Below are 72,089 nucleotides of genomic sequence, written 5' to 3'. Positions count from 1 at the left end.
CTCCTTCAAATCTTTCAATACTTCCTCTAATTCTGCCCAACAGGGTCCTCTTCTCAGTTTGGTGGTTTGCTGCTAGCATTGACCTCTGTATTAGACATGCTCTGGATTGTCTCTCAGGAGAGATCTATATCCGGTCCCTTTTTAGCTTCATCAATCTTATCTAGTTTTGGTGGTTGTATATACATGGGCCATATGTGTGTCAGGCTCTGAACAGCCATTTCTTGAGTCGCTGCTCTAAACTTCGCTTCCATATCCCATCACATGAATATTTTCCCCAATTTTAAGAAAATGTAGGAGCATCTGCATTTTGGTCATCCTTCTTCTTGAGCTTCCTGTGGTCTGTAGATTGTGTCTTGGGAAATTGGGTTTTTGACTAATATCCACTTATCAATGAGTGCATACCAAGTGTGTTTTTTGTCATTGAGTAACCTCACTCAGCATGATATTTTCTAGTTCATTCCATTTGCCTATGAATTTCATGAAGTCATTGTTTTTGATAGCTGAGTAATACTTCATTGTGTAGATTTATCACATTTTTTTGAATCCTTTCTTCTGTTGAAGGGCATCTGGGTTCTTTCCGGCTCCTGGCTATTATAAATAAGACTGCTATGAACATAGTGGAGCATGTGTCTTTGTTGTATGTTTGAGCATCTTTTGGGTATGTGCCCAAGGGTGGTAGAGCTGGGTGCTGAGGTAGTGTAATGTCCAATTTTCTGAGGCTGGAGAGCCTGATTTCCAGAGAGGTTGTAGAAGTTTGCAATCCCCCCAACAATGGAGGAGTGTTCCTCTTTCTCCACATCCTCACCAGCGTCTGCTGTCACCTGAGTTTTTTTTTTTTTTTTTTTATCTCAGGGCTGTTTGATTTGCATTCACGTGATGACTAAGGATGTTGAACATTTCTTTAGATGCTTTTTGGCCATTTGATAATCCTCAGCTGAGAATGTTTTCTTTAGCTCTGTACCCTATTTTTGATAGAGTGATTTGGCTCTCTGGAGTCTACCTCCCGAGTTCTTTGTATATTTTGGATTGATAATAGCTCTCTATCACATGTAGAATTGGTAAAGATCTTTTCCCAATCTGCTGGTTGCTGTTTTGTCCTAATGACATTGTCTTTTGCTTTACAAAAGCTTTGTAGTTTTATGAGGTCCCATTTGTTGATTCTTGATCTTAGAGCATAAGCCATTTTTGTTTTGTTCAGGAAATTTTCCCCAGTGCCCATGTGTTTGAGACTCTTCTCCAATTTTTCTTCTATCAATTCGAGTGTATCTGGTTTGATGTGGAGGTTCTTGATCCACTTGGATTTAAGCTTTGTACAGGGTGATAAGAATGGATCCATTTCCATTCTTCTATATGCTGACCTCCAGTTGAACCAGCACCATCTGTTGAAAATGCTATCTTTCTTCCATTGGACAGTTTTAGCTCCTTTGTCAAAGATCAAGAGGCTACAGGTGTGTGGTTCATTGCTGGATCGTCAATTCTGTTGCACTGATCTACCTGCCTGTCTCTGTACCAATACCATAAAGTTTTGAAGATTATTGCTCTGTAATACTGCTTGAAGTCAGGGATGGTGATTCCCCCAGAATTTCTTTTATTGTTGAGTACAGTTTTCGCCATCCTGGGGTTTTGTTATTCCAAATGAATTTGCAAATTGCTCTCTCTATCTCTATAAAGAATTGAGCAGGAAATTTGATGGGGATTGCATTGACCTGTAGATTGATTTTGGCAAAATGGCCAACTTTAGCATATTAATCCTGCTAATCCTTGAGCATGGAAGATCTTGTCATCTTCTGAGATCTTCTTCAATTTCTTCAGAGATTTGAAATTCTTGTCATACAGATCTCTCACTTGCTTGGTTAACATCACACCAAGGCATTTTATGTTATTTGGGACTATTGTTAAGGGAGCCATTCCCTAATTTCTCTCTCAGCCTGTTTATCCTTTGGGTAGAGTAAGGCTACTGATTTGTTTGAGTTAATTTTACACCCCGGCACTTTGCTGAAGTTGTTTATCAGGTTAAGGAGTTCTCTGGTGGATCTTTTGTGTTCGCTTAAGTACACTATCATATCATCTGCAAATAGTGATATTTTGATTTCTTCCCTTCCAATTTGTATCCCTTTGACCTGCTTTTGCTGTCTGATTGCTCTGACTAGGATTTCCGGTACTATATAGAATAAGTAGTGAGAGCATGGGCAGCCTTGTGTAGTCCCTGATTTTAGTGGGATGGCTTCAAGTTTCTCTCCATTTAGTTTGATGTTAGCTACTGGTTTGCTGTATGTTGCTTTTACTATGTTTAGATATGGGCCTTGAATTCCTGATCTTTCCAGGACTTTTATAATGAAGGAGTGTGGAATTTTGTCAAATGCTTTCTCAGTTTTTAATGAAATGACCATGTGCTTCTTATCTTTGAATTTGTTTATATAGTGGGTTACATTGATGGTTTTCCGTATATTAAACCATCCCTGCATGCCTGGGATGAAGCCTACTTGATGCTGATGGATGTTTTCTTAGATTTAGTTTGCAAGAGTTTTATTGAGTTTTTGTAGTTTTATGAGATCCCATTTGTCCATTCTTGATCTTAGAGTATAAGCCATTGGTGTTTTGTTCAGGAAATCTTCTCCAGTGCCCATGTGTTCAAGACGCTTCCCCACTTTTTCTTCTATTAGTTTGAGTGTATCTGGTTTGATGTGGAGGTCCTTGATCCACTTGGACTTAAGTTTTGTACAGGGTGATTAGCATGGATTGATCTGCATTCTTCTACATGCTGATGTCCAGTTGAACCTGTACCATTAGTTAAAAAATGCTTTTTTCCATTGTATGGTTTTGGCTCCTTTGTCAAAAATCAAGTGACCATATGTGTGTGGCTTCATTTCTGGGTCTTCAATTCTATTCCTCTGGTCTATCTGTCTGTCTCTGTACCAATACCATACAGTTTTTATCATTATTGCTCTGTAATACTGCTTGAGTTCACGAAAGTGATTCCCCTGGAAGTCCTTTTATTGTTGAGGATAGTTTTAGCTATCCTGGGTTTTTTGTAATTCCAGATGAATTTGCAAATTGTTCTGTCTAACTCTCTGAAGTATTGGATTGGTATTTTAATGGGGATTGCATTGAATCTGTAGATTGCTTTTGGTAAAATGGCCATTTTTACTATATTAATCCTGCCAATCCATGAGCCTGGGAGATCTTTCCATCTTCCGAGGTCTTCTTCAATTCCTTTCTTCAGAGGCTAGAAGTTCTTATCATACACTTATAAAAGTTCTTATCTTTTCACTTGCTTGGTTAAAGTCACACCAAGTTATTTTATATCATTTGGGACTATTTTGAAGGGTATCATTTCCCTAATTTCTTTCTTGGCTTGTATCTCTTTTGTGTTAGAGGAAGGCTATTGATTTATTCGAGTTAAATTTATACCCAGTCACTTTTCTGAAGGTGTTTATTAGGTTTAGTAGTTGTCTGATGGAACTTTTGGGATCACTTAAATATACAATCTTATCGTGTGCAAATAGTGATATTTTGACTTCTTCCTTTCCAATCCGTATCCCGTTGATATTATTTTCTTGTCTGATTGCTCTGGGTAGAACTTCAAGAACTATATTGAAGAAGTAGGGAAAGAGTGGCCAGCCTTGTCTAGTCCCTGATTTTAGTGGGATTGCTTCATGTTTATTTCCGTTTAGTTTAATATTAGCTACTGGTTTGGTATATATGAATTTTACTATGTTTAGATATGGGCCTTGAATTTCTCTTCTTTCCAGGTCTCTTATCATGAAGGGGTGTTGAATTTTGTCAAATTCTTTCTCAACATCTAATGAAATGATCATGTGGTTTTTATCTTTCAATTTGTTTATATAGTGGATTACGGTGATGGTTTTTCGTATATTAAACCATCCCTGCATTTCTGTGATGAAGCTGATTTGATCATGATGGATGATTGTTTTGATGTGCTCTTGGATTTGGTTTTCAAGAATTTTATTAAGTATCTTTGCGTCAATATTTGTAAGGGAAATTGATTTGAAGTTCTCTTTCTTTGTTGGGTCTTTGTGTGGTTTAGGTATAATAGTAATTCTGTCTTCACAGAAGGAATTCGGTAGCGCTACGTCTGTTTCAAATTTCTGGAATATTTGGATAGTATTGGTATGAGGTCTTCTATGAAGGTCTGATAGAATTCTGCACTAAACCCGTCTGGACCTGGGCTCTTTTTGGTTGGGAGACTTTTAATGACTGCTTCTACTACTTTAGAAGTTATGGGGTTGTTTCAATGGTTTATTTGTTCCTGATTGAACTTTGGTAACTGGTATCTGTCTAGGAAATTGTCCATTACGTGCAGATTTTCAAGTTTTGTTGAATGTAGGATTTTGTAGTAAGATCTGACGATTTTTTGAATTTCCTCTGATTCTGTTGTTATGTTTCCCTTTTCATTTCTGATTTTGTTAATTTGGACACACTCTCTGTGTCCTCTTGTTAGTGTGGCTAAGGGTTTATCTATCTTGTTCATTTTCTCAAAGAACCAGCTTTTGGCTCTGTTGATTCTTTGTATAGTCCTTTTTGTTTCTACTTGGCTGATTTCAGCTCTGAGTTTCATTATTTCCTGCGTTCTACTCCTCCTGGGTGTATTTGCTCCTTTTTGTTCTAGAGCTTTTAGGTGTGCTGTCAAGCTGTTGACCTATGCTCTCTCCTGTGTCTTTCTGCAGGCACTCAGAGCTATGAGTTTTCCTCTTAGCACAACTTTCGTTTTGTCCCATAAGTTTGGGTATGTTGTACCCTCATTTTCATTAAATTCTAAGAAGTCTTTAATTTCTTTATTTCTTCCTTTTCTAGGATATCATTGAGTAGAGCATTGCTCATCTTTAATTTCTTTCTTCAGAAGCTTGAAGTTCTTATCATACAGATCTTTCTCTTGCTTGGTTAAAGTCACACCGAGTTATTTTATATCAATTGGGACTATTATGAAGGGTGTCATTTCCCTAATTTCTTTCTCGGCTTATTTCTTTTTTGTATAGAGGAAGGCTACGGATTTCTTTGAGTTAATTTCATACCCAGCCACTTTGCTGGAGGTGTTTGTGTATTTTATGTATTTACATTTTAAATGTTATCCCCTTCTTTGCCTCTCCCATTCCTCTCTACAACCCCTGATTCTATGAAGACTTTCTTAATATATAGAGCATTAATGTTAATAGACAGTACTGGAAAATTAATCATAAGACAAATTGTCAACTTTGGGACAAAAATATCAATAATGAATATTAGATCAATATTACCTGTTTGCTAATGGATAAAAGACATATTGAACAGGAACTGTGACCATGCCCCCTCACAGAAGGTGAGTGAGGACCTTCTGTACTGTTGATTTTGCACTGATATACATGTGACGGTCAGAGATTGCCATTGACTTCCTCTCACTTTCCACACACGTGGAGCTAAGTGTGTAGTGGTCAGAGGGCAGAGCCAACTGACGGTTCTGTTCTACCACATTGTGGCTTCTGAGGACTGAACTCAGGCCATCAGGCCGCCCTGTGGGTTCCACCTCTAGTCCCTCTGTTCTGGAGACAAACTTTACTCTCCCACGTTCCTGGTGTTATTGATTTACTATCTTGGAGCACATTGATACTCACACTTGCAGGCAAGTAAGCTTTGGGGCTCCCCTTATCCCCACATCTACAGTCAGTTTCTCAGGGCAAATGTTTTACCAAATGAGTTTTACCTGCCACCACAGCCCTTCATTTTTTTGGGAGGGGTTTGTTTAATTTTTTTTATTTCCATTTCAAATGTTATCTTCTTTCCTGGTTTCCCATCCATGTACAGCCTATCACATCGCCCCTTCCCAATTTCTATGTGGGTTTTCCCCCACCCATCTACTCACCTCTTCCCACCTCACTGCTTTACCATTTTCTTACACTGGGGGATAGAGCCTTGGCAAGACCAAGGGCTTCTCCTCCAATTAGTTCCCAACAAGGCCATCCTCTGCTACATATGCACCTGAGGCCATGGGTCAGCCAATGTGTACTCTGTAGATGGAGGGACATCTGAATTCTTTCCAGCTCCTGGCATTTACTAATAAGGGTTCTATGAACATAATGGAGCATATTTCCTTGCTATATTTTGGAGCCCCTTTTGGGTATATGCCCACTAGGGGGTATAGCTGGGTCCTCAGGTAGTACTATGTCCAATTTTCTGAGGAACTTACAAACTAATTTCCAGAATTATTTTGCCAGCTTGCTCTCCCACATACAGTGGAGGAGTGTTCCTCTTTCTCCACATCCCCGTCAACATTTGTTGTCACCTTAGATTTTGTCCTTAGTCATTCTGAGTGGTGTGAGGTCAAATCTCAGCATTTTCTTGGTTTGATTTTTGCTGATGATTAAGGATGTTTAATAGTTCCTTAGGAGCTTCAGGGCCATTTGATATTCCTCAGCTTAGAATTCTTTGTTTAGCTCTGTACCTCATTTTGTAGTAGAGTTATTTGATTTTCTGCAGTCTAAACTTCTAGATTTCTTTATATATATATTACATATTACCCTTCTATCAGATATAGGATTGGTAAAGATCTTTTCCCAATCTGTTGTTTTCCATTTTGTCCTAATGACAGTGTCCTTTTCCTTGCATAATCTTTGCAATTTTTTGAGGTCCCATTTGTTGAATCTTGATCTTAAAGCATAAGCTATTGGTGTTCTATTCAGGAAATTTTCCCTAGTGCCCACGTGTTCCAGGGTCTTCCCCAATTTTCCTTTTATTATTTGGAGTGTATCTTCTTCTATGTGGAGATCCTCAATTCTCTTGGATTTTAGCTGTGTACGGGGTGATAAGAAACATTTGATTTGCATTGTCCATGCTGACTGCTGGTTGATCCAGCAACATTTGTTCAAAATGCTATATTTTTTCCAGTGGATGGTTTTAGGTCCTTTGTCAAACATCAAGGGCCCAAAGGTGTGTGGGCTCATTTCTGGGTCTCCACTTCTATTCCATTGATCTGCCTGTCTGCATCTGTACCAAACCATACAGGTTTTATCACTATTGCTATATAATACAGCTTGAGGCCTGGGATGGTGATTCTCCCAGAAATTCTTTTATAGTTGAAGATAGTTTTCACTATCCTGGATTTCTTGTCATTTCAAACGAATTTGCAAATTGCTCTTTCTAACTCTATGAAGAATAGAGTTGAAATTTTCATGGGGATTACATTGAATTTGTAAATTCCCTTTGGTCAGATGGCCATTTTACATTTTTATTCCCGTCAATCCATGAGCATGGGAGATCTTCCCATCTTATGAGATCTTTTTCAAATTCTTTCTTCAGAAACTTGAAGGTCTTGTCAAAGTGATCATTCACTTGCTTGGTTAGAGTAACACCGAGGTAGTTTTTTAACATCTGTTACTATTGTGAAGTGCATTATTTCCCTAATTTCTTTTTGAGCCTGTTTATCCTTTGAATAGAGGAAGGCTACTGATTTTAGTGGTATTTCTTCAAGTTCATCTCCATTTAGTTTGATGTTGGCTACTGGTATGCTGTATATTGTTTTTACTATGTTTAGATTTGGGACTTGAATTCCTGATCTTTCCAAGACTTTTAAAATGAAGGCTAGCCTTCATTCTTTTTTTTTTTTTACTTTAAATATATTATACCTTTATTAGATACAAGTTTATTTAGATTTGTTTTGACTGCGGCAAACTTAACTAGCTCCAGAGATAATGTTGGCAATTTTGAATCAATCCCTTTCTGTGAGCACACAGTGGCATTACTGAGCTAATTAATGTTCTCTAAATGCCTGGAGCCATCTGGAGCTAGACAGGATTAGTGTCTCAAGAGGGACAGATAAAAGCCCTTTTGGAGGCTTCTATCCTATTCTACAGTGCCTGTATCTAAAACAAACCATGAACAGCAAAATCCCATAAATCAGTTAGTCAGTAAATAGATAATGTGATACCTAGAAAAGCAATACATGAGTATCAAGCTACTCTTTGGTTGGTGTTTTAGTCTCTGGGAACTCTGCGATTCTGGTTGGTTGATAGTGTTGTTCTTCCTGTGGTGTTGAAACCCCTTCAGCTCCTCCAGTCTTTTTCCTCCTCCTCCTCCTCCTCCTCCTCCTCCTCAGGCTGCTGCTGCTGCTGCTTTATTCCCTTTCCTAGTTTCCTCTCCATATGCCCCCGTCCCCTCCCCCTTCCCTATAAGGGTATTCTCCCCCCAAACCCACACCCTTTACAACCTACCCCTATATTCCCCTGCACTGTGGGTCACCCAGGGTAGGACCAAGGGTTTCCCCTTCCACTAGTGTTCAACAAGTCTATTCTCTGATACATATGCAGTTGGAGCCCTGGGTCCATGTATACTCTTTGGGTAGTGGTTTAGTCCCTGGGCATCTCTGACATTGTTGTTCTTATCGGGTTGCAAGCACCTTCAGCTCTTTCAATCCTTTCTCTAATTCCCCAAAAGGGAGTCCTGTTCTAAGTTCAGTAGTTTGCTGTTAGTGTTCACCTCTGCATTTGACATGCTCTGTGTGTCTCTCAGGAGACATCTATATCCGGTCCGTGTCATCACACATTTCTTAGCTTCATCAGTCAAATGTAGTTTTGGTGGCTGTATATGTATGGGCCACATGTGGGGCAGGCTCTGAATGGCTGTTCCTTCAGGCTCTGCTCTAAACTTTGCCTCTATTTCCCTCCTATGGATATTTTTGTTATCCCATTTCAGAAGGAGTGGAAGCATCTGTATTTTATTCATCCTTTGTCATGAGCTTCATGTGGTCTGTGGATTGCATCTAGAGTAATTCGAGGTTTTCGGCTAATATCCACTTATGAATGAGTGCATACCATGTGTGTTTTTCTGTGATTGGGTTACTTCACTCAGCATGATATTTTCTAGTTCATTCCATTTGCCTATGAATTTCATGAAGTCATTGTTTTTGATTGCTGAGTAGTACTCCATTGTGTAGATGTACCTTATTTTCTGAATCCACTCCCCTGTTGAAGGGCATCTGGGTTCTTTCCAGCTTCTGGCTATTATAAATAAGGCTACTATGAACATAGTGGAGCGTGTTTCCTGGTTGTTTGTTGGGGCATCTATTGGGTATATGCCCAGGAGAGGTGTGGCTGGGTCCTCAGGTAGTGGAAATTTCTCAGGAACCTCCTGGCTGATTTCCAGAGTGGTTGTACCAGTCAGCAATCCTACCAACAATGGAAGAGTTTTCCTCTTTATCCACATCCTGGCCAGCATCTGCTGTCACCTGAGTTTTTTTATCGTATCCATTCTTACTGGTGTGAGTGGAATCTCAGGGTTTTTTGATTTGTACATCCCTGATGACTAAGAATGCTAAACATTTCTATAGGTGCTTCTCAGCCATTTGATATTCCTCAGCTGAGAATTCTTTGTTTAGCTCTGAACCCAAATTTTAATAGGGTTATTTGGCTCTCTGGACTCTAAGTTCTTGGGGTTTTTTTTTTTTTTTGTATATTTTTGATATTAGCCCTGCATCAGATGTAATATTGGTAAAGATCTTTTCCAAATCTGTTGGTTGCTGTTCTGTTCTATTGAAAAGTATCCATTGCATTACAGAAGCTTTGCAGTTTTATGAGGTTCCATTTGTCAATTTTTGACCTTAGCACATAAGCCATTGTTGTTTTGTTTAGGAAAATTTCCCCAGTGCCCATGTGTGTGAGTCTATTCTCCAGTTTTTCTTCTATTAGTTCCACTGTATATGTTTTAATGTTGATGTTCTTGATCCACTTGGACTTAAGCTTTGTACAGGGAGATAAGAATTGTTTGATTTGTATCTTTTACATGCTAACCTATTGAATGAGCACCATTTATTGAAAATGCTATCTTTTTACAAATGGATGGTTTTTGTTCTTTGTCAAAGATCAATTGACCAAAGGTGGGTGGGTTCAGGTCTGGGTCTTCAATTATATTTCACTGATCTGTCTAGCTGTCTATGTTACTAAACCATACAGCTTTTTTTTTTCCACTATTGCTCTGTAATACTGCTTGAGGTCAGGAATGATGATTTCCCCAGAAGTTCTTTTATCATTGAGTATAGGTTTTGCTATCCTGGGTTTTTTTTATTCCAAATGAATTAGTAAATTGCTCTTTCTATGTCTGAAGAATTGAGTTGGATTTTTGATGGGGATTGCAGTGAATCTGTAGATTGCTTTTGGCAAAATGGCCACTTTTACTATACTAATCCTGCTAATCCATGAGAATGTGAGGCCGTTCCATCTTCTGATATCTTCTTCAATGTCTTTTCAGAGACTTGAAGTTCTTGCTATATAGATCTTTCACTTATTTCGTTAAAGTCACACTGAGGTATTTTATATTATTGCGACTATTGTGAAGGGTGTCATTTCCCTAATTTTACTCAGCCTGTTTTTCCTTTGAGTGGAGGAAGGCTACTAATTTTTTTTTGAGTCATTTTGTACCCAAAAATTTGCTGAAGTTAATATCAGGTTTTGTAATTCTCTGGTGGACCTTTTGGCGTCACTTAAATATACTATCCTATCGTTGGCAAATAGCCATATTGTGACATCTTCCCTCCCACTTTGTATCCCTTGACCTCCTTTTGTTGTCTGACTGCTCTGGCTCGGAATTCCAGGGCTGTATTGAATAAGTAGTTACAGTGCAGGCAGCCTTATCTAGTCCCTGATTTTAGTGGGATTTCATCAAGTTCCTCTCCATTTAGTATGATGTTAGTTACTGGTTCACTGTATATTGTTTTTACTATGTTTAGTTATGGGTTTTGATTTCCTGATCTTTCCAGGACTTTTTTTTTGTTGTTGTTTTCTCTTTATTACAAAATATAACATTTATGCAATGAAATATTGTACCTGAGCCATACCTTTTACATAATAAAGTATAAAATGTATGTGCTACTGAAAAAGATGAGTTCATTATCATATAATGGATAGAAGTTATATAATAATTATAAGATAAAACCATTAAATACACATATACTTTATAGTAGAGAAAACAATCTTTGAATTTTAGAAATGGTCCAGGGGTTAGAAACTTGTTGAAGTCAAATTTTTTTCATTAATTTGAGTATTTCTTATTTACATCTCGAGTGTTATTTCCTTTCCCGGTTTCAGGGCAAACATCCCCCTAATCCCTCCCCCTCCCCTTCGTTATGGGTGTTCCCCTCCCCATCCTCCCCCCATTGCTGCCCTCCTCCCAACAATCACCTTCACTGGGGGTTCAGTCTTAGCAGGACCCAGGGCTTCCCCTTACACTGGTGCTCTTACTAGGATATTCATTGCTTCCTATGAGGTCAGAGTCCAGGGTCAGTCCATGTATAGTCTTTAGGTAGTAGCTTAGACCCTGGAAGATCTGGTTGCTTGGCAGTGTTGTTCATAAGGGGTTTTGAGCCCCTTCGAGCTCTTCCAGTTCTTTCTCTGATTCCTTCAATGGGGTCCTATTCTCAGTGCAGTGGTTTGCTGCTGGCATTCGCCTATGTATTTGCTGTACTCTGGCTGTGTCTCTCAGGAGAGATCTACATCCGGCTCCTGTCAGCCTGCCCTTCATTGCTTCATCCATCTTGTCTAATTCGGTGGCTGTATATGTATGGGCCACATGTGGGGCAGGCTCTGAATGGGTGTTCCTTCAGTCTCTGTTTTAATCTTTGCCTCTCCCTTCCGTGCCAAGGGTATTCTCATTCCACATTTAAAGAAGGAGTGAAGCATTCACGTTTTAATCATCCGTCTTGAGTTTCCTTTGTTCTAGGCATCTAGGGTAATTCAAGCATTTGGGCTAATAGCCACTTGTCAATGAGTGCATACCATGTGTGTTTTTCTGTGATTGGGTTACCTCACTCAGGATGATATTTTCCAGTTCCAACCATTTGCCTACGAATTTCATAAAGTCATTGTTTTTGATAGCTGAGTAATATTCCATTGTGTAGATGTACCACATTTTCTGTATCCATTCTTCTGTTGAAGGGCATCTGGGTTCTTTCCAGCTTCTGGCTGTTATAAATAAGGCTGCTATGAACATAGTGGAGCACATGTCTTTTTTATATGTTGGGGTATCTTATGGGTATATGCCCAAGAGGTATAGCTGGATCCTCAGGCAGTTCAATGTCCAATTTTCTGAGTAACCTCCAGACTGATATCCAGAATGGTTGTACCAGTCTGCAACCCCACCAACAATGGAGGAGTGTTCCTCTTTCTCCACATCCTCTCCAGAATCTGCTGTAACCTGAGTTTTTGATCTTTGATCTTAGCCATTCTCACTGGTGTGAGGTGAAATCTCAGGGTTGTTTTGATTTGCATTTCCCTTATGACTAAAGATGTTGAACATTTCTTTTGGTGTTTCTCAGCTATTCGGCATTCCTCAGCTGTGAATTCTTTGTTTAGCTCTGAACCCCATTTTTTAATAGGGTTATTTGTCTCCCTGCGGTCTAACTTCTTGAGTTCTTTGTTTATTTTGGATATAAGGCCTCTATCTGTTGTAGGATTGGTAAAGATCTTTTCCCAATCTGTTGGTTGCCGATTTATCCTAACCACAGTGTCCTTTGCCTTACAGAAGCTTTGCAGTTTTATGATCCCATTTGTCGATTCTTGATCTTAGAGCATAAGCCATTGGTGTTTTGTTCAGGAAATTTTTCCAGTGCCCATGTATTCCAGATGCTCCCCTAGTTTTTCTTCTATTAGTTTGAGTATATCTGGTTTGATGTGGAGGTCCTTGATCCACTTGGACTTAAGCTTTGTACAGGGTGATAAGCATGGATCGATCTGCATTCTTCTACATGTTGACCTCCAGTTGAACCAGCACCATTTGCTGAAAATGCTATCTTTTTTCCATTGGACGATTTTGGCTCCTTTGTCAAAAATCAAGTGCCCATAGGTGTGTGGGTTCATTTCTGGGTCTTCAATTGTCTTCCATTGGTCTATCTGTCTGTCTCTGTACCAATACCATGCAGTTTTTATCACTATTGCTCTGTAATACTGCTTGAGTTCAGGGATAGTGATTCCCCCTGATATCCTTTTATTGTTTAGGATAGATTTAGCTATCCTGGGTTTTTTGTTATTCCAGATGAATTTGCAGATTGTTCTAACTCTTTGAAGAATTGGATTGGTATTTTGATGGGGATTGCATTGAATCTGTAGATCGCTTTTGGTAAAATGTCCATTTTTACTATATTAATCCTGCCAATCCATGAGCATGGGAGACGTTTCCATCTTCTGAGGTGTTCTTCAATTTCTTTCTTCAGAGTCTTGAAGTTCTTATTGTACAAATCTTTTACCTGCTTGGTTAAAGTCACACTGAGGTACTTTATATTATTTGGGTCTATTATAAAGCGTGTCATTTCCCGAATTTCTTTCTTGGCTTGTTTCTCTTTTGTGTAGAGGAAGGCTACTGAGTTATTTGAGTTAATTTTATACCCAGCCACTTTGCCGAAGTTGTTTATCAGCTTTAGTAGTTCTCTTGTGGAACTTTTGCGATCACTTAAATGTACTACCATATCATCTGCAAATAGTGATATTTTGACTTCTTCTTTTCCAATCTGTATCCCTTTTGCCTCCTTTTGTTGTCTAATTGCTCTGGCTAGAAATTCAAGAACTGTATTGAATAAGTAGGGAGAGAGTGGGCAGCCTTGTCTAGTCCCTGATTTTAGTGGGATTGCTTTAAGTTTGTCTCCATTTAGTTTAATGTTAGCAACTGGTTTGCTGTATATGGCTTTTACTATGTTTAGGTATGGGCCTTGAATTCCTATTCTTTCCAGGACTTTTATCATGAAGGGGTGTTGAATTTTGTCAAATGCTTTCTCAACATCTAATGAAATGATCATGTGGTTTTGTTCTTTCAGTTTGTTTATATAATGGATCACATTGATGGTTTTCCATATATTAAACCATCCCTGCATGCCTGGAATGAAGCCTACCTGATCATGGTGGATGATTGTTTTGATGTGCTCTTAGATTCGGTTTTCCAGAATTTTATTGAGTATTTTTGCGTCTATATTCATAAGGGAAATTGGTCTGAATTTCTCTTTCTTTGTTGGGTCTTTGTGTGGTTTAGGTATAAGAGTAATTGTGGCTTCATAGAAGGACTTTGGTAGTGCTCCATCTGTTTCAATTTTGTGGAATAGTTTGGCTAATATTGGTATGAGGTCTTCTATGAAGGTCTGATAGAATTCTGCACTAAACCTGTCTGGACCTGGGCTCTTTTTGGTTGGGAGACCTTTAATGACTGCTTCTATTTCCTTAGGAGTTATGGGGTTATTTAACTGGTTTATCTGTTCCTGATTTAACTTCGGTACCTGGTATCTGTCTAGGAAATTTTCCATTATCTGCAGATTTTCAAGTTTTGTTGAATATAGGCTTTTATAATAAGATCTGATGATTTTTTGAATTTCCTCTGAATCTGTAGTTATGTCTCCCTTTTTATTTCTGATTTTGTTAATTTGGACACACTCTCTGTGTCTTCTCGTTAGTCTGGCTAAGGGTTTATCTGTCCCGTTGATTTTCTCAAAGAACCAACTTTTGGTTCTGTTGATTCTTTCTATGGTCCTCTTTTTTTCTACTTGGTTGATTTCAGCTCTGAGTTTGATTATTTCCTGCCTTCTACTCCTCCAGGGTGTATTTGCTTCTTTTTGTTCTAGAGCTTTTAGGTGTGCTGTCAAGCTGCTGATATATGATCTCTCCTGTTTCTTTCTGCAGGTACTAAGAACTATGAGTTTTCCTCTTAGCACAGCTTTAATTGTGTCCCATACGTGTGGGTATGTCGTACCTTCATTTTCATTAAATTCTAAGAAATCTTTAATTTCTTTCTTTATTTCTTCCTTGCCCAGGTTATCGTTTAGTATATTGGACCATCCTTTCATCCCTGGGCTGAAGCCTAACTGATCATGATGGGTGATTATTTTGATGTGTTCTTGTATTCACTTTGCAAGATTTTTATTGAGTATTTTTACATCAATAATCATAAGGGTAAATGGTCTCAAGTTCTCTTTCTTTGTTGGATTTTTGTGTGGTTTAGTTATAAGAGTAACTGTGGTTTCAAAGAAGGAATTTGGTAGTGCTCTGCTTATTTCTATTTTGGGAACTAATCTGGATAGTGTTGATATGAGGTCTTCTATGAAGGCCTGATAGAATTCTGCAGTAAATTCATGGAGTCCTGGGTTCTCTTTGGTTGGGAGACTCTTAATAACTGCTTCTACTTCTTTAGGAATTATGGTGTTGTTTAGATGTTTATCTGTTTTTGATTTAACTTTAGTACTTGTATTTGTCTAGAAAATTGTCTATTTCCTCCAGATTTTCCAGTTTTGTTGAATATATGCCTTTGTAGTGGGATCCGTTGATATTTTTAATTTCCTCAGATTTTTTGTTATGTCTCCCTTTTCCCTTCTGATTTTGTTAATTTGGATACACTCTGGGTATTCTTGCTAAGGGTTTATCTATCTTGTTGATTTTGTCGAAGAACCAGCTCCTGCTTTTGTTGATTCTTTGTGTACTCCTTTTTTTTTAAAACTTGGATGATTTTAGCTCTTAGTTTTATTATTTCTTCCCTTCTATTCCTCTTGTGTGTATTTACTTCTTTTGGCTGTAGACATTTTAGATGTGCTGTCAAGCTGCTGAGTATGCTCTCTCCTGTTTCTTTTGGGGGCACTCAGAGCTATTTTTCCTTTTAGTACTGCTCTCACTGTGTCCTAAATGTTTGGGTGTGTTGTATCTTCATTTTCATTAAATTCTACGAAATCTTTGTTTTAAAACTGGCATTATTTATTTATTTTTTGGCTTGTGAAACTTCCTTAATTTGTTGATGTAGCAAACAAATTTCAACTCTGCTATGCAAATGACAGAAGAAATGTGCTCAGCAATTAACTTTAGAGTTCAATTTCATACAGGCAACATGCTATATGTGAAAAAATTACTAACTGAACTACAGGTATTAAATACTGAAAAAAAATTAACAGTTTATTTTAATTTATCTTATTTAACAATCTAAGAAGTTCACGGCCATCAGCAGTTCCAGTGCAATTTCAGGTGCAATTGGGAATTCAGGAATTTCAGTGGAGCTGTTAGTATAGCGGACCTTGTAGGTAAAATACATGCACACTTTCGATAGCACATGTGAAGGGATCTCTCTAAAGTTGACCTCATTGGTTTCATTCTCCGCAAACTGACCTGGACCACTCAACATGGCCTTTATTGTTCCTGATGTTAATGCATGTTCTCTTTTTACAATAAATTCATGACCATCAGAAGATATTAATTTCACATACATGGCATCAGGGCCTTCACAGCCACCATAGGTTTTCTCCTCTCCATCCATTATGTTCTTATAAAATTCTACTTGATCCCAGAGGAACTTACTAGTTTCCTGGCGAGGCCGAGAAGCAGTCATCTAGTAACTTGCATCCGAAGGAAGTGCTAAGAAATCTTTAATTTCTATCATTAATTCTTCCTTGACCAAGTTTTCATTGAGTAGTGTGTTGTTAAACTTCAATGTATCTGAGGGCATTCTGTCATTATTGTTTTTATTGAAGACCAGCCTTTGTCCATGGTGATCTGATAGGACAAATAGAATTATTTCTATCTTCCTGTATCTATTGATGCCTATTTTTTTGACAAATCATATGGTCAATTTTCGAGGAGGTACTATGAGGTACTGAGAAGAATATAAATCCTTTTGTTTTATTATTTAATGTTCTATAAATATTTGTTAAATCCATTTAGTATATAACTTCTGTTAGTTTCTCTATGTCGCTGTTTAATTTCTGTTTCTCTTATCTGTCCATTGATGAGAATGTGGTGTTGAAAGTGGACAGATGTGTCTGTCTGTCCTCTGGTCTCAGGATGTTCCATACTTCTTGGTGTTTAGCTCTCTTCTCCGTGGGATTTGAGATCAGGGAGCAGTGTGATGGGCTAGGCCCTCATTCGTATTTCATATTTTTTTGCTTGAAGGGGAATTGATGGCACACCAGCATATTTTTCCGAAGTCCACATGCTTCCTAATCATTTTGTTATTTTAAGGTGTTTATTAGTTGTTAAGGTAGAGCTTCATATAAATAATACAAGAATGAATTATAGTTTGAAAATATTCTTATGCTTATTGAATATTTTCTTCAAACTCTGATTTGTCCAAATATAGTTTTTCATTCTGTCAGTCCATTTATTCCTCACATGTAATTAAATGTCTATTGTGTATAATACACATTTTAATATATCTCAAGGTCGGGTTGGGGATTTGGCTCAGTGGTAGAGCCCTTGCCTAGCAAGCACAAGGTCCTGGGTTCAGTCCCCAGCTCCGAAAAAAAAATATATCTCAAGGTCTTCCCATTCTTAAACCTTTATGTTTCTCTGCCCAGTCAAGCTTCCTTACATCATATAAATGTAAATATAGCATGAAATGAACCTTGCTTTTTGGAACTCTCATTTCATTTTGCTGAAACCTTTTTGAATCTCATATATAGGAGATTGGATGCCATAGTTTATCTCCTTCTACTTATATTTACCAAATTTAGTGTAAGTCCAGGGACACATTGACCATTTTAAAACAAAATGGAAGGTCCTGCTTTGCTACGTTTTTGCTCCCGGGTTAACATGGATACTTTATTTATTACCTAAGCAATATGTTGTGATCATAATGGTAGCAAATATAGAAAGCTTAATCGTGGGCATAAAAAATGAAATTTGGATTGAAAAAGTCAAAGTATTGGTGACTGGGGATTTCAATTTTCATTTGTTTATAAAATTTACAGTGAAACAAGTGGTCTGTAGATCTGCATCTGTAGGTCATGCCTATGATGTATCAATCATCTATCTTAAGAAGCACAACATGTCAGTCACCCACAAGTCATACAGCTTATCAAAAATCTGTCCCCAACACCTACATCATCCAAAGTAAAAGCCCACAGCCTGGCAACCATCCATAAGAATTGCCCATGTCCTGTCAGTCATCCACTGGAAATCCCCTCACCCTGTCAATCATCTACCAGCAACTCACAAAACCTGTCAGTCATCCAGAAGAAATTATCACAGTCTGTCAATCAGACATAACAAATGGCCATAGTCTGTTAATCAACCACAGGACATGGCGGCTAACTTATATACAAACCTCTCAGAGCCGGTCAGTCATACATTAGAAACTCCCATAGCCAGTCATTCAATGGAGAGACCCACAGCCTGTCAGTCTTTCACAACATATCTCAAAGCCTGTGGATTATTCATAGGTAGTGTCAACAGCCTATCACTCAGCCCCAGGAAACATATACCAACTTTGTCACTTGTCCAAAGGACAAGCCTACACTCTATCTGTCATTCATAGGAAATACCTACACCCTGTCCATCATTGATAAGAAATAGCCAAAGCCTGTCAACCATACATAGTATGTATCTACCATTGTTCAGTATGCATAACAAATATGCACAGACTTTCAGTCAGTCCTCCATGGTAAATGACTGCTACATGAAATCATCCATAGAAAGTACCCACAACCTGTAAGGCATTCACAGGAAAAACCAACAACCTGTCAATCATCTGTAGGAAAGAGTTGCCTGTTTGTCAGCTACATGGCACACCCCCAACTTGGTAGTCATCTGGGGGAAAAATCTACATCCTATCAATAACCCATAGGAATTGCCCATAGCCTTAGAACCATTTATAAGAAATTTCAATATCCTTTCAAACAGCCACAGTAAAGTCAACAGCCTCTCAGTCATCTATTAGAAACACACACAGTCTGTCAGTCATCCACAGATCACATACATTGCGTGAGAGTCATCCATAGGAAAAGCTAAGTGCCTGTCATGCATACAAAGGAAATGAACACAACCAGTAAATCATGCATAGGAATCTCCAACAGTCTGTCAGTTATCAAGAGAAAATTCACACAGTCTTTCAATGTCGGGGCCAGCACCAACAGGGTACCTAGAATCGGGCGAAAGCCTGCGGGATGAAAGAAGCACACACACACAGGTTATTCGTGTCAAGCCAGAAGAGGAAGAGAGCTCCTGGTTTCTTTATTGACCAAACTATATATCCAAAGAACACCACTTAGCAGGTATCTGTCAAGCACAGTGGGGAACCCTGGCTGAGACTTCGGTAACAAAGGACCAACTATGTGGCCTGAATAAATTAGGGAAATAACCAGGAAGGCCAGCCTAATTCTGACTCAGGTGAGAAGTACCCGGCCAGACTGTTCCCAGTTGGGGACAAAAGGCTTCCACATGCAAGGGCAGGGCTCAGCAGGGGTCAAACCTTGTTGGAGACCCAGAAGGGTCTTGTTCAGGCTGACAACATTCTGTGAATGTAAACTTCTTGTGCCACACAGTGACAAAGCAACCAGGCCCAAATCCAATACAGCTCCCACATTTCAATTATTCAACAGTATACAATTAAGATTAAACAGAAAAATTTCCAAAATCCGCAACCCTCACACACTGATATCATAAATAGGGACATGATAAACCTGGGAGACAGCACACAATAAATCATGCCGAGAGCAAAGATTCATCTCTGCCTCAGGCTCCTCTCCTACATCATTCAGGTCTCAGGTTTGCCATGCAGAGCCGATTCTGTTACCATGCCTGCTTGAAATCAAATGGGGAGATGTTTGTGATGATGAACTTCGTCAATTTATTCTAATAGCTTTATAAAAATCATGTAGTGAAGGAAGCGCAGGATTTTGTTTCTGTTGACAGCACATTTTCAGAAGGGTTTAGTCTACTGTTTTTCTGCATACGTTAGCTAATTCTTCAGAGCTCCTGATAAAGCAGAAGATTGTATAATAGGAAAACAAGGCAGGAAGTGTATGTCCATTCAAGAGTCCTATCTCACCTTATTTCAATTATATTGACAATAGCAAAAGGAAACGTCAGAAAAATGAAAGGAAATGCCTCATTTTGAATATGATCACAGTTTGCCATTGAAAGAAACACAGATGTTTAAACAATATGCACATAGAATTAATATTTAATTAATGAATTCTAGTGACAGGTTTACAACTTGCCTCAAAGGTTTACATTCCTTTCTTTTATTCAGTATTTTTTCCTCCATCTTTATTAACTTGGGTATTTCTTATTTAAATTTCAACTGTTATTTCCTTTGCCAGTTTCTAGGCCAAATCCCCCAACCACTCCCCTTCCCCTACTATATGAGTGTTACCATCCCCATCTTCCCCTGTTACTGCCCTCCCCCCAATAATCACGTTCACTGAGGGTTCAGTCATGGCAGGACCTAGGGCTTCCCCTTCCACTGGTGCTCTTACTAGGCTATTCATTGCTACCTATGCAGTTGGAGCCCAGAATCAGTCCATGTATAGTCTTTGGGTAGTGGCTTAGTCCCTGGAAGCTCTGGTTGGTTGGCATTGTTGTTCATATGGCGTCTCATCCCCTTCAATCTCTTTCAGTCCTTTCTCTGATTCCTTCAACGGGGGTCCTGTTCTCAGTTCAGTGGTTTGCTGTTCGCGTTCGCCAATGTTTTTGCCTTATTCTGGCTGTGTCTCTCAGGAAAGATCTATATCTGGTTCCTGTCAGCCTGCACTTCTTTGCTTCATCCATCTTATCTAGTTTGGTGGCTGTATATTTACGGGCCACATGTGAGGCAGGCTCTGAATGGGTGTTCCTTCAGCCTCTGTTCTAAACTTTGCATCCCTATTCCCTCCCAAGGGTACTCTTGTTCCCCTTTTAACGAAGGAGTGAAGCAATCACATTTTGGTCATCCCTCTTGAATTTCATGTGTTCTATGCATCTAGGGTAATTCGAGCATTTGGGCTAATATCTACTTATCAATGAGTGCATACATACCATGTGTGTTTTTCTGTGATTGGGTTACCTCACTCAGGATATTTTCCAGTTCCATCCACTTGCCTTTGAATTTCATAAAGTCATTGTTTTTTGATATCTGAGTAGTCTACATGTTTATGTGAAGGCTGTTAGTTTAAGACTGACAGCCATGCAGCTAAGATCAGGGTCTTAAAGCCTACACCCACAGTGACATGCCTATTCCAACAGGGTCACAACTTCTAATACTGCTACTTCCTCGGCTTCACACATACAAACCATCAGACCCAGGATACAGTTCAATATAATAAAGACAAGATAAGAATGGTACACAGCAAATATCATTCTAAAATATTTATGCCAAGCATTCACACTAAATCAGAAATCAGAAATGTGAAAAGTATATTTGATCTTCCCCTGTTCAATAAAATCATTGAAGTCTTAGCTAGAATAACAGCACAAGTGAATGAGATAGATGTACACCCTTGAAAGAATGAAGCCAATGTCACTTTATTTAGGCCTGGGTGGTTGATATACACAAAAGACTCTAAAGCCTCCACCAAAATTCCCCTGCAGCTATTCAATTGTTCAGCATTGTATTAGAGGAAAAGCAATGCATAAAACCAAATTAGTTTCCTAAATTCAAATACCCAGCACACTCTGCAAATAAGCAAACTAACAGATTCTCACAGATATTATAGATTAAATATAACCAAGGAATTGAATGACTTGTACAGTAAAAACTCTAAACTTAATGTAAATTAACAGAAGAAGATACAGTAACATGGAAAGGCCCCACGCTCCTAGGTCAGAAGGATTAATATGATGGAGTTGGATGTGATGGTTTATATTTCCTTGGCTCAGGGGTGGCACTATTAGAAGCGTGGTCCTGTTGGAGTAGGTGTGGCCCTGTTGGAGTAGGTGTGCGACTGTGTGTAAGGGGTTTAACACACTCATCCTAGCTGCCTAGAAGGCAGTATTCTGCAGGACCATCCAGATGAAGATCTACAGCTCTCAGATCCTCCTTCACCATGTCTGATTGGTGGCTGCAGTGATCCTGCTGTGATGATAACAGGTCTGAACCTCTGAGGCTGTAAACCAGCCCTAATGAAATGGTTTCCTTTTAAGAGTTTCATTGGCCATGGTGTCTGTTCACACAACTAAAGTCCTACGTAAGACAGTGGCCATAACACAAAAATTTATCTAGATAATCTGTGCAACCCCCTAAGAATACCAACACGATTCTTTAATGACATTTAGAAATCCATCATTAATTTAATAGGTCAATATAAAGGAGCCATGTAGGTCACACAGTCATCAACATTAGCGCAGCTTGAGCCCTCACCGACACAGATTTGGAGTTAATACACCATAGAGGTAAAGCAATAATGAAATCTGCAACAGTATTCAAAGGCTCATAGGTTGGGAAACATAATTAAGCATCTGTCCATAAATTTGTACACAGACAGCCATGAGTCATTGAACACCCCTGTCTGGGTTCAGGTAAAGCAGATGTCTACCCTTCAAGAGACTAGAGGCTCCAGGAAGCTTATACATATGGTGGAGTTGCTGGGCTGGGTATATCCTTGTGGAGGAGACAAGGGGTAGGGGGAGGAGGTATGCAATATTGAGATGTGGGACTGTCAGGGGGTGGATTGGGAGGGGAATGAAATCTGAAGTGTAAAAGTAAATAAATAAAAAATGGCTATCTTGCTGATAGCAATCTACTGATTCAATACAATCTATCAAAATTCCAATTCAATCCTTCATAGAGTCAGAAAGATGAATTTGGAAATTCACTTGGAATAACAAAAAAAAACAAGGATAGAGAAAACTATCCTCAACATAAAGAAATAATAACAATAAAAGATAGAATCACCGTCCTTGACCTCAAGCTGTATTACAGAGCAATAGTTTTAAAAACTGTATGGTATTAAAACAGAGACAAGCAGGTAGATCAATGTAATAGAATTGAGGACACAGAAATGAACAAATACTCCTATGGTCCCTTGATGTTTGACAGGAAATATAACCATACAGTAGAAAAAAGATAGCTTTTTCAATAATTGTTGCTGGATTAACTGGAAGTTCGCACCCAGAAGAATGCAAATTGATCTTCTTCCCTAGTGCAAAGCTCAAGGGCAAGTGGATCAAGGACATCCACATAAAAAGAAAACACTCAAAGCCATAGGGGAAACTGTGGAGAAAAGCCTCGAACGTAGGGACTCTGCGGAAATTTTCCTGAAAAGAAACACCAATGGCTTCTGCTCAAGGACTTTCAAATGGGACCTCATAATATTGCAAAGCTTCTCCAAGGCAAAGGATACTCTCTTTAGGACAAAACGGCAACCAAGAGATTGGGAAAAGGTCTTCACCTATCCTACATTCAATAGAGGTCTAATATCCAATATATACTAAGAACTCAAGAACTTAAACTCCAGAGAGCCAAATAATCCTATTAGAGAAATGGATATAGAACTAAACAGAGAAATCTCAGCTGAGGAATATCGAATAACTGAAAAGTACCTGTAGAAATGTTCTTCAACAATCTTAGTCATTAGGGGAATGCAAATCAAAACAATGCTGAGATTCTACTTCACACCCCTCAGAGTGGCTAGGAACAAAACTCAGGTGACCACAGATTCTGACAAGAATGTGGAGAAAGCAGAACACTCCTCCACTGTTACTTGGATAGCGAGCTGGTACAACTGCTCTGGTAATCAGCTGGGGGTTTCCTCAGAAAATTGGACATAGTACTACCTGAAGACCCAGGTATACCCATTTCTGGGCATAGAGCCAATGGATGCTCCAACATATAACAGACAAACATGCTCCAGTAAGTCCATGGCAGCCTTATTTTTAATAGCTAGAATCTGGGAAGACCCCAGAAGTCCATCAACAAAAGAATGGATACAGAGAATGTGGTACAATTACACAAACGCAGTACTACTCCGCTATTAAAAAACAATGACTTCATGAAATTCATAGGGAAAAGGATGGAACTAGAAAATATCATCTTGAGTGAGGTGACCCCAGAAAATAACACAGATGGTGTGCACTCACTGATAAGTGAATAGTAGCCCCAAAGCTCAAATGAGCCAAGGTGCAATCCACAGATCACATAAAGCTCAAGAAGAAGGACAACCAAAATGTCTATGTGTCAGTATTTCTTAGAAGGGGAAACAAAAATATTTATAGCAGGAAATATGAAGCCAAAATTTAGAGAAGAGATTGAAGGAAAGTATATATTAATTAACTAATTAATTAAAAAATAAAAATTAAAAATAAATCCATGGTATATGGGGAATTGACAGCATGTTAACAAATTATACTGATGAATAGAGACAGCTTCATGGAGAAGACAGAAACTTGGTCCATTACACAGAACAAGCACAAAAGTCAATGCCACATGCATCATGGAACAAAACATAAGACTTCATACCACAGATGTGGGAGATGAGAAAATAGGAAATATGTTTGACTTCGCTGTGCAGAATGGTACTTCCTGAACATTACTCCTATAGCACAGAGAATAAAAACATCCATTCATAAATCATACCTCCTGAAATTTAAAACATGGCATAAATCAATGATCATCATCATTTAGCTGAAAATGATGCCTCTACCATTCGTAAAAATCTTAATAGATTCCTATAAAAAATAAGTATATTTACTCTATAAACACAAGAAAAACCTTATCTATTAAGCTTCACACCTACCAAGTAGCATTCATGATACATAAAGTAGTCTGCATGATTTCAGAAAAGAAATGCAAACATGGTTATCCCAAAGCTACAAATACTGCAAAGTAAACCAGTTACTGGCTCTTAAGATGTTCTGGTACAGTAGTGGAACACATATTATGGAAATAATTCTATTTCCTGATTCTATTTCAGACACACTCTATGTGATGGAAGCCAGGCCTGAAACTGCTAAAGCAGCCAAAACCCTAAGAGTAGATATGTCCTGAGCCAAGAGGAAAACTCAGTACTCTTATCCGTATCAATGAAATGACTGTCATAGCTATAGATCTGTGTTTGGAACCCTCGTTAGAAAAGCATCATCTTCTTGTAGGCTATAGACACTAACACAGAGACCCCAACCTGGAAAGTGTACAGAGAAGGTGGTAACTCCATTTTAAATGGGATGACTCCTTTACGTCTCTCCCTCAAGACTTCATTATCTCTATAGCAAATAAACGTAGAGATTCTAAGAGATTGGGGTGATAGATTACTGTAGTGAGTGACTTACAGACATAATACCAAGTCCCTAGTAAAAGAGAAGAAAAAACAACATGGAATCTGAGAAGTAATACTAAGAAGTCAATAGGATTCAAACAAGGAATTGCTGAGTGGATGAAGGTAGAGGTCAGTACTTTCCCTTTCGTGCATTCAGAGGACCTGTGGGAGCATCATCTAAGGACGGCACAATGGCACCAGCCACCCTGTGTTTCCCTTCAGTATTTAGGTATTTTAGTAATATCTGCAATTTAATGAGTATAAATATCCTCCACTTGGGAAGACAGATGTGATGTTTGGATTCCACTGAGCATGGATGTTTGTTAAAATTTATTCTCAGTCTAATAGGTCAGGTCTGCACCTGAAGGGTGCACTGTGCACTCACTGATTTTGGTGAACAGGATTTTATGTGTGAAAAGAACAAATACTTCTCACGCATTTACCAGATGACACAATCCAGGAGATTGGAACCTTGATCAAGGAGAATCCATGTCTCTGTGACTGCAGTGTCCTGGAGGTGACTCATTTGTCCTTCTTTGCCATCGGGCAGGCAGCAGGCCAATACCATGACAGTAGATGTATCCATGTCCAAGGTGATCCTTAGTGAAGTTCAGTTTTTTTCAGAGATAAAGTGACCTCACGAACAGCAGATGACGTTTGCAGACATGACAATTTATGGAGTCTGGTCTGCATACGCTGTAAAGTTGTAAAAGAAAGCCAGCACAGCACTGTTAGTAAAACAGTCCAAGGAGAGCAGTGGGCCTCTGATTTGTGAGGGTTTATCATGACATTGCTAAGTAGGACTCCCTCTTGTCAAAGACTCTGCTGCTAGTCCTAGTGACTCATCCTATGAGTGTTGACCTAAACTGTTTGCCTTTTAATTAAGAGTTTCCCATTAAGAATATCCTAGTAAGAGCACTAGTGGAAGGGGAAGCCCTGGATCCTGCTAAGACTGAACCCCCAGTGAACTAGATTGTTGGGGGGAGGGCGGCAATGGGGGGAGGATGGGGAGGGGAACACCCATAAAGAAGGGGAGGGGCAGGGATTAGGGGGATGTTTTCCTGGAAACCAGGAAAGGGAATAACATTCGAAATGTATATAAGAAATACTCAAGTTAATTAAAAAAAAGAAAGAGTTTCCCATGAAAATGTTCTAAGTGAAAGCCACAAGTTTCTATACTCTTTATTACATCAGTAGCTTTTTAGTGTATTTTTCAAGTGAAAACCAGTCTTCAACTGGTACCCTTTAAAACTTCAGGAGCTCCTTCTAGTACCTGATGGAATTAGGATGCCCCATTCTGTGTGGGGTGTTTTCAGCAAAGGCCCCTGTATTGGACTCATGACTGCTAGCATTTGTTCCATCCAGAAGACCTAGTTTTACAGGAATGCCCCCAAAATTCACTCTTCCATCCTCTCTGACTCTGCTCAACAGCAGCACTGGAGCCTTGGAGGCTAGGATGCTGGTTGATTTTAAGCAACTCTACAAAATGTAGATATAATCTGGGAAAAGTGAATCACAGTAGAGGTATCTTCTCCATCACATTGTCCTGAGGGCAAGTCTGAAGCTCATTTTTTTTTGTGATTGATGTATAATTGCCCTGCTAAGTGTAAAAGACAAAAGAGAGAACCCCAAATGGTCCAGCATGATGAATGGGTAAACAGAGTTTATCATATTGATACAATGGACTAGTCTCTAGAGATGGACAGAGGCATTGACACTATCTTATGATAAAAGAAGCTATTATTTAATGACCAAGAAAGGGGATATTTCTATATTAGATGACTTCATTTTTGTTAAATATGCAAAATGACCTGGTTGGTGGGGGCATAGAAATTTATCCCAGCACTCAGGAAGCAGAGGCATGTAGATTTTCACGAGTTTGGGGCCAGCCTAGTCTACAGATGTAGATTCAGGACAGCCAGAACTACACACACTCAAACACACACACACACACAGAGAGAGAGAGAGAGAGAGAGAGAGAGAGAGAGAGAGAGAGAGAGAGAGAAAGGGGGTGGGCAGAGACAAACTTTCTTGAAAATCAACCAATCACTCACACAAGGAATCAATTAAACAAACAAAAACCTCAAAAAACTAGACACCAAAAAACCAATCAATCTATCAAACAATGTCAGAAGCAACAGCAGCAGCAGCAACAACAACAATGACAACAACAACAACGACGACAACATCTACACCAAAAACCAACCGAATGAGACCAAATGTTAGATTGGATTGCAGCCAGTTTACTCATTAACTCAAAGCATCCATGAAACCCAGGCACATCATGGGGTATGGTGTGCTCTACACATCCTGATCTTAAGTTCCTATACTTAAAGTAACACTTCTGTCATTAAAGAGGGATAGGCTGAGCTGGTGCCTAACAAGTTGATAGGGGATAGGATCTGGAGGAATAAAGAGTACCTTCTAATGGCCACAGAGTTTTCTCAAACTTAAAATATTTTTAAAACCAATAGTATAAGTGATGCATAATTTAATGACATAGTAAGAATGCACTCCTAGATTATATACTTGAAAAAGATGAATTTGCTGCATAAGTGTATTACATACCTGTAAACATGTTATTATTGAAAGATTATGCTTCTTTCACATGTATGAATGTTTTGCCTACGTGTCTGTGTGTGCACTATATGTATGTCTGGGCCTGTGAAGATATGAGGGTTCTAGATCACCTATAATTAGATTTGAAGATGCCTTTGAGCTTCTTTGTAGGTGTTACTGTAGGTTTCAGGGTTTGAAGCTGACTGATATTGAGGATTACCTTTGCCCTCCAGTAGCAGACAGGTTACCTTCCAGTATTATGAACTCTGGTTAGTAGTGTGAAGAGTCTAGTTAGACCCCGGCTCAACCTATCCCCCCCTGTGATGACAGAAATGTTATCTTCAGAAGTCAGTCCTGAACATCAGATTGTATAGAGCAACCAATAGTCTTGGCACTGGCTTGTGATGGTCAAGGTTTTCTATAGGATCCTTTGGTTAATGACTCAACAGGTTGTCACCCATTCCTGTTGCTGGATTTGTAACTTGGTGGCACAAGATGTCTAAGTGGAGCCTCGTGTCATGTTAGTTTTTGGCTCCATATGTATTCCATACATATAGGAAGCTAATAGAGTAGCAGATTTCCATTTAATTTTTTCAAAGGGACTTTAGTGTTTGTTGTCCCTCCCTTTATTTCCTACTTTACCTAGGCTTGCGTGCCAGGGCTGTGGGTGCCTGGTTAAGAAAAAGAAACTGACCCTCTTCCTTATCAAGTATGAATCTGTATGCCCATTCCAACATGCAGCCAGCAGGTGACCAGGATACACTGGAGAGAGTGATCAACTCCAGTCAACATCATGTTGATGAATATGAAAGGAGGGTAATGGGGCTTGAAAAATGCGAGGGAGGTAGAAGTGTGTACCCTTTGCCTCTACCCATTTCTCCCGGTTCCCTCTCATTAACCCCTCCTATTCTAGCTTTTATCTCTTCCCAACACTATACACTCCTTCCTCTTCCTGGGGCGATATTCTTCTGCCCCCTAGTTCCCTAGTAGATAGTCAGGAATCCTGTGTGGTTATCCAGATTGTAGTTCTCATATCAGATACTTAAAACCTAACATCCTTAACAGCAGACACATGAAATGTTTGTTGTTTTGGGTCTGGGTTTGCTAAATCAGGATGATTTTTTTAGGTCCATCAGGCCAGTCTTAGGGTTACAGATTGCAATGGCTTCCCTTACTGCCCTCAGTATTCCCTTTGAAGGCCATGCAAATGGATCTACTTCAGCGTCAACATTGACAGAGCTTTGAACAAGCACTGAGGGGGCTGGGCTCCTAACAGTGGAGTCTGAGGTGGGCACACATGGAGCATAAGGATAGGGTACAGTCCGTAAGCCAGCTCCATTGTGAGCTCAGAGCATGTCACTATGGTGGTGCCAGTGCAGCTGTGTTGCTAGGTGATGAAGTATAGTTCAGTTAACCCTGAACGAGCAGGTCTTGCCTACACTTCTTTGGCAAGAATTGGTGATTTTAGCAAACTCTTATCGTATAATTTGGGAGGTGGAGAGTAGCTAAATGGGAGGGAAGAGAGGGTAAGAAGGTCCTGGGCGGCCCTAGAGCTCCATAATGGAGGAAGATTTTGAATATGATGCTCTGGCATTGAAGTTCCCCAGAAGGGGACGCTGGTACACCCGTCTGTGGCGCTCCTGTCCTGGTTTTGGATGCCTGCGTCAAAAGAAAACGACGAAATTTCCCCTCTATCTGATCGGGTATGATCCCGTGGGTCGATTACAAAGAGCGGCCTGTGTTGGGGACGTGGAGAAAATTGAAAGTATGATCCATGAGTGTCATCATCATGTGGATGAATCTGATTGGAGGGGCAGGTAATGGGGCTTCAAATTGATGAGGGGAGTAAAAGGAGGAGGGTAGGAACTGCTAGGGACACTCAGGGCTAAGGAGGAAGACAAATCAACTTCCAGGGCTACAATCTGAGGGTAGAGAGTGGTCATACATAGGCTCATTTTCACTGGGGACCCCTGGGTTTTATACCTGCTAAATGCTCTTAGTCGTATGAGACCTCCACACTGTGGAACAGCAGCTCCTAGGCCTTAATGAAACTACATAATTTTATTCTTATGTTAACCCTTACATTTTGTAAACATACAAAAAGACACACACATTCACACACATAAATACCGTTGATTTGCCTCTGTGTATTTTCTGTGTACCATTGTGATAGAACCTGGTGCAGGATCCCCTGGAACTGCAGCTATAGACAGTTGTGAGCTGCCCTGTGTGTCTTAGCAATCAAACTGAGTTCTCTACTAAACAAAACTAGAGCTGTTATTGCCAAGACCCCTATCTAGATTTTCTTTCTTCTTTGTTGTTGTTTTCTGTTTTTTCATTTTTATTAGATAGTTCATACATTTACATTTCAATGTTATGTCCTGTCCTGCCTCTTCCATCCCACTTCCCACTCCCCCTGTTTCTATGACGACTTTCTTAATACATAATATGATGCAATATAATAATGTATAATATAATATAATGTATATGATACAATATAATAATATAGTATAAAATAATAATGGATCAAAGACATTTAGAACTGGAACTGTGACCATGCTCCCATGTAATCACCTTCTGTACTGTTGTTTTTACATCGATACACATGTGAAGGACAGAGATTGTCCTCATCTCACTTCCTGTGCCCCACACGTGTGGAGCTTAGGGTGTGGTGGTCAGAGACAATGTCGACTGCTAGTTATGTTGTACCACCATGGGGTTCTAAGGCCTGAGCTCAGGCAAGCAGGCCTCCCTGTGGGTTCCAGCCCATCGTCCCTCTGTTCTGGAGACTCCACTCAAGCAAGTCCATGGTGTGCTTTATTTACTGTCTTTGTGCACACTGATCCTCACACTTGTAGGCAAGTGAGCTTTGCGGATCCCCTTATCCCAAGATCAGCAGTCAGGTTTTCAGGACAAATGCTTTACCAATTGAGTTTTAACAACTACCCCAGCCCCTCATTCCTTTTTCTCTGTGTGTGTGTGGGTTCTTACCATGAACCCCCTTGCTCATCGTCCCTCCTCCTCTTATATGAGGGTTCACCCCCACCCGTTTGCCCACTCCTTCCGGATTCCCCGCCTTAGCATTCTGTTCCACTGGGGCTAGAGCCTTGGCAGGACCACGGGCTTCTCCTCTTATTGGTGCCCAACAAGGCCATCCTCTGCTACATATGCAGTTGAAGCCAGGGGTCTTTCCATGTGAACTCTTTAGATGAACGGACATCTGGGTTCTCTCCAGCTCCTGGCTATTGTAAATAAGGCTGTTGTGAATGTAATGGAATATGTTTCTTTGTTTTATGTTGGAGCCCTTTTTGTGTATATGCACAGGAGTGTGTAAAGCTGGGTCCTCCAAACAGATTTCCAGAGTTGTCCCAGCTTGCTCTCCCACCTACAAAGGAGGAGTGTTCCTCCTTCTCCAAATCCTCGCCTACCTCTGTTGCCTGAGTTTTGATCTTAGCCATTCTGACTGGTGTGGCATTGAATCACAGGATGATACTGATTTGCATTTTCTCTGATGACTAAAGATGTTGACCAGTCCTTTAGGTTCTTTTTGGCCATTTGATATTCCTCAATTGAGAATTCTTTGTTTAGCTCTGCTCCCCATTTTGTAATAGAGTAATTTGATTCTCCGGAGTCTAACTACTTGAATTCTATGTGTATATTGGATGTAAGCCTTCTATCAGATGTAGGAATCATAAAAATCTTTTCCAATCTGTTAGTAGCCATTTTTTTCTAATGACAGTACTCTTTGCCTTACAGAAGCTTTGCAATTTGATGAGGTCCCATTTGTTGATTCTTGATCTTGGAGAATAAACTATTGCTGTTCTGTTCAGGAAATTTTCCCAAGTATTCCAGGCTCATGTATTCTAGGCTCTTCCCCATGTTTTCTTCTTTTAAGTTGAGAATATCTGGTTTTATGTGGAGATCCTTGATTTGCTTGGATTTTAACTGTGTACAGGGTGATAAGAAAGGTTTGATTTGCAGTCTACATGCTGAGTGCCAGTTGATTCAGCACCAGTTGTTGAAAAAGCTATCTTTTTCCCACTAGATGGTTTTAGTTCTTTTGTTAAAAATCAAGTGACCATAGGTAGGTGTATGGGTTCATTTCTGGGTCTTCTATTCTATTCCATTGATCTACTTGCCTATCGCTGTACCAGTATCATAACATTTTTATCACTATTGCTCTGTAATACAGCTTAAGGTTAGGGAGGGTGATTCCCCCAGAATTTTTTTTCTTGTTGAGTATAGTTCTCAGGATCCTGTTTTTTTGTTAATGCAAGTGAATTTCCAAATCGCTCTTTCTACCTCCATGGGGAATGGAGTTAGAATTTTGATGGAGATTGCGTCGAATCAGTAGATTGCTTTTGGACAGATGCCCAATTTTATAATGTTAATCCTGCCAATCTGTGAGAATGGGAGATCTTTCCATCTTATGAGATCTTCTATTCTTTCTTCAGAGACTTGAAGTTCTTACCGAACAGGATTTTCACTTGCTTGGTTAGAGTCACACTGGGTTATTTTATTTTATTTGTGATTATTCTGAAGGTGTTGTTTCCCTAATTCCTTTCTTAGCCTATTCATCCTTTGAATAGAGAAAGGCTACTGATTTGTTTGAGTTAATTTTGTATCCAGCCACTTTGCTGAATTTGTTTAAGGGGGCATCCTTGACTACTCCCTGATTTTAGTGGTATTCCTTCAACTTTCTCTCAATTTAGTTGGATGTAGGCTATTGGTTTGCTGTATATTGCTTTTCCTATGTTTATAGTAAGCTTTGAATTCCTGATTTTTCCAAGACTTTTAAAGGTTAGCACCTCATTCTTATATCCTGTCTTTATGGTTGAAGGGGAATCGATGACACACCAGCATATTTTCCCTAGTTCACATGCTTCTTGATCATTTTGTTATTCTAAGATGTTAATTAGTCTTTAAGGTGGAGCTTCATATAAAGAATACAAGAATGAAGTTTAGTTTTAAAATATTCTTCTGTTCATTGAATATTTTCTTTAAAAACACTGAATTGTCCAATGGTAATTTTTCATTCTGTCAGTCCATTTATTCCCCACATGTAACTTAGATATCCCCTGTGTAGAATACACGTTCTAATATCTCTCAAGATCTTCCCATTTGTAAAACTTCATTTCTCTGCCCAGTCAAGCTTCCTTACATTCTATAAATTTAAATATAACATGAAATGAACATTACTCTTTGGAACCCTCCTTTCATTTTACTGAAACTCTATGAATCTCAAGCAAGGCAGCTATGCCACCATAGGTTATTACCTTGTAGCAATATTTACCTGATTTTGGTGTGAGTCCATGGGCACATTGATCAATATACGGCAAAGCATGAGGTCCTGGTTTCTATACCGAGTATAGAAGTGTTACATATGGGCATAAAAAATGAAATGTGAAAATAAAAATAAAAGAAAGTATTGAGGACTGAGGGCTTATATTTTGTTCACTGTTAAAAATGTACATAGATGCAAGTGACCGGTAAAATTGCCACTTACCTGTTGATTGTGACATATTTTGTTTAATGTAGGCCACAATGGGTTGCATGATAATTACCTTTAATTTTGTAAAGTGCCAAAAGTATTGCTAATTATAGTTGTAAAATAATAAAAAGGATAAATGACCTTCCATTCTTAGAGAGGGTAAAATGTGAATGAAAATGAAGGTAACCACAATGGATAAGATAGGAGGATTAAGAAATGTAAACTTCTTTTATATGAATTTTTTTATGTGTACTGCTGATAAAATCCTGTTTTTCTCTCACAGAATAGTTCTGTTTGTTATCACTAGGAAGAGAAATCATTACCATGATCAGGAAATGCTGAGCTCTCAGGAGCTGGAAATGCTTGTAGTGTTGTAGCAGATTTCTTCCCCATTCGAACTGAAACATCAGAGTAGCCCCTATTAAGATATGTTTAATGTTCATCCCTTGGATGGGGACATGGAGTCATGGAGCTCCTGAAAATACCGAGGAGTAACTAGTAAGTTCCAGATATTAGAGTATGAGTTAAATTCAAGCTGAGATCAATTTGGGAACTTTTCTAGGATTCAGACAGGCTGCTTTGAGCAGCGAAGAAGGTCAGGATAGAACACCTGCCTTAAATAGGAAGAGTCATGTACCATATCCCTAGCACAGTAAATGAACATTCGAGTAGACCTCAATAAATAAGAACATTGTAGTTACTTTCTTCCATCAGATAGAAATCACCTTCATATTATGTAGTACTTACAGGTGATGATAGTCTTACTGGGAATTCAGAGATGTTGCTAAATGTGTTTTCAATTTGCAGGACATCGCTGCATTATGCAAGTGCCCACAACCATCCAGATGTAGTGACACTGTTATTAGAAAATAAGTCCAACATTAACATCCAGGATGATGAAGGCTGCACACCGTTGATTAAGGTAGCTTTTGGCCATCTGTTTTGGTATGAAATGGATTAGAGGTGTCCTTGTTTGGTTTCTGTTGTTGTGAGAAAACACAGACCAAAACTTACTCAGGAGAGGAAAAAGTTATTTAGCTTACATTTATTCATCCCAGTTGATCCTCATGGGAAACCTGGTCAGGAAATCAAATCAGGAACTGGGGGGAAGAACTAAACTAGAGATCAGGGGAGAATGCAGCTTTCCATGGCTTTTACCCAGGTTTGGTCAGCTTTTTTTTATACAACTTTGAACTCAGGCATGCCCCTACCACAAGACCTTGGGCTTTCCTACTTCTGTCTAAATAAAAAAAAAATAGTTCCACACAGTGCCCCAGAGGCCAGTCCAATTCCTCAAGTGAGGATCTTTCCAGGTGTATTAAGCATGTATCAAATTGGCAAAAAGAACAAAATCTAAGCAAACAAGCAATCTCTGCATTGTGACAGCCAACCAGCACAGACCTGAGTGCTTAGGACATCTAGGTGGGTTGGTAGAACCCCTTAATTCTACCACTTGGAAAAAGATGTGGTGGGGAGATCATTAAATGAGTCAAGCCTGGAGTATTTAAGAAGACCTTGTGTCAAAATGGAGGGAAAATATGAATAACTAAAACTCTGTCTGATTTCAGAGAAACTATTCAGTGCCATTGTAGAAATGTCTCCCTTGGCTTCCTTGAAGTGAAGATGTATTTCTTTGTACAATTTCCACAGGCTGCGCAGCGGGACAACACACATTGTGTTTGTGTATTGCTCAGGCACAATGCTAATCCAAATTTGATGGATTACAGTGGGAATACAGCCTTTCACCATGCCATTTCCAGGGGCAGCATAGCAATTGTAAAGATGCTCCTGGAGTACAACGTAGATATTGAAGCCAAAACAGAGGTAAAGGTCATTCAACTTCATTCCCAATGCACTTCTAGCTACTTCTAGCTGGGACACTCAGACCTATTTTCTACATGCAGAACCTCAAGCATTCTCACTGAATGTGTTCAGAGGAACGCTTTTTCTCTTTAAATATATATATATATATATGTGTGTGTGTGTGTGTGTGTGTGTGTGTTGTGTGTGTGTGTGTGTATTTATAATTAGTGCCAAAAAACCCACAGAATAGCATATTTTGTCTCAGCGTTGACTTTAAGTTTGAAATTCAAGATTATAGGCTTTAGGATTACACACACACACACACACACACACAGACACACACAGACACACACACACACATACACACATACACACACACATCACATCACATCACATCTACACCAACAAGGAAAAGAAATACATTTCAAGTTTAATGATTGTAGAATATATAGAACTGGGTTGCTGCTAAGAAGGTATTGATGTGTGTTTGGCTCAGGGATGAGGGCAGACTGGGAAAGGAGAGAGGTGTCAGGCAAATTAGAAAATCTGATCATTGAGAAAATATACAAAACATTTTTATGATTTTCAAAAGTTTTGGTATTCATAGAAGATGCTATTGCCCTTGGGAGATAATTCTTAGTTTAGAAAAGAAATATATTTGGAGTGCAGATTGAGAAACTCTGCTCCAGATACCTCTTGAGCACACTCCTTCAACAGGGGCATACCAAACTTTATATTTTGGGGTTGTGTCCATGGAGGTCCTAGTTTTTGGAGCTAAGAAGATTGGAACCATTGAGTGTTTGGGGAAAATTCTGGAAGGGATTGGTGTTCATATGCAGTGTTGTGTAGACAAAAGATGTGTCAAAGGGAAGAAGAGAGCTGTGTGTGGAAAGCACAGCAGGTGTTGTAGGAAAAATGATGCCTTGTGACTCAGTACAGTGTGTGTTTATGTTCACAAAATCTGTGATGAACTTTCAGTTGAGAAACAAGTTGTTTTATAAAATGTAATATTGTTTTCTTTACAGTATGGCTTGACACCACTGCAACTTGCAACATATGAAAATCAGACTGAAATGATAAACTTCTTAGAATCAATGAGTGCAGATGCACAGGCCGTGCAAGTGTCAAACAGGTACAGTTTCTTCTCTTCTACAATCTTAGTGTTGTTCTTGATGGTGAGAATTGCTTAAGTCAGGAATATTAATATGATATTAAATGATTTGAAAAACTCTGAGAGAAATATTTAGAAAGCTTATTACACACGAAATATGAGCTAGAAAAGAGACTGTTCCAACACAACAAAAGAACAGCAGTACCAGGAGTACTACATAGCTCAGTAGTTCAGTTCGTGAGTCATGAACCAAGACAAAGAATAAGCTAGATCAGCTGTTGGTCCACTTCAGTATTTTTTATTTTGACACAGTTTGCCACTGAATTAAAGGTCATGTGTGTCATTGGCAAATGTTCTACCATGAATAAACACCCCCAGTCCCTGAGTCTGAAATTTTATAATTTCTGACCTTAAAAGTGACAGTATAAGCCATATCTTTAGAATTATATGTTACATAATCACAGGTAATAAATAGTGTTTCCTAATGATCTGTTTGAAATGTCCAATGCAGTAGAAAACTACCTTTTGCTAGGAGGTGTTCGGTAAACTTTCATCCTGTAATTAACTAGCAATGTTGGTGATATTGCAGTCCAAGACATTTTTGTGTCACATTTCAGATGGAGCTTTTAATGTGGATATATAAATAGTTCATTTCCTTCCACATATTCTGGTATTTTAGAATTATAAATCTTCTCCTAGATTTTGTGAATGTTTAGCTCTAAAAAAATTGATCTTACAAAGCTATATTCCCTTCCATATGAAATAAAATTATTATGCTGAAAATCCCTGTTTAGTACACATGTTTACCTAATGTTTATGTTGAGCCATTATTTCCAGACAACAGATCTGTGCTTTAAGGTGAGCCTTTCTAGAGAGAGCTCACTCTCCTTTCAAAACTTAATGCTCTTTGAAATATTTAATTTTATTTTTTCTTATTCATTTTACATCAAACTCACTGACCCTGTCTCAGTCTCCCTATTCCACAGTCCTTTCCGGTTCCCCTTCCCCTTCACCTCCGAGCAGTCATGGATCCCCTATGTATCCCCACACCCTGGCACTTCAAGTCTCTGCAAGGGTAGACACTTCCTCTCTCTCCAAGGTCAGACAATGCAACTCAGCTAGAAGGAGGTATCCCATGTATAAGCAACAGCTTTTTGATAGGCCCCATCCCAGTTGACTGGGACCCATATGAAAACCTAGCTGCTCTTCTGCTACATATGAGTGGGAAGGTGTGAGTCCAGCCCGTGTATGTTCTGTGGTTGGTGGTTCAGTCTCTGAGAGCCCCAGGTGTCCAGGTTATTTCACTTTGTTGTTTGTCCTCTGAGGTTCTTATCTCCTTGCAGACCTGGAATCTTTCCTCCTAGTGTTCCCTAAGAGTCTACTGCCATACATCCCTGAGCAAGGCAAATATTCTCTTTAGAGTTTTTAAGAGGGAGGGAGGAGAGAGAGAGAGAGAGAGAGAGAGAGAGAGAGAGAGAGAGAGAGAGAGAGACAGAGACAGAGACAGAGACAGAGAGACACAGAGAGAGAGAGACAGAGAGAGACAGAGAGAGAGACAGAGAGAGACAGAGAGTCAGAGAGAGAGAGAGAGAGAGAGAGAGAGAGAGAGAGAGAGAGAGAGAGATTGATTGACTGATTGTGTGTATGCATGCTTGAGCCTTTTAGTTTGTGTTCTATTTAAAAGCTAACCATGCCTCATGTTTTCTCTTGAGAAAGTCGCAAGGATACCAGTCAACAGTCATAGTGAATTGCTGAAAAATAAATTCAAAATTGTTTGACTAGACCTGTAGTTCCATGAATTACATCCCAGACTGTGGGAGGGAGGAGACACACAGACCTTTGTGAGTTAAGTACAACATGGTCTATGGCGTGGGTTTCAGACCAGCATGGCTACATAGTGAGATCCGGTTTCAAAAAACATTGTTTGTGAACATCTAAACTAAGATACAGGGGACTGAAATATAAAGGGCTTCAAATGCTCGCTAAATGTTTTTCTTATGAATAGTACAATAACCATAACTTATAAATCTATGCCACAGTGCAAGAAGACCAGCACATAAAAAAGAAGTGAAGCATGTAAGATTTTTGGAAGGTAAGATTTTTATATCATATATAAATTTACTATATTGTAGCTGGTCTTATTCACCCTAGATAAAATAGTGCGGACATTTTAGCTCCTCTCCTACTGTGACCACACAAGGCAGCCCTGCTAGCAGAAAGGAATCCAAATGCAGGCAACAGAATGAGAACCTGCCCTCACTTCAGTAAACCAGGAGTCCACATGAAGAGCACGTGAAGCTGCACGTCTGCTACCTCTGAATATGGGGTCTATGTGCAGCCCTGATGTGCTCTTTGATAGGTGGTTCAGTCCCTGTGAGCCCTCATGGGCCCCTGTTGGTTAATCTGTAGGTTTTCTTGTTGTGTTTCTGAACCTTCAATGGCACTGTCCTCCTTTGAATTCAATATCCTTCACCCAACTCTTTCACAAGACGCCCCAACCTCCACCTGATATTTATTTGGCTGTGGGTGTGTACATCTGTTTCTATCCAGGGCTTGATGAAGACTCTCAGAAGAATTATCCAAGGCTTCTGTCTGCAAGCATAGCAAAATATCATTAATGGAGTCAAAGACTGGCTCTCTCCCACAGGGTGGGTCTCAAGTTGGTCCAGTTATTGGTTTGGTATCTCCTTAATGTCCGTTCCATTTTAACCTGCATATCTTGGTGGTAGGATAAATTTTGGGTTGATGTTTTTCTGAGTGCTTTGGTGTTCTCCTCCTTCTCCTGGAAGTCTCCCCTGTGTACAGAAGATGACCACTGAAAGCTGCATATCACCTGCTGCTAGTAGGCTCTGCAAGTCTCAGCTCCATAGATAGACTGCTAAGAGCCCCCATGGTTCCTGGTCTTTGTTTCACCACAGAGATGCCTCTCCACTGGTATCTTCTGTCCCAGCTCCCACACCACACCTGCTCTGCACCTTAGTTCCCTTCCCCATCTCCCACAAATTTCCCTCCCTCAATCGAATCCTGATATCTATTTCATTTTCCCTCCTGAGTGAGATTCACGCATCTTCCCTTGGGCCCTCATTACTTAGCTTCTTTAGGTCTGTGCACTGTGGCCTGGTTATTCTGTAATTTATGGCTGCTAAGGTCCTCACCTTTAAGTGAGTACATACCATGCCTGTCCTTCTCGGTTTCAGTTACCTCATCCAATATGATGTTTGCCAATCCCATCCATTTGCCTGCAATTTTCTCAAATTCCATGGTTTTCATAGCCGAGTATTATTTCATTGTGCAAATATACCACATTTCCTTAATCAGTTTTTCAGTTGTCTCCTGTCCATGGCTATTACAAGGAGAGGTTTTATGAACATAGTTAAGCAAGTGTGCTTGGTTGGTATGGTGGAGCGAGTTTGGGGTATATGCCCATGATTGACATAGTTGTGTCTTAAGGTAAAAACTATTTCAAAATTTTTGGAAAAAAAAACCCGCCAAATTGCTTTTCAAAAGGGATTTTAGGGGTTGGGGATTTAGCTCAGTGGTAGAGCACTTGCCTAGCAAGCGCAAGGCCCTGGGTTCGGTCCCCAGCTCTGAAAAAAAGAAAAAAAAAAAAAGAAAAGGGATTTTAATGTCTCTCCCACCAACAATGGAGGAATGTTCCCTTTGCTCAATATCCTTGTCAGCATGGCTGTCACTTGAGGTTTTGATTCTGGCTGCTCTGACTGGTGTAGGATGGACTCAGCGTCCGTCTGATCTGCATTCAGTGATGACTGAAGATGAGCATTTGATGTCTCTCGGCCTCCTGAGCATCCTCGGCTGGGAATGCTCCGTTTACCACTGTACACCATATTCAGATTGGTTTATTGCTGTCTAACTTTTTGGGCATTTTATATATTTTAACCATTATTTCTCTGGAAGTGTAAGACTGATGACGATCTTTTCCCAAAATGTAGGCTTCTCTTTTGTCCTTTTGATGGTGTCCTTTGCTTTACAAAGGTTTTTAAGTTTTGTGAGTCCCCATTTATCAATCGTTGATCTCAGAGGCTGGGACAGTGGTGTGCTGTTCAGGAAATTGTCTATTGTACTGTCCTCAGTATATTGAAGTTTCTGCTTCAATGTCAAGGTCTTTCATCCACATGAACTTGAGTTTTGTGCAGGTTGAGAAATACAGATCTATTTGCATTCTTCTTCATGCAGACATACAGTTACACCTGCACCATTTGTTGAAGAAACTTTCCTATTTTCCCCATTGTGTGGTTTTGCCTTCGTCAAAATCATGTGTTGGTAGGTATGTGTGTTTTTTCTTTGATTTGATTCCATCGGTCAACTTTTTGTTTCTATACTAATTCTATACAGCTTTTGTTATGATTGCTCTGTGATATGTCTTGATATCAGGGATGATGATACCTCCAAAAATTATTTAATTATTCAAGATATCTATCTATCTATCATCTATCTATCTATCTATCTATCTATCTATCTATCTATGTATCTATCATCTATCTATCATCTATCTATCTGTCAGCTATCATGGGTTTTTTGTTTTTTAAAATATTGCTCTTTCAAGGTCTGTAAATGGTCTTGCAATTTTGAAGAGAAATGCATTGACTGTGAAGATGCTTTTTGTAAGATGGCCATTTTCACCTTGTTAATCCTATCCATCTGTAGTATAGGAGACCTTTCCATCTTCAGATGTCCTGTTAATTCCTTTTTCAGAGACATAAAGTTTTTGACAGGCAGGTCTTTAAGTAGCTTGATTAGAGTTGTACTGGGCTATTTAATGTTATCTGTGGTTACTGTAAAGGGTTTTGCTTGACTAAATTTTTCTTATCCCTTTTAACTGTTGCATGAGGAAGGGCTGCTGGTTTTTTGAGTTAATCTTGTTCAGACACTTTTCTGTAAGGGTTTATCACCTTTGGTGTTGGAGTTCTTTGGTAGATTTTGTGAGGTCTCTTTTGTATGTGGGCAGCTTTGCTTACTCTCTGGTTTTAAGTTTCTCTGCATATAAGTTGTTAGTGTTTATTGGCTGGTTCAGGTATGCAAATTTGATCACTGAGGTCTCTAAGACTTTTAACATGAAGGGGTGCTTGATTTTATCAACGGCTTTATCAGCATCTAATGTGATGACCAAGTGAATTTTTTTGACATCTCCACCCCTGCCAGCTGCAGCTATCCATTCATTTTCATGGCTGTCAAGCCATCTCCCCTGTATCTCCCCAGACCGGATCCTGAAACACTCAGTTGTCTCAAATTTACCCACTCCCACCTAGTTCTTTCCTTCCTCTGCCTCCTCTGATTATTTTCCGGTATGTTCTAAGTTAGATTCAAAATCCTCTCTTGGTCCTTTCTTCTTCATCTTCTTTTGGTCCTGAGTATAGTAGTGATATCCTGTACTTTATTGCTAATATCCACTTAGAAGTGAGTATACGCCATCCATGTCTTTTGGGTCTGGGTTATGTCACTCAGGAAGATATTCTCAAGTTCTATTCATTAACCTGCAAAGGTCATTATGTCTTTGTCTTTAGTAGGTGAATAGTATCCCACATTGTCCTTTTTCATTAAAAAAAAAAACAAAAACTTCACCCTTGTCAGTTGCAGATTTCCATTCACTTTCAGGACCATCCATCCATCTCTCCTCTTCCTTACCCACACCTGATTCCAAACCCATCCCATAGCCCTCCGTATCTCTTCTCTATTCAGTTCACTCCTTCCGTCTTCCTCTTAGGACTGCTTTATGCACTCCTTTAAGTGAGATTCAGGCATCCTCACTTGTGCATTCCTTCTTGTGTAGCTTTTCTGAGTCTGTGGATAATAGCATGGTGTCTGTATTTTTGGCCAATAACCATCTATAAGTGAGTACATAACACACATGTCCTGTTTGGACTCCGGAGGATATCCTCAAGTTCCATTGATTTACCTGCAAAATTCATTCTGCCTTTGTTTGTAATAGTGGGATAATATGCCATTTTGAAAGTATACATCACTTTCTTTTTTTTATTAACTTATGTATTTCTTATTTACATTTCAACTGTTATTCCCTTTCCCAGTTTCCGGGCCAAAATCTCCGTGGCCCCTCCCACTCCCCTTCTTTATGGATGTTCCCCTCCCATTCCTCCCCTATTGCCGCCCTCCCCCCAACAATCACGTTCACTGGGGGTTCAGTCTTCGCAGGACCCAGGGCTTCCCCTTCCACTGGTGCTCTTACTAGGCCATTCATTGCTACCTATGAGGTCGGAGTCCAGGGTCAGTCCATGTATAGTCTTTAGGTAGTGGCTTAGTCCCTGGAAGCTCTGGTTGCTTGGCATTGTTGTTCATATGGCATCTCATCCCCTTCAATCTCTTTCAGTCCTTTCTCTGATTCCTTCAACGGGGGTCCTGTTCTCAGTTCAGTGGTTTGCTGCTGGCATTCACCTCTGTATTTGCTGTATTCTGGCTGTGTCTCTCAGGAGAGATCTACATCCGGCACCTGTCGGTCTGCACTTCTTTGCTTCATCCATCTTGTCTAATTGGGTGGCTGTATATGTATGGGCCACATGTGGGGCAGGCTCTTAATGGGTGTTACTTCAGTCTCTGTTTTAATCTTTGCCTCTCTATTCCCTGCCAAGGGCATTCTTGTTCCCCTTTCAAAGAAGGAGTGAAGTATTCACATTTTGATCATCCATCTTGAGTTTCATGTGTTCTATGCATCTAGGGTAATTCAAGCATTTGGGCTAATATCCACTTATCAATGAGTGCATACCATATGTGTTTTTCTGTGATTGGGTTAGCTCACTCAGGATGATATTTTCCAGTTCCAACCATTTGCCTATGAATTTCACAAAGGCATTGTTTTTGATAGCTGAGTAATATTCCATTGTGTAGATGTACCATATTTTCTGTATCCATTCCTCTGTTGAAGGGCATCTGGGTTCTTTCCAGCTTCTGGGTATTATAAATAAGGCTGCTATGAATGTAGTGGAGCACGTGTCTTTTTTATATGTTGGGGCATCTTTTGGGTATATGCCCAAGAGAGGTATAGCTGGATCCTCAGGCAGTTCAATGTCCAATTTTCTGAGGATCCTCCAGACTGATTTCCAGATTGGTTTTACCAGTCTGCAATCCCACCAACAATGGAGGAGTGTTCCTCTTTCTCTGCATCCTTGCCAGCATCTGCTGTCACCTGACTTTTTGATCTTAGCCATTCTCACTGGTGTGAGGTGAAATCTCAGGGTTGTTTTGATTTGCATTTCCATTATGACTAAAGATGTTGAGCATTTCTTTAGGTGTTTCTCAGCCATTCGGCATTCCTCAGCTGTGAATTCTTTGTTTAGCTCTGAACCCCATTTTTTAATAGGGTTATTTGTCTCCCTGCGGTCTAACTTCTTGAGTTCTTTGTTTATTTTGGATATAAGGCCTCTATCTGTTGTAGGATTGGTAAAGATCTTTTCCCAATCTGTTGGTTGCCGATTTGTCGAACCACAGTGTCCTTTGCCTTACAGAAGCTTTGCAGTTTTATGAGATCCCATTTGTCGATTCTTGATCTTAGAGCATAAGCCATTGGTGTTTTGTTCAGGAAATTTTTTCCAGTGCCCATGTGTTCCAGATGCTCCCTAGTTTTTCTTCTATTAGTTTGAGTGTATCAGGTTTTATGTGGAGTTCCTTGATCCACTTGGACTTAAACTTTTTACAGGGTGATAAGCATGAATCAATCTGCATTCTTCTACATGTTGACCTCCAGTTGAACCAGCACCATTTGCTGAAAATGCTATCTTTTTTCCATTGGATGGTTTTGGCTCCTTTGTCAAAAATCAAGTGCCCATAGGTGTGTGGGTTCATTTCTGGGTCTTCAGTTCTGTTCCATTGTTCTATCTGTCTGTCTCTGTACCAATACCATGCAGTTTTTATCACTATTGCTCTGTAATACTGCTTGAGTTCAGGGATAGTGATTCCCCCTGAAGTCCTTTTATTGTTGAGGATTGTTTTAGCTATCCTGGGTTTTTGGTTATTCCAGATGAATTTGCAAATTGTTCTGTCTAACTCTTTGAAGAATTGGATTGTTATTTTGATGGGGATTGCATTGAATCTGTAGATCGCTTTTGGTAAGATGACCATTTTTACTATATTAATCCTGCCAATCCATGAGCATGGGAGATCTTTCCATCTTCTTAGGTCTTCTTCAATTTCTTTCTTCAGAGTCTTGAAGTTCTTATTGTACAGATCTTTTACTTGCTTGGTTAAAGTCACACCGAGGTACCTTATATTATTTGGGTCTATTATGAAGGGTGTTGTTTCCCTAATTTCTTTCTCGGTTGTTTCTCTTTTGTGTAGAGGAAGGCTACTGATTTATTTGAGTTAATTTTATACCCAGCCACTTTACTGAAGTTGTTTATTAGCTTTAGTAGTTCTCTGGTGGAACTTTTGGGATCACTTAAATGTACTATCATATCATCTGCAAATAGTGATATTTTGACTTCTTCTATTCCAATCTGTATCCCTTTGATCTCCTTTTGTTGTCTGATTGCTCTGGCTAGAACTTCAAGAACTATATTGAATAAGTAGGGAGAGAGTGGGCAGCCTTGTCTAGTCCCTGATTTTAGTGGGATTGCTTCAAGTTTCTCTCCATTTAGTTTAATGTTAGCAACTGGTTTGCTGTATATGGCTTTTACTATGTTTAGGTATGGGCCTTGAATTCCTATTCTTTCCAGGACTTTTATCATGAAGTGGTGTTGAATTTTGTCAAATGCTTTCTCAGCATCTAATGAAATGATCATGTGGTTCTGTTCTTTCAGTTTGTTTATATAATGGATCACGTTGATGGTTTTCCGTATACTAAACCATCCCTGCATGCCTGGGATGAAGCCTACTTGATCATGGTGGATGATTGTTTTGATGTGCTCTTGAATTCGGTTTGCCAGAATTTTATTGAGTATTTTTGCGTCGATATTCATAAGGGAAATTGGTCTGAAGTTCTCTTTCTTTGTTGTGTCTTTGTGTGGTTTAGGTATAAGAGTAATTGTGGCTTCGTAGAAGGAATTCGGTAGGGCTCCATCTGTTTCAATTTTGTGGAATAGTTTGGATAATATTGGTATGAGGTCTTCTATGAAGGTTTGATAGAATTCTGCACTAAACCCGTCTGGACCTGGACTCTTTTTGGTTGGGAGACCTTTAATGACTGCTTCTATTTCCTTAGGAGTTATGGGGTTGTTTAACTGGTTTATCTGTTCCTGATTTAACTTCGGTACCTGGTATCTGTCTAGGAAATTGTCCATTTCCTGAAGATTTTCAAATTTTGTTGAATATAGGTTTTTATAGTAAGATCTGATGATTTTTTGAATTTCCTCTGAATCTGTAGTTATGTCTCCCTTTTCATTTCTGATTTTGTTAATTTGGACGCACTCTCTGTGTCCTCTCATTAGTCTGGCTAAGGGTTTATCTATCTTGTTGATTTTCTCAAAGAACCAACTTTTGGTTCTGTTGATTCTTTCTATGGTCCTTTTTGTTTCTACTTGGTTGATTTCAGCTCTGAGTTTGATTATTTCCTGCCTTCTGCTCCTCCTGGGTGTATTTTCTTCTTTTTGTTCTAGAGCTTTTAGGTGTGCTGTCAAGCTGCTGACATATGCTCTTTCCTGTTTCTTTCTGCAGGCACTCAGCGCTATGTGTTTTCCTCTTAGCACAGCTTTCATTGTGTCCCATAAGTTTGAGTATATTGTATCTTCATTTTCATTAAATTCTAAAAAGTTTTTAATTTCTTTCTTTATTTCTTCCTTGACCAGGTTATCATTGAGTAGAGCATTGTTCAATTTCCACGTATATGTGGGCATTCTTCCCTTATTGTTATTGAAGACCAGTTTTAGGCCGTGGTGGTCCGATAGCACGCACGGGATTATTTCTATCTTTCTGTATCTGTTGAGGCCCGTTTTTTGACCAATTATATGGTCAATTTTGGAGAAAGTACCATGAGGAGCTGAGAAGAAGGTATATCCTTTTGCTTTAGGATAGAATGTTCTATAAATATCCGTTAAGTCCATTTGGCTCATGACTTCTCTTAGTCTGTCGACATCACTGTTTAATTTCTATTTCCATGATCTGTCCATTGATGAGAGTGGGGTGTTGAAATCTCCCACTATTATTGTGTGAGGTGCAATGTGTGTTTTGAGCTTTAGTAAGGTTTCTTTTACATATGTAGGTGCCCTTGTATTTGGGGCATAGATATTTAGGATTGAGAGTTCATCTTGGTGGATTTTTCCTTTGATGAATATGAAGTGTCCTTCCTTATCTTTTTTGATGACTTTTAGTTGGAAATTGATTTTATTTGATATTAGAATGGCTACTCCAGCTTGCTTCTTCTGACCATTTGCTTGGAAAGTTGTTTTCCAGCCTTTCACTCTGAGGTAGTGTCTGTCTTTGTCTCTGAGGTGTGTTTCCTGTAGGCAGCAGAATGCAGGGTCCTCGTTGCGTATCCAGTTTGTTAATCTATGTCTTTTTATTGGGGAGTTGAGGCCATTGATATTGAGAGATATTAAGGAATAGTGATTATTGTTTCCCTTTATATTCATATTTGGATGTGAGGTTATGTTTGTGTGCTTTCATTCTCTTTGTTTTGTTGCCAAGACGATTAGTTTCTTGCTTCTTCTAGGGTATAGCTTGCCTCCTTATGTTGGGCTTTACCATTTATTATCCTTTGTAGTGCTGGATTTGTAGAAAGATATTGTGTAAATTTGGTTTTGTCATGGAATATCTTGGTTTCTCCATCAATGTTAATTGAGAGTTTTGCTGGATTCAGTAACCTGGGCTGGCATTTGTGTTCTCTTAGGGTCTGTATGACATCAGTCCAGGATCTTCTGGCCTTCATAGTTTCTGGCGAGAAGTCTGGTGTGATTCTGATAGGTCTCCCTTTATATGTTACTTGACCTTTTTCCCTTACTGCTTTTAATATTCTTTCTTTATTTTGTGCGTTTGGTGTTTTGACAATTATGTGACAGGAGGTGTTTCTTTTCTGGTCCAATCTATTTGGAGTTCTGTAGGCTTCTTGTATGTCTATGGGTATCTGTTTTTTTAGGTTAGGGAAGTTTTCTTCTATGATTTTGTTGAAGATATTTACTGGTCCTTTGAGCTGGGAGTCTTCACTCTCTTCTATACCTATTATCCTTAGGTTTGATCTTCTCATTGAGTCCTGGATTTCCTGTATGTTTTGGACCAGTAGCTTTTTCCGCTTTACATTATCTTTGACAGTTGAGTCAATGATTTCTATGGAATCTTCTGCTCCTGAGACTCTCTCTTCCATCTCTTGTATTCTGTTGGTAAAGCTTGTATCTACAGCTCCTTGTCTCTTCTTTTGGTTTTCTATATCCAGGGTTGTTTCCATGTGTTCTTTCTTGATTGCTTCTATTTCCATTTTTAATTCCTTCAACTGTTTGATTGTGTTTTCCTGGAATTCTTTCAGGGATTTTTGCGATTCCTCTCTGTAGGCTTCTACTTGTTTATTAATGTTTTCCTGTGTTTCCCTAAGTGTGTTCATGTCTTTCTTGAAGTCCTCCAGCATCATGATCAAATATGATTTTGAAACTAGATCTTGCTTTTCTGGTGTGTTTGGATATTCCATGTTTGTTTTGGTGGGAGAATTGGGCTCCGATGATGGCATGTAGTCTTGGTTTCTGTTGCTTGGGTTCCTGGGCTTGCCTCTCGCCATCAGATTATCTCTAGTGTTCCTTTGTTCTGCTATTTCTGACAGTGGCTAGACTGTCCTATAAGCCTGTGTGTCAGGAGTGCTGTAGACCTGTTTTCCTCTCTTTCAGTCAGTTATGGGGACAGAGTGTTCTGCTTTCGGGCGTGTAGTTTTTCCTCTCTACAGGTCTTCAGCTGTTCCTTTGGGCCTGTGTCTTGAGTTCACCAGGCAGCTTTCTTGCAGCAGAATATTTGGTCTTACCTGTGGTCCTGAGGCTCAAGTTCGCTCGTGGGGTGCTGCCCAGGGGCTCTCTGCAGCGGCAGCAAACAGGAAGACCTGTGCCGCCCCTTCCGGGAACTTCAGTGCACCAGGGTTCCAGATGGTCTTTGGCTTTTTCCTCTGGCGTCCGAGATGTGCGTGCAGGCAGCAGTCTCTTCTGGTTTCCCAGGCTTGTCTGCCTCTCTGAAGGTTTAGCTCTCCCTCCCACGGGATTTGGGTGCAGAGAACTGTTTATCCGGTCTGTTTCTTTCAGGTTCCGGCATTGTCTCAGGCAGGTGTCCTGCCGCTCCTGGGAAAACTGATATTCTTAGCATTCAATGAAAGCAGCCTCCATATGGGCTACTCTGACAGCACCTTTTCCCTGTAGTTCTATTAATTAGCAAAAGATATAGTGATACTTGATTTATATGCTGCAAGACATAATTTCCAGTAAAAAAAAAAAAAACATTGGCACAGTAGATGGAAGGTTGAAAAACCACATCATTCTCCAGTACACAGCACTGAATGATCCCTTGATTGAGTCTGAATAATATTAGATTCCAACAGTGGGAGAAGCACCACAGAATTTATCCTTTCAGCAACCTACACCACAGCATCTCTCATACCTACTTTGGAGAGAGCCAGCCAGAGAATAGTGTAGAGGAACCTAAATGACCCTCTTCACATAACCCTGAGGGAAACAGAATTATCATAATGTGGGTGTCTTTTTTTAAAATGTATTTCAGCACTGGAGTTTTGTTTGTGTTGTCGAGGACTGAAAGAGGCCCCACACATGCTGAGCATACGGTCCACCATAGAGACATTTTCTCAGCCCATTTGTTGATAGGACAAAAACTTGCTCTGGTCATGGGCAATGCCAAGGGGTGTGCAGTGGAGTTTTACATACTGTAAAGGAAATGAACTAGGGTTGTTCATTCTCTGAAGCATGTTTCGAGGACAGGCTTTATCCAGAGAGTGAAACTTGAGACACTCTACGGTTTATATATGGAAATATATTTTTAAAATGTTTTATGTGTGATTGCTGCTCTATCTGCAAGTTTCTTTCATGCTTCTCTCTGGAGTAATAATTCATGTTGCATAACTACTAAGGAAGTCTTTCCAGTTGCTCTTGCCATGGCTGGCAATGGAAGTTGATGTTGAACTTCTTTTTGCTGGAAATGAGCTAGGGGTCAATGCTAGATCTGAGGGCCCTTAACATCTTCTTCAGATGATCTCGACTACAGTAACACACTGATCTCTCAAGAGCTTTGTCACACTTGCAGTTGGAAATACTTTGTAAAGGTCTTTGGGTCTCCTATATTTGACTATGCTGCAACGACAGTCACCAGAGACTGTGCTTCCGGGTGGTAGTAATGAATGTTCCCCTACAGTGAAGGAAGTTCAAGTCGACCTTTGTAGCAGCCCCTTTCACTACTGTATGAGATGAGCATGCTCACCTAGAGTGCTGCAAACATCCCTAGTCCAGAGGCAAAAAGCAGCAGTGGCAACATGACGCTGTCCTTTAACCCTTCACTATGGGACAAAAGTTCAGGCTAAGATGATAATTTCTGTGTCTGATAGTGATCAGGATCATAGGTAATTTGCACAACAATTTTTATAAGTAGTAACTTTTGATGAAATTTTCTCTTTGTCTTTAAAATATACTAGGAAATGGGAAGAAAGGTTTTTGCATATATTTATTATTTACCAATAATTATTCACTTTAAAGGCTTTTCATAAATGGTGCCAAAGGATATAGGGTCACAAATGTTAGCCTTTGTACTTATTGTCATGTTTCCTATAGTTGTTTTGTGACAAATTTTGCTTCCCTCTTTAGAAGCTGGTAAGAGACTTACAGGAACATCACCATGGTAAGAATGTGTGCATTTTACAATAAATTAATCTGTAAAAAGTATAATGTTCAGAACCTGACATTCTCTTTGCCTCTGTGTACTCCGATTTCAGCTTCTTTATTTCTTCTATAATCGCAAGCTGAACAATTATCTCCCACACAGCATGAGTTATGGACAAACATCCTTAGGAAGGGAGATGATTCAGTGGATAAAGTGCTTGCCATGAGTCTGTGAGAAAGGAAGTTTGGATTCTCAGAATCCACATGAGGTCTTGAGGATCTCATGTGCATCTGAATCCTGGGGCACTTATGGTGAGGCAGGAGGTGGTGAGAGAGAATCCCCTGAAGTTTACTGGATAGTTTGCCTGGGTTTCTTATTCATGAAGAAGGGATTGAGCCACATAACCAAGGTTGGAAGAATGTTGCATGCTGTTATTCTCAAGGCTCCCTGACAAGCCCTCCTTTGTTGTTCCTAGGTGTGTGAATGTGGATAATGTCAGCTCTACCTCCTCTGTGAAGGTAAAATGCTTCTTTGTGAAATTAATTTTCTTATGAATTTTGTTATAATTCAGCAATAGTGTAACTATCCCAGTTTTATATGGAAAGATTGTTCAAGGGAGTCCACATTGTAGATGTGGAGATTTCTACAAACTGCAAGTGAGCAGTAAGTCCTTGTGGGTAGTGGTGGCCAATAAGAGAATGGACTCAAAAGACATAGTGAGTGGAAGACTGAGCGCAGTCCTCGTACAATAGAAGATGTCTGATGTTTGACAAGTATTGTTTGCAGAAATGAGTACATGTTCGACTGATTTTAAAATGTGACTGTTACTAGACCATAATATTTCTTTTTAAAAAAATTTTTATTAGATATATTTCTTTACTTACTTTTCCAATGTTTTTCCCCTTCCTGGATTCCGGTCCATGAGCCCCCATCCCTTTTCCCTCACCCTCTCCCATATCGGTTTTCCTGGGCCGGAGAGATGGCTCAGTGGTTAAGAGCACTGACTGAAAGAACCAAAAAAAAACCAAAAAAAAAAACAAAACAAAAAAAAAAAGAGCACTGATTGCTCTTCCAGAGGTCTTGATGAATCCAATTCCCTGCAACCACATGTTGACTGACGACTATCTATAATGAGATATGATGATCTCTCCTGGTGTGTCTGATGATAGCTACTGTATACTTATATATAATAAGTACTTCTTAGTAAGTCCAGACATTTCTATAATCCATGAATCTCCTAAGTGACTTTACCCTCAGGAAAATGCATGCAATTTTTATCTACCTTTGGACACTGCTATTTTAGGATCCTGTATGAGAGCATCTCCTTGGTTTCTCTATTTCATGTGTATTTACACTAAGGAGAAATTGTGGCTATGTAGCAGTTTGTAATATGTTCATCAAGTTTGTCTTCTGAGAATAGAGCATTTTCTATTTGATTCTATGAGGGTATGTTGAAAGCTCTTCATCTAGAAAAACAACAAGTGTTTTTCCCAATTATCCAGCATTTTTAGATGCAGGGAGTCAATTACTGTATATTTCCATTTAAGTTCTTCTTTATGGATTTTAAAATAATATAAACTTATATTCTTTGTGCCACATTCAAACAGTTAAAATATTGTAGTGCTTTACTTAGATATTTTGATATCCAGTCTGAGGCTGCTTTATCACTGTGAGCTGCTCAAGGTTAAGAAACCTGTTGCTATATAACCTATAGCCCTATAGTGAGGGGCTGTGTGAATGAAGAGTGGCAATTTAATGATTTTTGAATGTGACTCAGTGGACCAATGTGTTTCTATAAAGCAGTTTCACCGGTTCTATGGTATGGACAGTGCTAGCAATTAAATTGCCATTTATTTGTAAATGAAAACTGTGCATTTTGTGATTCCCCACAATGGAAGAGTAAGACTGTTAGAAGGGGCCTCATTAATATTAATAATCATCTTAAACTAGAAGCAGAATAATTGACTGATAATGAATTAAGCTTAGTCTCAACAAGAACAAGGTCAAGTTTGTCAGTTAATGATTTTCTCTTAATCTAGGCTAGCATAAATATTTTAACTTCTTGATGGTATCCTATTAAGTTGTAAATAGGCATATAAGAAGATATTTTATATTTAATAATTTTGATTTTCATGTGTCAATATCCTGTAATTCCTAAAGAACATTGTTGATTTGAAAGCATGCATCCTAAAAGAATAGAGTTAATTTCAAGACCAAATAAAAAGTAAACTCTCTTCTCTGCATTGCAGGGAGAATCGGGAAGAAAATTCCATATAATACCTAAGAAGATCCAAAACATTTTTAGAAAATCTGGAGTTTATGTGTGTTCTCGAGGAGAGCCAGTACCTGATGTATGGAAAGCAAAAAAATCCATAATGGTAATTCCCCTAATTTGAGAAGTAACCTATTTCCTTTTGTGAAGGGGAGTGATGGGTGTTTGTGCCTATGCCTTCCTAGTGCAAATAGTGAACGAGTAGAGAAAGATCAGCCTTGAGCATTCCCTTCACACTCTCCATATCCTCACTCCTTGCCAGTCACTGCATTAGGCAGTGCTTCTCAACCTTCCTAACGCTGTGACCTTTAATACAGTTCCTCATGCTGTGGTGATTCCCAACCATACAACTGTTTTGTTGCTACTGCATCAGTGTCAGATTGATAATATCATCAACTGTAATGTCGTATTGGTATTTTCAGAAGGTCTTTGCCAACCTGTGTGAGACTGTTCTATGCCCTCCTCCAATAGGGTATGACAGACAGGTTGAGAATCACTGTCATAAAATGTAATAATAGTAAATTAGACTATGGAAACAGAAGAAAAAACAGAAAATGAGCATGTTTTTAACTCACTGAGGATAAGTCATAAAAATACAGAAACCAAATAGTACATGCTCCTGGAAATAGGTACAGTCAACATGAAAGCGACCACCATAGTTGTGTTTCATTTACTTTGGATTGACTGACTTTATGTGTGTGAATGTTTTGCGTGTATTCTGTCTGTATACCATGTGCGTGTGCTTCCCACAAAAATCAGAAGAGGTCATTTCATCCTTTGTTCTTGTTGTTCCAGAATTTTGTCAACCAATATTATGTGTTTTACAAAGCAAAGCCAGGTGTCCTGGAGGAGCAATGAATGTTTTAAACTCCTCAGCCCCTTTTCCAGCACACGGATTTAATATGTTTGATAGGCAAAAAGATTAAAATTATCATCAGGGGAAATAAGAAGTCAGTCTTCTGATATTACTTAACTTCCTGGACAGGACCTCAGCATTCTGGTTTTACCCATTGAAGTCCAAAGTACTTATAGGCAGGGTGCCCACAACAGGTGGCTGGGTATGTTGGTGTACACAGTTAATTCACGAACTCATAAAGCAGGCAGGGTGGTCTCTGTCAGTTCAAGGACGTCCTGTTCTTAATTTATTTGGGGAGTAGGAGAATGTAAGTTGAATTGTGGGTATCAAAAGATAACTTGTATGAATCAATCTTTCCCTTCCTCTGTTTCCAGTCTCAGGTATCAAATTCAAGTTATCAGTCAGGCTGCCAAGTAGGTTTATCACATTTGTAGCATGATTTACACTTTGGTTAGCATTAACAGACAGACAGTAGATAAACTCTGCATGTGTGTGTGTGTGTGTGTGGGGGGTTATTTAACATTAACACAAATGCTAAGCAGTGCATGGGAGGATCAGACAAAGAGATGGGAGTTCATGTGATTGAACACTTGGCCACTGATGGGAGATTGTTTAACTTTCGGGGTCTGGCCTTGCTAGCAGAAGGTTTTCAGTGGTAGATTTTAATGGCTATGACTACTTGTGGTACCAGTACTGTGTTATCTGCTTCCCGGTCTACCAGCATTTGAGAACCAACAATGTACTGCCAAAAGTCAGGCCTCCCTGTTCCTTCCTTGAAATAAGTGACTGGTTTTCCCCATCAGATATTTTGTCACAGAAAGTACAGAAACAAATTCAAAAGTAACAGCCATCTTTCCTGTTTAAATCCCCTTTCAGAAGTTACAAAGCAAGCAGAAGGGTGTGTCTGCTGATCTTACACACACTACTTACTCCTTACTCCACTGCATACTGTCAACACGTAGCTAACTACCTTCCTCTAGACCTCTAATTTCATCATTAGGAAAGAGGAAGTTCAGATATAATTATTACACATAATGGAATCATTAGAAACTGTAAATTTATAGAAACCAAACTCAAATGCTCTTCGTTTATGCCTAGATCAATTTGGTTTCCAATTAACTACTACAGGTGATGAACCTGAGTAATTTTTATTCTAGGAAGAACTTAGCAAAGACATAGAACTCAGGTACTTTAATAAACAGAAATTCACTCGGCAATCACCTTCTATTGCAGTGAAAAGTCATTAGAATTTTCTAAACTAAAATTTCCAATGCAAACACATTTTATCCTAACTAGAATTTTATGATGCTATGGAATGTACAAATAATGGTGATGAATATAGTAACTAAATTTTATATGCCCATGATTAGAATACAATCCACAATATCATTACAGCAGTGGGATCTTACAGAGACAACTAAGACAAAGGTAGTTTCCATTCTTCCAAGGAATAAATGTCACTGAAGTAAAACTAAACATCATTTCTGATGTTAAATTTGAATAAAACCAAACGAACACAAGACTTCCCACAAGACTACATGGGAAATGCAGTGTAATGAGTATAAAATAAAAAAATGAAAGACCTTAGCTAGTTAATACCAGTTCTCTACCCCATGCTAGCGGAATACCAGGTATAAGTCATTATAAACAAGTACAGCCAGCAGGATTTACAATGACACAGGCACATTTCAAAGGTGATGCCTAGTTTGGCTGAAAGAAAAAGATCACATGAATGAGAAATTCACACTTACTACATTTCATTTTTATTCTAAACGGCTATACACCAATCTTTCTCCTTTTATTTTAAAAGCAGTAAATATATATACATATATATACATATATACATATACTTGCATATATATGCATGTATACACATCTTCTCACGTACACATATGTAGTTAGAAATACATACATGCGTATAAGTGCACACACATGTGTATATGCATATTTGCCAGCCAGATGGTTCAATGGGGTAGTGATAAGTAGTCTGGTAACACATTGCATATGAAAACATGACTATGTGTGTAACATACCCCATGGTTTGCTATATTCAAGTCTGTCTTTCTCAGGAAATCCAAGGAACTTAAATTCTCTCATGATCCATTTTAATAGTGTGAACAATAAGAGGAAATGCATGCTTCTTCAACATTATTCTTTGATCAACAGTCCTCCTTCACCTGTTCTGTTGAATCTTCTCTGTGATATATTGCTTGTTGATGCAGAGAATGTTTGACGTGTCAGTTTTGCAAGTAAGAAACGTAAATCATCCTCAAACCTGGCACTGAAAGTCAAAAGTAGACTGCCATGTTATGGGTTTCCCTGAGTTGTAAGGAAGAACAAACATGTGAAGATCTTATTTCTTATGCAGTATGAGTCAATGATGCTTCCCATTTACAATGCAGCATCAAACCCATTCACAAGCCCAACTTCCTGAATTCATCTATTTAAATCAACGAGTGTTCCGGGCATCCTATCTAAGCTAGCTTTATGGAATTTGATAACACATTTTGTGACCAAATCCCCTGGGTAACACCACTTCACAGCTTTGAATGAATCCTTCAGACTCTGTTAAATACACTCTTATTGTAACTAGCTGATGCTTATGTTAGTCACTTTCTATAGTTGTAAAAAATATCATGGGAAAGAAAATGTTTAGAAGAAAGAGATGGTGTGAAGTGGGTCTCTTGGTTAAATTGGATACAGAAATCACCATCATGATTCAGGCAGACAAGCATGACGATGAAGCAGCAGCTGAGAGATCACATCTTGACCTACACAGGAAAGAGAGAACTTAGTGGAAATGACACCAGTCTATTGAAATCTTTTTTTTTATTAACTTGAGTATTTCTTATTTACATTTCGAATGTTATTCCCTTTCCTGGTTTCTAGGCCAACATCCCCCTAATCCCTCCCCCTCCCCTTCTTTATGGGTGTTCCCCTCCCCATCCTCCCCCCATTGCTGCCCTCCCCCCAACAATCACGTTCACTGGGGGTTCAGTCTTAGCAGGACCAAGGGCTTCCCCTTCCACTGGTGATCTTACTAGAATATTTATTGCTACCTATGAGGTCAGAGTCCAGGGTCAGTCCATGTATAGTCTTTAGGTAGTGGCTTAGTCCCTGGAAGCTCTGGTTGCTTGGCATTGTTGTTCATAAGGGGTCTCGAGCTCCTTCGAGCTCTTCGAGTTCTTTCTCTGATTCCTTCAACGGGGGTCCCGTTCTCAGTTCAGTGGTTTGCTGCTGGCATTCGGCTATGTATTTGCTGTATTCTGGCTGTGTCTCTCAGGAGAGATCTACATCCGTATCCTGACGGCATGCACTTCATCGCTTTATCCATATTGTCTAATTGGGTGGCTGTATATGATTGGGCCACATGTGGGGCAGGCTCTGAATGGGTGTTCCTTCTGTGTCTGTTTTAATCTTTGCCGCTCTATTCCCTGCCAAGGGTATTCTTGTTCCCCTTTTAAAGAAGGAGTGAAGCATTCACATTTTGATCATCCGTCTTGAGTTTCATTTGTTCTATGCATCTAGGGTAATTCAAGCATTTGGGCTAATAGCCACTTATCAATGAGTGCATACCATGTGTGTTTTTCTGTGATTGGGTTGCCTCACTCAGGATGATATTTTCCAGTTGCAGCCATTTGCCTACGAATTTCATAAAGTCATTGTTTTTGATAGCTGAGTAATATTCCATTGTGTAGATGTACCATATTTTCTGTATCCATTCCTCTGTTGAAGGGCATCTGGGTTCTTTCCAGCTTCTGGCTATTATAAATAAGGCTGCTATGAACATAGTGGAGCACGTGTCTTTTTTATATGTCGGGGCAACTTTTGGGTATGTGCCCAAGAGAGGTATAGCTGGATCCTCAGGCAGTTCAATGTCCAATTTTCTGAGGAACCTCCAGACTGATTTCCAGAATGGTTGCACCAGTCTGCTTTCCCACCAACAATGGAGGAGTGTTCCTCTTTCTCCACATCCTCGCCAGCATTTGCTGTCACCTGAGTTTTTGATCTTACCCATTCTCACTGGTGTGAGGTGAAATCTCAGGGTTGTTTTGATTTGCATTTCCATTATGACTAAAGATGTTGAACATTACTTTAGGTGTTTCTCAGCCATTTCGCCTTCCTCAGCTGTGAATTCTTTGTTTAGCTCTGAACCCCAATTTTTAATAGGGTTATTTGTCTCGCTGCGGTCTAACTTCTTGAGTTCTTTGTATATTTTGGATGTAAGGCCTCTATCTGTTGTAGGATTGGTAAAGATCTTTTCCCAATCTGTTGGTGGCCGTTTTGTCCTACCCACAGTGTCCTTTGCCTTACAGAAGCTTTGCAGTTTTATGAGATCCCATTTGTCGATTCTTGATCTTAGAGCATAAGCCATTGGTGTTTTGTTCAGGAAATTTTTTCCAGTGCCCATGTGTTCCAGATGCTTCCCTAGTTTTTCTTCTATTAGTTTGAGTGTATCTGGTTTGATGTGGAGGTCCTTTATACACTTGGACTTAAGCTTTGTACAGGGTGATAAGCATGGATCGATCTGCATTCTTCTACATGTTGACCTCCAGTTGAACCAGCACCATTTGCTGAAAATGCTATCTTTTTTCCATTGGATGGTTTTGGCTCCTTTGTCAAAAATCAAGTGCCCATAGGTGTGTGGGTTCATTTCTGGGTCTTCAATTCTGTTTCATTTGTCTATCTGTCTGTCTCTGTTCCAATACCATGCAGTTTTTATCATTATTGCTCTGTAATAGTGCTTGAGTTCAGGGATAGTGATTCCTCCTGAAGTCCTTTTATTGTTGAGGATAGTTTTAGCTATCTTGGGCTTTTTGTTGATGAATTTGCAAATTGTTCTTTCTAACTCTTTGAAGAACTGGATTGGTATTTTGATGGGGATTGCATTGAATCTGTAGATTGCTTTTGGTAAGATGGCCATTTTTACTATATTAATCCTGCCAATCCATGAGCATGGAAGATCTTTCCATCTTCTGAGGTCTTCTTCAATTTCTTTCTTCAGAATCTTGAAGTTCTTATTGTACAGATCTTTTACTTGCTTGGATAAAGTCACACCGAGGTACTTTATATTATTTGGATCTATTATGAAGGGTGTTATTTCCCTAATTTCTTTCTCAGCTTTTTCTCTTTTGTGTAGAGGAAGGCTACTGATTTATTTGAGTTAATTTTATACCCAACCACTTTGCTGAAGTTGTTTATCAGCTTTTGTAGTTCGTTTTGGGATCACTTAAATGTACTATCATATCATCTGCAAATAGTGATATTTTGACTTCTTCTTTTCCCATCTGTATCCCCTTGACCTCCATTTGTTGTCTGATTGCTCTGGCTAGAACTTCAAGAACTATATTGAATAAGTAGGGAGAGAGTGGGCAGCCTTGTCTAGTCCCTGATTTTAGTGGGATTGCTTCAAGTTTCTCTCCATATTGTTTAATGTTAGCAACTGGTTTGCTGTATATGGCTTTTACTATGTTTAGGTATGGGCCTTGGATTCCTATTCTTTCCAGGACTTTTATCATGAAGTGGTGTTGAATTTTGTCAAATGCTTTCTCAGCATCTAATGAAATGATTATGTGGTTCTGTTCTTTCAGTTTGTTTATATAATGGATCACGTTGATGGTTTTCCGTATATTAAACAATCCCTGCATGCCTGGGATGAAGCCTACTTGATCATGGTGGATGATTGTTTTGATGTGCTCTTGGATTTGGTTTGCCAGATATTTATTGAGTATTCTTGCGTCGATATTCATAAGGGAAATTGTTCTGAGGTTATCTTTCTTTGTTGGGTCTTTGTGTGGTTTAGGTATAAGAGTAATTGTGGCTTCATAGAAGGAATTCGGTAGTGCTCCATTTGTTTCATTTTTGTGGAATAGTTTGGATAATATTGGTATGAGGTCTTCTATGAAGGTCTGATAGAATTCTGCACTGAATCCGTCTGGACCTGGGCCCTTTTTGGTTGGGAGACCTTTAATGACTGCTTCTATTTCCTTAGGAGTTATGGGGTTGTTTAACTGGTTTATCTGTTCCTGATTTAACTTTGGTACCTGGTATCTGTCTAGGAAATTGTCCATTTCCTGCAGATTTTCAAGTTTTGTTGAATGCAGGCTTTTATACTAAGATCTGATGATTTTTTGAATTTCGTCTGAATCTGTAGTTATGTCTCCCTTTTCATTTCTGATTTTGTTAATTTGGACACACTCTCTGTGTCCTCTAGTTAGTCTGGCTAACGGTTTATCTATCTTGTTGATTTTCTCAAAGAACCAACTTTTGGTTCTGTTGATTCTTTCTATGTTCCTTTTTGTTTGTACTTGGTTGATTTCAGCTCTGAGTTTGATTATTTCCTGCATTCTACTCCTCCTGGGTGTGTTTGCTTCTTTTTGTTCTAGAGCGTTTAGGGGTGTTGTCAAGCTGCTGACATATGCTCTTTCCTGTTTTTTTCTTCAGGCACTCAGCGTTATGAGTTTCCTCATAGCACAGCTTTCATTGTGTCCCATAAGTTTGGGTATGTTGTACCTTCGTTTTCATTAAATTCTAAGCAATCTTTAATTTCTTTCTTTATTTCTTCCTTGACCTGGTTATCTTTGAATAGAGCATTGTTTTATTTCCACGTATATGTGGACATTCTTCCATTATTGTTATTGAAGACCAACATTAGGCCATGGTGGTCTGATAAGATGCATGGGATTATTTCTATCTTTCTGTACATGTTGAGGCCCGTTTTTTGACCAATTATATGGTCAATTTTGGAGAAAGTACCATGAGGAGCTGAGAAGAAGGTATATCCTTTTGCTTTAGGATAGAATGTTCTATAAATATCCGTTAAGTCCATTTGGCTCATGAATTCTCTTAATCTGTCTAGGTCTCTGTTTAATTTCTTTTTCCATGATCTGTCCATTGATGAGAGTGGGGTGTTGAAATCTCCTACTATCATTGTGTGAGGTGCAATGTGTGTTTTGAGCTTTAGTAAGGTTTCTTTTATGTATGTAGGTGCCCTTGTATTTGGGGCATAGATATTTAGGATTGAGAGTTCATCTTGGTGGATTTTTCCTTTGATGAATATAAAGTGTCCTTCCTTATCTTTTTTGATGACTTTTGGTTGAAAATTGATTTTATTTGACATTAGAATGGCTACTCCAGCTTGCTTCTTCTGACCATTTGCTTGGAAAGTTGTTTTCCAGCCTTTCACTCTGAGGTAGTGTCTGTCTTTGTCTCTGAGGTGTGTTTCCTGTAGGCAGCAGAATGCAGGGTCCTCGTTGCGTATCCAGTTTGTTAATCTATGTCTTTTCATTGGGGAGTTGAGGCCATTGATGTTGAGAGATATTAAGGAATAGTGATTATTGCTTCCTGTTATATTCATATTTGGATATGAGGTTATGTTTGTGCGCTTTTCTTCTCTTTGTTTTGTTGCCAAGACGATTAGTTTCTTGCTTCGTCTAGGGTATCTCTTGCCTCCTTATGTTGGGCTTTACCATTTATTATCCTTTGTAGTGCTGGATTTGTAGAAAGATAGTGTGTAAATTTGGTTTTGTCCTGGAATATGTTGGTTTCTTCATCTATGTTAATTGAGAGTTTTGCAGGATGCAGTAACCTGGGCTGGCATTTGTGTTCTCTTAGGTTCTGTATGACATCTGTCCAGGATCTTCTGGATTTTATAGTTTCTGGCAAAAAGTCTGTGTGATTCTGATAGGTCTGCCTTTATGTTACTTGATCTTTTTCCCTTACTGCTTTTAATATTCTTTCTTTATTTTGTGCGTTTGGTGTTTTGACTATTATGTGACGGGAGCTGTTTCTTTTCTGGTCCAATCTATTTGGAGTTCTGTAGGCTTCTTGTATGCTTATGGGTATCTCTTTCTTTAGGTTAGGGAAGATTTCTTCTATGATTTTGTTGAAGATATTTACTGGTCCTTTGAGCTGGGAGTCTTCACTCTCTTCTATACCTATTATCCTTAGGTTTCATCTTCTCATTGAGTCCTGGATTTCCTGTATGTTTTGGACCAGTAGCTTTTTCCGCTTTACATTATCTTTGACTGTTGAGTCGATGATTTCTATGGAATCTTCTGCTCCTGAGATTCTCTCTTCCATATCTTGTATTCTGCTGGTGAAGCTCGTATCTACAGCTCCTTGTCTCTTCTTTAGGTTTTGTATTTCCAGGGTTGTTTCCATGTATTCTTTCTTGATTGCTTCTATTTCCATTTTCAATTCCTTCAACTGTTTGATTGTGTTTTCCTGGAATTCTTTCAGGGATTTTTGTGACTCCTCTCTATGGGCTTCTACTTGTTTATTTATGTTTTCCTGGAATTCTTTCAGGGATTTTTGCGATTCCTCTCTGTCGGCTTCTACTTGTTCTCTAAGGGAGTTATTCACGTCTTTCTGGAAGTTCTCCAGCATCATGATCAAATATGATTTTGAAACTAGATCTTGCTTTTCTTGTGTGTTTGGATATTTTGTGTTTGCTTTGGTGGGAGAATTGGGCTCCGATGATGCCATGTAGTCTTGGTTTCTGTTGCTTGGGTTCCTGTGCTTGCCTCTAGCCATCAGATTATCTCTAGTGTTACTTTGTTCTGCTATTTCTGACAGTGGCTAGACTGTCCTATATGCCTGTTTTTCAGGAGTGCTGTAGACCTGTTTTCCTGTTTTCTTTCAGCCAGTTATGGGAACAGAGTGTTCTGCTTTGGGGTGTGTAGTTTTTCCTATCTACAGGTCTTCAGCTGTTCCTGTGGGCCTGTGCCCTGAATTCACCAGGCAGGTCACTTGGAGCAGAAAAGTTGGTCTTACCTGTGATCCGGAGGCTCAAGGTTGCTCATGGGGTGTTGCTTATGAGCTCTCCGCGGCGGCAGCCACCAGGAAGTTCTGAGCCGCCCTTTCTGGGAGCTTCTGTGCACCAGGGTTCCAGATGGCGTTTGGTGTTTTCCTTTGGAGTCAGTAATGTGTGCAGAGTGCAGTCTCTTCTGGTTTCCCAGGCATGTCTGCCTCTCTGAAGGTTTAGCTCTCCCTCCCACGTGATTTGGGTGTAGAGAACTGTTTATATGGTCAGTCCCTTCAGGTTCTGGCGGTGTCTCAGATGCCAAAAGAAAGCACTGTTGTTCTACTCTGTTTCCAGCTCTGTCTCTCTATTGAAATCTTAAACCTCATCCTGGCAACAGTTTTACTACAAAACAGCCCCACCACCTACTCCTTTTGAAAATAATTCAGCGCTCTGCACAGCAAGCATAATGTGAGCCTATGGGGCTGTTGACATTCAAGCCACCACAGAGGTGCTGGATGAGGTCTTAATATACATCCTGTAAGTGTAGCAATAGTCATGATGTTACAGAATAGTTGACGATACTGTGCCCTCCTCCCAGATTGCGTTGTTTACTTATAAACAAATTTCTACTAATTGCTGTGGTTCAGCCTTTGCACAGACCTTTAATCTCTCAAACTGGAATGTAGACATTTCCTTAGTACCCACCCTTAATGCTAAGTAATCAATGTAACCTTAGTTTATAGAATGAAGCACCTCGTTTAAAAATGATGCTTAATTGCATGAAAGAGAAGGTGATTATCCAGAGAAAGATTTGGTATAAAGAATATTCCCAACTCTCTCACGAAAGAATAAGAAAAGTGGCTACTTGAGGGGTAGGGCAGCAGAAAGTACAAAAAGACAGAGAGAGAGAGAGAGAGAGAGAGAGAGAGAGAGAGAGAGAGAGAGAGAGAGAGGAGGGAAGGAGGGGCGGAGGGAGGGAGGTGGCCTTTTTACTTGGAGAGTTTCAGTGCAGAATGAACCATAGAATATGAAGGAAAGAGAATATTACAAAATCACTATTTAGAGGAAGAGCAGAGCAAAACATCAGAGGCCAAGAGTCACATTTTGTCCTTTCTATTTATATATTTCCATCTTACAAGGAAAAATGACTTCAGGTAGCAAAGAGCAGAAGAAATCTAAGTATAAACCTAAAGAGATCCACAGTAAAGACTTTGAAAAACTCTGGGCCAATTACTCAAGCAGACAGGAAGCAGACTTCACTGAATGTCACTGAATGTAGTGCTAACTTTCGACAGAATACACAAATAGTTTGGGGACTATGAATCCAGGTTCTGACATTATCAGAAGGGTGATAGAATGAATAAAATCAGTAAATTTTCAATCAAAAGTATCACTGCTAATTTTCGTTTTAGGATGAAAAATATAAAACAGATAATTTCTATGCTGTGTCTTCTGAGCATAGAAATTCTATTCCTAAGGCTACTGCTGATCGTGAAGCTTCCACCTCTACTGCTGACAGCCTGGATGCTGCCGAGCCTGACCCAACAAATTCTACAAATGCTACTGACTGTCTGGCTGCTCTTGAGCGTGAGCTGACTAATTCCAACAACACTGCTGACTGTCTGGCTGACCTTGAGCCTGATCCGACGATTTCTACCAATGCCGCTGACTTTCAGGCTGCTGTTGCACCAGAGCCAACTATGTCCACCCACCCTGCTAACTGTCTGCCTGATGTGGAACCAGAGCCAACTATGTCCACCCACCCTGCTGACACTCTGGCTGCTCTTGAGCCTGAGCTGACTACTTTCAACAACACTGCTGACTGTCTGGCTGACCTTGAGCCTGAGCCAAACATGTCCACCCACCCTGCTGACAGTCTGCCTGATGTGGAACCAGAGCCAACTATGTCCAATCACCCTGCTGACACTCTGGCTGCTCTTGAGCCTGAACTGACTAATTCCAACAACACTGCTGACTGTCTGGCTGACCTTGAGCCTGATCCGACGATTTCTACCAATGCCGCTGACTTTCAGGCTGCTGTTGCACGAGAGCCTGCTATGTCCACCAACCCTGCTGACAGTATGGCAGCTGTTGAGCCTGAGCCGACTATGTCCACCCACCCTGCTGACATTCTGACTGCTGATGAGCCTGAACATAATAATTCTACCAAAGCTGCTGACTGTCGGGCTGACCTTGAGCCTGAGCCAAACATGTCCACCCACCCTGCTGACAGTCTGCCTGATGTGGAACCAGAGCCAACTATGTCCACCCACCCTGCTGACACTCTGGCTGCTCTTGAGCCTGAGCTGACCAATTTCAACAACACTGCTGACTGGCTGGCTGACCTTGAGCCTGATCCGACTATTTCTACCAATGCCGCTGACTTTCAGGCTGCTTTTGCACCAGAGCCCGCTATGTCCACCCACCCTGCTGACACTCTGGCTGCTCTTGAGCCTGAGCTGACTAATTTCAACAACACTGCTGACTGTCTGGCTGACTTTGAGCCTGATCCGACTATTTCTACCAATGCCGCTGACTGTCGGGCTGCTGTTGCACCAGAGCCCGCTATGTCCACCAACCCTGCTGACAGTATGGCAGCTGTTGAGCCTGAGCCGACTATGTCCACCCACCCTGCTGACATTCTGACTGCTGACGAGCCTGCACATAATACTTCTACCAAAGCTGCTGACTGTCGGGCTGACCTTGAGCCTGAGCCAAACATGTCCACCCACCCTGCTGACAGTCTGCCTGATGTGGATCCAGAGCCAACTATGTCCACCCACCCTGCTGACACTCTGGCTGCTCTTGAGCCTGAGCTGACCAATTTCAACAACACTGCTGACTGGCTGGCTGACCTTGAGCCTGATCCGAGTATTTCTACCAATGCCGCTGACTTTCAGGCTGCTGTTGTACCAGAGCCAACTATGTCCACCTACCCTGCTGACTGTCTGCCAGATGTGGAACCAGAGCCAACTATGTCTACCCACCCTGCTGACACTCTGGCTGCTCTTGAGCCTGAGCTGACTAATTTCAACAACACTGCTGACTGTCTGGCTGACCTTGAGCCTGATCCAACGATTTCTACCAATGCCGCTGACTGTCGGGCTGCTGTTGCACCAGAGCCCGCTATGTCCACCAACCCTGCTGACAGTATGGCAGCTGTTGAGCCTGAGCCGACTATGTCCACCCACCCTGCTGACATTCTGACTGCTGATGAGCCTGAACATAATAATTCTACCAAAGCTGCTGACTGTCGGGCTGACCTTGAGCCTGAGCCAAACAGGTCCACCCACCCTGCTGACAGTCTGCCTGATGTGGAACCAGAGCCAACTATGTCCACCCACCCTGCTGACACTCTGGCTGCTCTTGAGCCTGAGCTGACCAATTTCAACAACACTGCTGACTGGCTGGCTGACCTTGAGCCTGATCCGACTATTTCTACCAATGCCGCTGACTTTCAGGCTGCTGTTGCACCAGAGCCCGCTATGTCCACCCACCCTGCTGACACTCTGGCTGCTCTTGAGCCTGAGCTGACTAATTTCAACAACACTGCTGACTGTCTGGCTGACTTTGAGCCTGATCCGACTATTTCTACCAATGCCGCTGACTGTCGGGCTGCTGTTGCACCAGAGCCCGCTATGTCCACCAACCCTGCTGACAGTATGGCAGCTGTTGAGCCTGAGCCGACTATGTCCACCCACCCTGCTGACATTCTGACTGCTGACGAGCTTGCACATAATACTTCTACCAAAGCTGCTGACTGTCGGGCTGACCTTGAGCCTGAGCCAAACATGTCCACCCACCCTGCTGACAGTCTGCCTGATGTGGAACCAGAGCCAACTATGTCCACCCACCCTGCTGACACTCTGGCTGCTCTTGAGCCTGAGCTGACCAATTTCAACAACACTGCTGACTGGCTGGCTGACCTTGAGCCTGATCCGAGTATTTCTACCAATGCCGCTGACTTTCAGGCTGCTGTTGTACCAGAGCCAACTATGTCCACCTACCCTGCTGACTGTCTGCCAGATGTGGAACCAGAGCCAACTATGTCCACCCACCCTGCTGACACTCTGGCTGCTCTTGAGCCTGAGCTGACTAATTTCAACAACACTGCTGACTGTCTGGCTGACCTTGAGCCTGATCCGACTATTTCTACCAATGCCGCTGACTGTCGGGCTGCTGTTGCACCAGAGCCCGCTATGTCCACCAACCCTGCTGACAGTATGGCAGCTGTTGAGCCTGAGCCGACTATGTCCACCCACCCTGCTGACATTCTGACTGCTGACGAGCCTGCACATAATACTTCTACCAAAGCTGCTGACTGTCTGGCTGACCTTGAGCCTGAGCCAAACATGTCCACCCACCCTGCTGACAGTCTGCCTGATGTGGAACCAGAGCCAACTATGTCCAATCACCCTGCTTACACACTGGCTGCTCTTGAGCCTGAGTCGACTAAATCCTCCAATGCTGCTGACTGTCTGGCCTATGTTGAGCCAGAGCCAGCTATGTCCACCCACCATGCCGACAGTCTGGCTGCTCTTGAGCATGAGCTGTCTCATGCCAACAAAGATGCTGACTGTCTGGCTTCTCTCAAGGCTGAGCTGATTAATTCCACCAATGCTACTGATTGTCTGGCTTCTGTTGGGACTGAGACAACCATGTCCACCCAGCCTACTGACAATTTGGCAGCTGTTGAGCCTGAACATAATAATTCCACCAATACTGCTGACGGTAAGGACTCTGTTGAACAAGAGCCAGCTAAGCCCACCTACCGTGCCGACAGTCTGGCTGCTCTTGAGCATGAGCTGACTAATTCCAACAACACTGCTGACTGTCTGGCTTCTCAGAAGGCTGAGTCAATTGATTCTACCAATGCTACTGATTGTTTGGCTTCTGTTGGGACTGAGACAACTATGTCCACCCACCCTGCTGACAATATGGCTACTGATGAGCTTGAGCCTACACATTCCACCAATGCTGCTTACTTTCTGGCCGCTCCTGAGCCCCAGTCGACTAATTCCTCCAATGTTGCTGATATTCTGGCTTCTGTTGGGTCTGAGACAACCATGTCTACCCACCTTGCTGATATTCCTATTGCTCATGAGCCTGACTATAATGATTCTACCAATGCTGCTGACAGTCTGGACTCCGTTGAGCCAGAGCCAGCTATGTCCACCCACCGTGCCGACAGTCTGGCTGCTCTTGAGCATGAGCTGTCTCATGCCAACAAAGCTGCTGACTGTCTGGCTTCTCTCAAGGCTGAGCCAACCATGTCCACCCAGCCTGCTGACAGTTCAGCAGCTGTTGAGCCTGAACCTACAATTTCCATCAGAGCTGCTGATTGTCTGGCTAATGTTCTGCCTGAGCTAACTATGTCAACCCACCCTGCTGGCTGTCTGGACTCTGTTCAGCTTGAGTCATCTATGTCCACACACCCAGCTGATAATATGGCTACTGATGAGCTTGAGACTACAAATTCGACGAACGCTGCTTACTGTCTGGCTGCTCTTGAGCCTGAGTCGACTAAATCCTCCAATGCTGCTGACTGTCTGGCCTATGTTGAGCCAGAGCCAGGTATGTCCACCCACCGTGCCGACAGTCTGGCTGCTCTTGAGCATGAGCTGTCTCATGCCAACAAAGCTGCTGACTGTCTGGCTTCTCTCAAGTCTGAGCCAACCATGTCCACCCAGCCTGCTGACAGTTCGGCAGCTGTTGAGCCTGAGCCTACAATTTCCATCAGAGCTGCTGATTGTCTGGCTAATGTTCTGCCTGAGCTAACTATGTCAACCCACCCTGCTGGCTGTCTGGACTCTGTTCAGCTTGAGTCATCTATGTCCACACACCCAGCTGATAATATGGTTACTGATGAGCTTGAGACTACAAATTCGACGAACGCTGCTTACTGTCTGGCTGCTCTTGAGCCTGAGTCGACTAAATCCTCCAATGCTGCTGACTGTCTGGCCTATGTTGAGCCAGAGCCAGGTATGTCCACCCACCATGCCGACAGTCTGGCTGCTCTTGAGCATGAGCTGTCTCATGCCAACAAAGATGCTGACTGTCTGCCTTCTCTCAAGACTGACCTGATTAATTCCATCAATGCTACTGATTGTCTGTCTTCTGTTGGGCCTGAGACAACCATGTCCACCCAGCCTGCTGACAGTGTGGCAGCTGTTGAGCCTGAACATAATAGTTCCACCAATGCTGCTGACGGTCTGGACTCTGTTGAACAAGAGCCAGCTAAGCCCACCCACCGTTCCGACAGTCTGGCTGCTCTTGAGCATGAGCTGACTAATTCCAACAACACTGCTGACTGTCTGGCTTCTCAGAAGGCTGAGTCAATTGATTCTACCAATGCTACTGATTGTTTGGCTTCTGTTGGGACTGAGACAACTATGTCCACCCACCCTGCTGACAATATGGCTACTGATGAGCTTGAGCCTACACATTCCACCAATGCTGCTTACTGTCTGGCTGCTCTTGAGCCTGAGTCGACTAAATCCTCCAGTGCTGCTGACTGCCTGGCCTATGTTGAGCCAGAGCCAGCTATGTCCACCCACCGTGCCGACAGTCTGGCTGCTCTTGAGCATGAGCTGTCTCATGCCAACAAAGATGCTGGCTGTCTGGCTTCTCTCAAGGCTGAGCTGATTAATTCCACCAATGCTACTGATTGTCTGGCTTCTGTTGGGACTGAGACAACCATGTCCACCCAGCCTGCTGACAGTTTGGCAGCTGTTGAGCTTGAACATAATAATTCTACCAATGCTGCTGACGGTCTGCACTCTATTGAACAAGAGCCAGCTATGCCCACCCACCGTTCCGACAGTCTGGCTGCTCTTGAGCATGAGCTGTCTCATGCCAATAAAGCTGCTGACTGTCTGGCTTCTCTCAAGGCTGAGCCAACCATGTCCACCCAGCCTGCTGACACTTTGGCATCTGTTGAGCCTGAGCCTACTTTTTCCACCAAAGCTGCTGATTGTCTGGCTACTGTTCAGCCTGAGCTAACTAGGTCAAACCACCCTGCTGACTGTCTGGATTCTGTTCAGCCTGAGTCATATATGTCCCCACACCCTGCTGACAGTTTGGTAGCTATTGAGCCTGAACTGACTAATTCCACCAAAGCTGCTGACTTTCTGGGTGCTGTTGATCCCGAGTCAACCAAATCCATCCACCCTGCTGACAGTATGGCAGTTGATGAGCCTGAGCTGCCTAATTCCAACATTGCTGCTGACTGTCTGGACGACCTTGAGCCTGATACGACTATTTCTACCAATGCCGCTGACTGTCAGGCTGCTGTTGGGTCTGAGACAACCCTGTCCACCCAGCCTGCTGACAGTTTGGCAGCTGTTGAGCCTGAGCCGACTAATTCCACCAAAGCTGCTGACTGTCTGGACTCTGCTGAGCCAGAGCCAACTATGGCCACCCACCATGCTGACATTCTGACTGCTGTTGAGCCTGAACATACTAATTGCTCCAGTACTGCTGACTGTCTGCCTGCTGTTCAGCCTGAGTCCAGTATGTCCACCCACCCTGCTGACAGTATGGCTGCTATTGATGCTGAGCCTACAGATCCTGCCATTGTTGCTGACTGTCTGGCTGCTCTTGAACCTCGGCTGTCTGTTACATGTGCTGCTGACAGTAGTGTGTTAGTTGAGAGTCATGACTCAGGACCAGCTAGTCACATTGGATTGGATTATGTAGTTGATTTACCTCTTTACAAGGAGAGTACAAGGTACAAACCCCATGCTGACCCAGAGCCCACTCCTGGTTCCTGCACTTGTTATTCCCTTGACTCCATTCAAATGACTAACCTGACTCTTTTGATATCCCTTAGTGAAGAAGAAATATTTGATTCTGCTACTTCAGATGAGGAATCTTCTTTTACTCCTGACGTAGAAGAAGGTCTGCCTGCTACTCAGGGTGCTGAGGATATTTTTCATGCTTCCGCACGAGCTGAACCAATAAACCACAGCTTGAACCTTCTCAGGGAGAGTGGATATCTTCGGGCAACAGAGATACCACGCATACCTTTTTTGCTCTTCATATGGCTTATATCCTCACTCTTATCCATCATAACATGGATGAAAATCCAAATTCAACAAGCATGGCATGAAGAAAATGGCCAAGGAGCTCCCACTAAGAAGAGAGTCGGACCAGGTAAGTTAAACTAAAATAGTAGCTTAAAATAGATTAAGATTGTTTTAGTAGAAACCTAGGTCTCTTTTGTTAATAAATTTCATACTTCTATAGGGCTATTTACGCATAACCTAGAACCTGAAAACTTTATTTTTTCTCAATTTATAGAAAATAATTTTCATAATGTAACAAATCCAGTTTAGAGAAATACAACTGACCAGGTAATATTTTTTCCTACTTGGATGTTTCCTATTCTAGAATGAGGAGATTATTGTCACTTCCAGTGAAAACATGTGTTTCCTGAATGACTAAGCCGGGAAAACTTCCTGTTAAATGTTATTGTCTATTTATCGCTGTCATTCTGAACTCTGACTTCTGAAGTTAGCATAGCCTTTGACCGCAACATTCCAAAAGAAGCAACTTCTGAGATTAAAAATAACAAGAGAAGCATCCACCTTCTCACTGTTTCTCTCTACATTGATCCAGATGATAATGACACTGATGTTGTTGATGCTGGGCATGACAATATCACCAGTGATGTGCCTGATGATACTGTTAATAATTCTTCTTTTTCTTCTAGTGGCTGCGGCTCCTGATCCCTAGACCCTTGATGCTCCTCCAGGATCGATTGGAATATCAAAACACAGTCTGTGTGGGAGAATTGATCATATATATAAATTTTAAAATAAAATGTTCAGTCTGATTGTAGACTGAAGTAAAAATTGATTGTTTCATTGGAGTCTCAGTTGTGCCATGTGATGCTTCCTGGAAACTTTTTTCAATTATTTTCAATTTTAATATTTACTTATTTACTTTACATCCTGCTCACTGCCCCCTCCCTGTCAGCCTCTCCCATAATTGTTCCCTTGTGCCCCACTCTCCTTCTCCTCTCAGTGGGTAGGGGCCATTTGGTTATCTTCCCACCCTGGAACATGAAGTCTCTGTGAGACTTATCCCTTCCTCTCCCACTGAGTCAGAGGACACAATCTAGCTAGAAGAACCTATTCTGCATACAGGCAACATCCTTTAGGATAACCCATGCTGTAATTGTTTGGGACTCACACAAAGATCAAGCTGCACATCTCCTACCTATGTGTGTGGAGGCTTAGGACCAGCCTCTGTATGTTCTTTGGTTGGTGGTTCAGTCTCTAAGAGCCCTAAGAGTCCAGGTCAGGTGATTTGGTTAGTCTTCCTGTGGCATTCTTATCGTCTGAGGGACTGCAATCCTTCCACTTATTTTTCCATGACAGTCTTCAAGATCCATCCAATTTTAGCTGGGAGTGTTCATCTAAGTCAGCTTCTGGGTGAACCCTCTCATGGGACAGCCTATGCTAGACTCTGTCTGCAAGCATAACAGGGTATTATTAGTAGTGTCAGGGACTGTTGCTTGACAATGCGATGGGTTTCAAGTTGGGTAGGCTGGTGGTTGGCTTTTTTCTCAGTCTCTCCTCCAGCCCTGTTCCTTCATTGACTGTAGACAGGAAAAAAATTGGATTTAAAGTTTTGTGGTTGGGTTGATGTTCGAATTGCTCCAGTGGGCTTCCTGCGTAGCTAGAAGAGCCAGTCACCCCAGGCTCTGTATCCCCAAGGCTATGATTCACAACCTCCACTGATTCTTGTGTGCCTCCCCTATCCCATTCTCTGTCTCTCTCTCTGAGGTTGTACCCTCACTCAACACCCTTACAAGTTACAGATCTCCATTCATTATCATGGTTCCCTCCTCCTTCCCACACTGAACCCTGCCTGACCCTATCCCTTTCTATCTCCTTTCTTAATCAGCTCCTTTCATCCATCCATATGCCTTCCATGACCATTCTATATTCTCAAATATCCTTTCTTGTGCCCTTCTTTTTCTACCTTCTTGGGTCTGTAGAGTCTATCATGGGCATCCTGTATTTTATGGGCTGCCTCCTGAGAGGGAGGGGTCATGCTTACCTTCCTTTTCACTGAGCCCCACTGGATTGCATTCCTATTTAGGGCTCCTAGGCATAAGAGGCCTGTATAACTAAAGAGAGCCAATCCTAGGCCTTCTATAAGAAAACATAATCATTGAATTAAGTCATAAATACTTTTCCAATGTTTCTTTTAGAGCCCATCTATTCAGCACTTTAACATGTTTAAGTTAAAGAAATTACATTTTGTTTTCTTTTTATATCATTAAATTGATTAGATTTATATGTAGGTGATTTTGCTACTGTGCATTTTCTATGCAGTATGTGTGATAGAATTCAGTACTGGTTCCCCTGGAATTGGAGTTACAAATAGTTGTGAGTGACCAGTAATGTGCTAGCAATTAAAACTGAGAGCTCTACAATCAAAACTAGAACTCTTAACAGCCCATCCATCTCTAAAGGTATATATATATATATATCTCAACATGGTAAATTTTATCATAAAATCTTATGAAATTTCAATACATTGTC

General features: G+C 40.5%; 2 protein-coding genes across 2 annotated transcripts; one reads left to right on the top strand and one right to left on the bottom strand.

Moving 5' to 3' along the window:
* Positions 1 to 15,888: 15,888 nt before the first annotated feature.
* Positions 15,889 to 16,341, bottom strand: LOC134482351 (elongin-C-like). The gene has a single exon (XM_063275842.1). The coding sequence runs from the start codon at positions 16,324 to 16,326 to the stop codon at positions 15,916 to 15,918; it is 411 nt and encodes a 136-aa protein (XP_063131912.1). The 5' UTR covers positions 16,327 to 16,341; the 3' UTR covers positions 15,889 to 15,915.
* A 33,212-nt stretch (positions 16,342 to 49,553) lies between these two features.
* LOC134482567 (uncharacterized) lies at positions 49,554 to 70,269 on the top strand. The gene is made up of 3 exons (XM_063275998.1): positions 49,554 to 52,037; positions 62,946 to 69,687; positions 70,247 to 70,269. Exons 1-3 carry the CDS (start codon positions 52,035 to 52,037, stop codon positions 70,267 to 70,269), a joined length of 6,768 nt encoding a protein of 2,255 aa, XP_063132068.1. The 5' UTR covers positions 49,554 to 52,034.
* The last annotated feature ends 1,820 nt before the right edge of the window (positions 70,270 to 72,089 follow it).

The sequence above is a fragment of the Rattus norvegicus genome, chromosome 16 (genome assembly GCF_036323735.1).
Source record: "Rattus norvegicus strain BN/NHsdMcwi chromosome 16, GRCr8, whole genome shotgun sequence".
Taxonomy (NCBI): domain Eukaryota; kingdom Metazoa; phylum Chordata; class Mammalia; order Rodentia; family Muridae; genus Rattus; species Rattus norvegicus.
The sequence above is the reverse complement of the archived record's forward strand: the minus strand, read 5'-3'. Positions and strand labels throughout refer to the sequence as shown.

Coding starts and splice junctions, on each gene's coding strand:
- LOC134482351 (XM_063275842.1), bottom strand. CDS start 16,326: ATGACTGCTTCTCGGCCTCGCCAGGAAACTAGTAAGTTCCTCTGGGAT.
- LOC134482567 (XM_063275998.1), top strand. Junction 69,688..70,246: donor TAAGAAGAGAGTCGGACCAG/GTAAGTTAAACT, acceptor TTTTTCTTCTAG/TGGCTGCGGCTCCTGATCCC.